This window comes from Leuresthes tenuis, unplaced genomic scaffold (genome assembly GCF_036924035.1).
Source record: "Leuresthes tenuis unplaced genomic scaffold, fLeuTen1.0.hap1 SCAF_38, whole genome shotgun sequence".
Taxonomy (NCBI): Eukaryota; Metazoa; Chordata; class Actinopteri; order Atheriniformes; family Atherinopsidae; genus Leuresthes; species Leuresthes tenuis.
In genome coordinates this window covers 153,278-225,366 of record NW_027325392.1, presented here as the reverse complement: position 1 = coordinate 225,366, position 72,089 = coordinate 153,278, and the positions used below count along the sequence as shown (strand labels likewise).

Below are 72,089 nucleotides of genomic sequence, written 5' to 3'. Positions count from 1 at the left end.
GCTGTTTACCACAGATGAGCAGCTTTGCGACCAAGCACATTGTAGATCGCTTTACTGCCAAAATGATCTAATTTAATGGATTGGTTTAGACATGCATAACAGCATTTTAAGAACAAAGAGAGAAACAAAAAGGGACAACGCTTCATGGTGGAAGGTGATGTATAAATAACTGTGTATATGATGAAGGAGAGACCATTTGAGCAGCACAGCCATTTCGCAGTACAGGGACAGCAGTCCAAGTTAAAGGATCTCCCACGTGGTATCACCTGTCACACTGTCTCAAGGCATCAAAAGAAGAAAAAAATCACCAAACTCAAGGACAAAGAGACGAAGACTCCGGTGAACGAAGAGAGAGGACTGACAAACCAGAAATACAAAAGGATGCTCGATATCAAGATCCAGAAGAAGAGGCTAACAATGCCACGAACACTTACGATGCTGGGAATGATGCCAGCAATGAACAGAGAAGAAGATTCAATGTCATCAATCTGCAACACGTGCCTCTAATGAGGGGGTGAATATAGAATCCTCAACAATTACAACGTCTCTGGGAACTGTGACAACAACAAGGTTTAAACCATTTTGATATATATTGTAACCTATTGGCTAACGAATAGTGCTGAAAATGAGGTAAATCTAATCCACCACTGTCCTTGGTCTTCTATAGAGTTTTTAAACTAATACGTGGTGGTTTGTTTTTCCACAGAAATTTGGAGATGCATGAATCTAGTGACTTAAACCAAGTAGCAGATGGTTTTATGGGGATCATTGAGAACAAATAGTTAACTTTTGGTAGTATCATCATTTTAATGGTTGTAACTCTCCCCATAAGTGATATAGGTGAGGACTTCCAACGAGAGAGATCGTCCTCTACTCTCTTTAATAATTGCACATAATTTAGCTTTGTTAGCTCTGAGAGCCTGGAGGAAATGTTTATGCCTAAATATCTAATATTTCCTGACTGTAAAGTGATCACAGGTATATTCTGGACCCTGCAGTTAATGGGCAGAACTTTGGTCTTAGACCAGTTGATAGAGTAGTCAGAAAGTGCTGAGAATTTATTTATGAGTGTGATCGTGTGAGTGAGAGACGTCTGTGAGTTCTGAAGGAAAAGGCTCCCGGAGGGCCTCTGCCCTATGCTTATGGGGGCTCTTTCCGGGGGATTCCTCTGCAGTCTTCTGGGTGAATGCATGGTTGCCCCTGCGGTGGGCTGCCTGGGTTCTGTGCTCTGTGGGGGCTGCTGGTGGCCTGGGTCTTGTGGCCCTCTCTGCCTGCTTCTGATTGCTTGGGGGGGCAGTGGATTGTGGCCCTGTACGCTTATACACTCATAACTAAGCACGGTTATCATGTAGGTCCTGTGCCATGGGTGTTGCATGTTCTCGCACACACACACACACATTCATTAGTCCAGTAGCATGGTCGCTAAGCAGTTGATGTATTATCATGTCGTCTCAGGTCATCTATATCCACAGCTGTGTTGTATGCGATTGCCGCTTCTTGTGCTTGTTTTTGTTTGTTTGTGTGTTTGTTTTTTCTCTGCTTGTCTGCTTTCAGGTGCTCCTGGTGGCGCTAAGCCTGGAATCCCCTCAGAGGCCATGGATTGTTGTCTGTTTTGTTTTTTACAGGTGTAGCAGCTGGTTGTCTGGTTTTTGTTTCTATTTTTGTTCTCTTTCCTCTTCTTTCCTCTTCTTCTTTCCTTGTCCCCCGGTCCGGTTCAGTTCTATTACATGTCATATATTGTAAACAGAAATAAATAAATGGGCATCAAGGGGAGCTTTACATTTATAAAACTTCCCTTGGCAAAGCAAATCTGTTTGGCATCAAAGGTATTCAGACTACAATTCTGCTGCCATAATGCTGAACAGGACAAGGGGAAAAAAAAAAAAAAGTAAAGAAGACAGTTCTGCCGAAAGCCAGGGACTAGACCTGTTCTAAGTTCTATACTTTTTAAAAGGGGCGTGTTTATCAACTATAGAATTAGAAGATTTACAAAAATGGTCAAGTGCTAGATCTTCATCTGGGATTTTAACAGTGTCATGAACTATTCAACAGATCAGTTAAAAAAAAGCCTGCTCATGGAGATGTTTCAGGATCTGGATACCAACCGTGGACCTAATGTTTTCATTTTTGCAATTCTGATACAAGCTATTGAGCAGTGATAACTAACACCAAGTTCAGATACTGCGGATTTTCTACCTTTGATTTGTTAAGATTGAGCCAATCAGGGACAACCTTGAAGGATCTCTTAAGTTTGGTTTAGTAGGATCAGTAATTACCTGAGAAAGGTTGATATTGGTACACACCTTTTTTAAATGATCAGAGGCAGAGTTCAACTTGTTTAAATTAAAATTGCCACACAGAGATTGGGTTTAGGCCACATGCACACAGAATGACCTCAACAAATATAAGAAATATTAAACATTTACACATGGATTTTTGAATACATGTAGAGGAATGATACTTTGAAATGTGCTCATTGCGGAGTTATGCTCAGTTGAGTAATGAAGGTTGAACTATTCTGGGAAAGAGGTTCTATTCCCAGCATCATGATGGACACTCCTGATATAGAAGGTTTCGCTAACGCATTGGAATTGTTTTACTATTTTCATATGCATGTGCAATGAAGAATTGCTTGTTGCTGATAAATGCAAAGAAGAACAGCTTACACATAGATGCTCACATATAGGCTGCTGAATGCAATGAAGACCTGCTTATCCAGTAAAGTTCAATGTCAATGTGTAATATTCAATTAGGATTTGCAAAACAGTGAAGTTAAACAATGAATGGGTCCATAGTCGGTATGAGAAGACTACAGGAATATTTACCTGGGTGTACGTTCAAACAGAGATGAAAAAATTGCTATAAATAATTGTTTGTTTGTTAGTATGTATATGAATGTTATGTGTATAAACTGTGTTGGGTTATAGTTACTCAGTGGTGTCTCAGTGAAACAACCGACGGGGGAAGCCTTGCGGTGACAACAAAAGCAGTGTTTTACTGATCAGTCAAGTTTTCCAGTGTACTCCATACAAACTGGTTGGCTACTGAAGGGATAGAAAATGGGGAATACTTGTTTTAAAGCAAACAAGGAATTAGATGGGAAAAATACATGTTTTAACGGGACCCAGACAATATTAAATACTCAGACAGATGGGAGAAGAAGTGTAGTTTTGTAGGAAATCACAAAATTATTACATAAAATTAGTGAAATCAATTGAAGAATGCCTTTCTGAAGAGCTGTTTACCACAGATGAGCAGCTTTGCGACCAAGCACATTGTAGATCGCTTTACTGCCAAAATGATCTAATTTAATGGATTGGTTTAGACATGCATAACAGCATTTTAAGAACAAAGAGAGAAACAAAAAGGGACAACGCTTCATGGTGGAAGGTGATGTATAAATAACTGTGTATATGATGAAGGAGAGACCATTTGAGCAGCACAGCCATTTCGCAGCACAGGGACAGCAGTCCAAGTTAAAGGATCTCCCACGTGGTATCACCTGTCACACTGTCTCAAGGCATCAAAAGAAGAAAAAAATCACCAAACTCAAGGACAAAGAGACGAAGACTCCGGTGAATGAAGAGAGAGGACTGACAAACCAGAAATACAAAAGGATGCTCGATATCAAGATCCAGAAGAAGAGGCTAACAATGCCACGAACACTTACGATGCTGGGAATGATGCCAGCAATGAACAGAGAAGAAGATTCAATGTCATCAATCTGCAACACGTGCCTCTAATGAGGGGGTGAATATAGAATCCTCAACAATTACAACGTCTCTGGGAACTGTGACAACAACAAGGTTTAAACCATTTTGATATATATTGTAACCTATTGGCTAACGAATAGTGCTGAAAATGAGGTAAATCTAATCCACCACTGTCCTTGGTCTTCTATAGAGTTTTTAAACTAATACGTGGTGGTTTGTTTTTCCACAGAAATTTGGAGATGCATGAATCTAGTGACTTAAACCAAGTAGCAGATGGTTTTATGGGGATCATTGAGAACAAATAGTTAACTTTTGGTAGTATCATCATTTTAATGGTTGTAACTCTCCCCATAAGTGATATAGGTGAGGACTTCCAACGAGAGAGATCGTCCTCTACTCTCTTTAATAATTGCACATAATTTAGCTTTGTTAGCTCTGAGAGCCTGGAGGAAATGTTTATGCCTAAATATCTAATATTTCCTGACTGTAAAGTGATCACAGGTATATTCTGGACCCTGCAGTTAATGGGCAGAACTTTGGTCTTAGACCAGTTGATAGAGTAGTCAGAAAGTGCTGAGAATTTATTTATGAGTGTGATCGTGTGAGTGAGAGACGTCTGTGAGTTCTGAAGGAAAAGGCTCCCGGAGGGCCTCTGCCCTATGCTTATGGGGGCTCTTTCCGGGGGATTCCTCTGCAGTCTTCTGGGTGAATGCATGGTTGCCCCTGCGGTGGGCTGCCTGGGTTCTGTGCTCTGTGGGGGCTGCTGGTGGCCTGGGTCTTGTGGCCCTCTCTGCCTGCTTCTGATTGCTTGGGGGGGCAGTGGATTGTGGCCCTGTACGCTTATACACTCATAACTAAGCACGGTTATCATGTAGGTCCTGTGCCATGGGTGTTGCATGTTCTCGCACACACACACACACATTCATTAGTCCAGTAGCATGGTCGCTAAGCAGTTGATGTATTATCATGTCGTCTCAGGTCATCTATATCCACAGCTGTGTTGTATGCGATTGCCGCTTCTTGTGCTTGTTTTTGTTTGTTTGTGTGTTTGTTTTTTCTCTGCTTGTCTGCTTTCAGGTGCTCCTGGTGGCGCTAAGCCTGGAATCCCCTCAGAGGCCATGGATTGTTGTCTGTTTTGTTTTTTACAGGTGTAGCAGCTGGTTGTCTGGTTTTTGTTTCTATTTTTGTTCTCTTTCCTCTTCTTTCCTCTTCTTCTTTCCTTGTCCCCCGGTCCGGTTCAGTTCTATTACATGTCATATATTGTAAACAGAAATAAATAAATGGGCATCAAGGGGAGCTTTACATTTATAAAACTTCCCTTGGCAAAGCAAATCTGTTTGGCATCAAAGGTATTCAGACTACAATTCTGCTGCCATAATGCTGAACAGGACAAGGGGAAAAAAAAAAAAAAGTAAAGAAGACAGTTCTGCCGAAAGCCAGGGACTAGACCTGTTCTAAGTTCTATACTTTTTAAAAGGGGCGTGTTTATCAACTATAGAATTAGAAGATTTACAAAAATGGTCAAGTGCTAGATCTTCATCTGGGATTTTAACAGTGTCATGAACTATTCAACAGATCAGTTAAAAAAAAGCCTGCTCATGGAGATGTTTCAGGATCTGGATACCAACCGTGGACCTAATGTTTTCATTTTTGCAATTCTGATACAAGCTATTGAGCAGTGATAACTAACACCAAGTTCAGATACTGCGGATTTTCTACCTTTGATTTGTTAAGATTGAGCCAATCAGGGACAACCTTGAAGGATCTCTTAAGTTTGGTTTAGTAGGATCAGTAATTACCTGAGAAAGGTTGATATTGGTACACACCTTTTTTAAATGATCAGAGGCAGAGTTCAACTTGTTTAAATTAAAATTGCCACACAGAGATTGGGTTTAGGCCACATGCACACAGAATGACCTCAACAAATATAAGAAATATTAAACATTTACACATGGATTTTTGAATACATGTAGAGGAATGATACTTTGAAATGTGCTCATTGCGGAGTTATGCTCAGTTGAGTAATGAAGGTTGAACTATTCTGGGAAAGAGGTTCTATTCCCAGCATCATGATGGACACTCCTGATATAGAAGGTTTCGCTAACGCATTGGAATTGTTTTACTATTTTCATATGCATGTGCAATGAAGAATTGCTTGTTGCTGATAAATGCAAAGAAGAACAGCTTACACATAGATGCTCACATATAGGCTGCTGAATGCAATGAAGACCTGCTTATCCAGTAAAGTTCAATGTCAATGTGTAATATTCAATTAGGATTTGCAAAACAGTGAAGTTAAACAATGAATGGGTCCATAGTCGGTATGAGAAGACTACAGGAATATTTACCTGGGTGTACGTTCAAACAGAGATGAAAAAATTGCTATAAATAATTGTTTGTTTGTTAGTATGTATATGAATGTTATGTGTATAAACTGTGTTGGGTTATAGTTACTCAGTGGTGTCTCAGTGAAACAACCGACGGGGGAAGCCTTGCGGTGACAACAAAAGCAGTGTTTTACTGATCAGTCAAGTTTTCCAGTGTACTCCATACAAACTGGTTGGCTACTGAAGGGATAGAAAATGGGGAATACTTGTTTTAAAGCAAACAAGGAATTAGATGGGAAAAATACATGTTTTAACGGGACCCAGACAATATTAAATACTCAGACAGATAGGAGAAGAAGTGTAGTTTTGTAGGAAATCACAAAATTATTACATAAAATTAGTGAAATCAATTGAAGAATGCCTTTCTGAAGAGCTGTTTACCACAGATGAGCAGCTTTGCGACCAAGCACATTGTAGATCGCTTTACTGCCAAAATGATCTAATTTAATGGATTGGTTTAGACATGCATAACAGCATTTTAAGAACAAAGAGAGAAACAAAAAGGGACAACGCTTCATGGTGGAAGGTGATGTATAAATAACTGTGTATATGATGAAGGAGAGACCATTTGAGCAGCACAGCCATTTCGCAGCACAGGGACAGCAGTCCAAGTTAAAGGATCTCCCACGTGGTATCACCTGTCACACTGTCTCAAGGCATCAAAAGAAGAAAAAAATCACCAAACTCAAGGACAAAGAGACGAAGACTCCGGTGAATGAAGAGAGAGGACTGACAAACCAGAAATACAAAAGGATGCTCGATATCAAGATCCAGAAGAAGAGGCTAACAATGCCACGAACACTTACGATGCTGGGAATGATGCCAGCAATGAACAGAGAAGAAGATTCAGTGTCATCAATCTGCAACACGTGCCTCTAATGAGGGGGTGAATATAGAATCCTCAACAATTACAACGTCTCTGGGAACTGTGACAACAACAAGGTTTAAACCATTTTGATATATATTGTAACCTATTGGCTAACGAATAGTGCTGAAAATGAGGTAAATCTAATCCACCACTGTCCTTGGTCTTCTATAGAGTTTTTAAACTAATACGTGGTGGTTTGTTTTTCCACAGAAATTTGGAGATGCATGAATCTAGTGACTTAAACCAAGTAGCAGATGGTTTTATGGGGATCATTGAGAACAAATAGTTAACTTTTGGTAGTATCATCATTTTAATGGTTGTAACTCTCCCCATAAGTGATATAGGTGAGGACTTCCAACGAGAGAGATCGTCCTCTACTCTCTTTAATAATTGCACATAATTTAGCTTTGTTAGCTCTGAGAGCCTGGAGGAAATGTTTATGCCTAAATATCTAATATTTCCTGACTGTAAAGTGATCACAGGTATATTCTGGACCCTGCAGTTAATGGGCAGAACTTTGGTCTTAGACCAGTTGATAGAGTAGTCAGAAAGTGCTGAGAATTTATTTATGAGTGTGATCGTGTGAGTGAGAGACGTCTGTGAGTTCTGAAGGAAAAGGCTCCCGGAGGGCCTCTGCCCTATGCTTATGGGGGCTCTTTCCGGGGGATTCCTCTGCAGTCTTCTGGGTGAATGCATGGTTGCCCCTGCGGTGGGCTTCCTGGGTTCTGTGCTCTGTGGGGGCTGCTGGTGGCCTGGGTCTTGTGGCCCTCTCTGCCTGCTTCTGATTGCTTGGGGGGGCAGTGGATTGTGGCCCTGTACGCTTATACACTCATAACTAAGCACGGTTATCATGTAGGTCCTGTGCCATGGGTGTTGCATGTTCTCGCACACACACACACACACATTCATTAGTCCAGTAGCATGGTCGCTAAGCAGTTGATGTATTATCATGTCGTCTCAGGTCATCTATATCCACAGCTGTGTTGTATGCGATTGCCGCTTCTTGTGCTTGTTTTTGTTTGTTTGTGTGTTTGTTTTTTCTCTGCTTGTCTGCTTTCAGGTGCTCCTGGTGGCGCTAAGCCTGGAATCCCCTCAGAGGCCATGGATTGTTGTCTGTTTTGTTTTTTACAGGTGTAGCAGCTGGTTGTCTGGTTTTTGTTTCTATTTTTGTTCTCTTTCCTCTTCTTTCCTCTTCTTCTTTCCTTGTCCCCCGGTCCGGTTCAGTTCTATTACATGTCATATATTGTAAACAGAAATAAATAAATGGGCATCAAGGGGAGCTTTACATTTATAAAACATCCCTTGGCAAAGCAAATCTGTTTGGCATCAAAGGTATTCAGACTACAATTCTGCTGCCATAATGCTGAACAGGACAAGGGGAAAAAAAAAAAAAAGTAAAGAAGACAGTTCTGCCGAAAGCCAGGGACTAGACCTGTTCTAAGTTCTATACTTTTTAAAAGGGGCGTGTTTATCAACTATAGAATTAGAAGATTTACAAAAATGGTCAAGTGCTAGATCTTCATCTGGGATTTTAACAGTGTCATGAACTATTCAACAGATCAGTTAAAAAAAAACCTACTCATGGAGATGTTTCAGGATCTGGATACCAACCGTGGACCTAATGTTTTCATTTTTGCAATTCTGATACAAGCTATTGAGCAGTGATAACTAACACCAAGTTCAGATACTGCGGATTTTCTACCTTTGATTTGTTAAGATTGAGCCAATCAGGGACAACCTTGAAGGATCTCTTAAGTTTGGTTTAGTAGGATCAGTAATTACCTGAGAAAGGTTGATATTGGTACACACCTTTTTTAAATGATCAGAGGCAGAGTTCAACTTGTTTAAATTAAAATTGCCACACAGAGATTGGGTTTAGGCCACATGCACACAGAATGACCTCAACAAATATAAGAAATATTAAACATTTACACATGGATTTTTGAATACATGTAGAGGAATGATACTTTGAAATGTGCTCATTGCGGAGTTATGCTCAGTTGAGTAATGAAGGTTGAACTATTCTGGGAAAGAGGTTCTATTCCCAGCGTCATAATGGACACTCCTGATATAGAAGGTTTCGCTAACGCATTGGAATTGTTTTACTATTTTCATATGCATGTGCAATGAAGAATTGCTTGTTGCTGATAAATGCAAAGAAGAACAGCTTACACATAGATGCTCACATATAGGCTGCTGAATGCAATGAAGACCTGCTTATCCAGTAAAGTTCAATGTCAATGTGTAATATTCAATTAGGATTTGCAAAACAGTGAAGTTAAACAATGAATGGGTCCATAGTCGGTATGAGAAGACTACAGGAATATTTACCTGGGTGTACGTTCAAACAGAGATGAAAAAATTGCGATAAATAATTGTTTGTTTGTTAGTATGTATATGAATGTTATGTGTATAAACTGTGTTGGGTTATAGTTACTCAGTAGTGTCTCAGTGAAACAACCGACGGGGGAAGCCTTGCGGTGACAACAAAAGCAGTGTTTTACTGATCAGTCAAGTTTTCCAGTGTACTCCATACAAACTGGTTGGCTACTGAAGGGATAGAAAATGGGGAATAGTTGTTTTAAAGCAAACAAGGAATTAGATGGGAAAAATACATGTTTTAACGGGACCCAGACAATATTAAATACTCAGACAGATGGGAGAAGAAGTGTAGTTTTGTAGGAAATCACAAAATTATTACATAAAATTAGTGAAATCAATTGAAGAATGCCTTTCTGAAGAGCTGTTTACCACAGATGAGCAGCTTTGCAACCAAGCACATTGTAGATCGCTTTACTGCCAAAATGATCTAATTTAATGGATTGGTTTAGACATGCATAACAGCATTTTAAGAACAAAGAGAGAAACAAAAAGGGACAACGCTTCATGGTGGAAGGTGATGTATAAATAACTGTGTATATGATGAAGGAGAGACCATTTGAGCAGCACAGCCATTTCGCAGCACAGGGACAGCAGTCCAAGTTAAAGGATCTCCCACGTGGTATCACCTGTCACACTGTCTCAAGGCATCAAAAGAAAAAAAAATCACCAAACTCAAGGACAAAGAGACGAAGACTCCGGTGAACGAAGAGAGAGGACTGACAAACCAGAAATACAAAAGGATGCTCGATATCAAGATCCAGAAGAAGAGGCTAACAATGCCACGAACACTTACGATGCTGGGAATGATGCCAGCAATGAACAGAGAAGAAGATTCAGTTTCATCAATCTGCAACAGGTGCCTCTAGTGACGGGGTGAATATAGAATCCTCAACAATTACAACGTCTCTGGGAACTGTGACAACAACAAGGTTTAAACCATTTTGATATATATTGTAACCTATTGGCTAAGGAATAGTGCTGAAAATGAGGTAAATCTAATCCACCACTGTCCTTGGTCTTCTATAGGGTTTTTAAACTAATACGTGGTGGTTTGTTTTTCCACAGAAATTTGGAGATGCATGAATCTAGTGACTTAAACCAAGTAGCAGATGGTTTTATGGGGATCATTGAGAACAAATAGTTAACTTTTGGTAGTATCATCATTTTAATGGTTGTAACTCTCCCCATAAGTGATATAGGTGAGGACTTCCAACGAGAGAGATCTCTATCTTTAATAATTGCACATAATTTAGCTTTGTTAGCTCTGAGAGCCTGGAGAAAATGTTTATGCCTAAATATCTAATATTTCCTGACTGTATAGTGATCACAGGTATATTCTGGACCCTGCAGTTAATGGGTAGAACTTTGGTCTTAGACCAGTTGATAGAGTAGTCAGAAAGTGCTGAGAATTTATTTATGAGTGTGATCGTGTGAGTGAGAGACGCCTGTGAGTTCTGAAGGAAAAGTAATACATCATCAGCATAAAGACTTATTTTATGCTCAATATTTTGGGATTGGATGCCTTTAATATTTCTATCTTGTCTGATAGAAGCTGCTAAAGGTTTGATGAAAATAGCAAAAAGTGAGGGAGAAAGTGGGCAACCTTGTCTTGTACCTCTCTGCAGACTGAAGCTTGGAGAAGTTCGATTATTTGTCCTGACACTTGCATTTGGGGAGCTATATAATATCCTTATCCAGTTGATGAAGTGTGACCCAAACCCGAATTTGTTTAATGCTGCGAATAAAAGTTTCCAGTTCACTCCATCAAATGCTTTTTCTGCATCTATAGAGTCGATTGTGGCTTCCAAGTTGTTGATGGTAGAATAGTCTTTGAGATTAATGATCCGGTTTGTGAATGAACCGTTGTGCCTACTGCTCTTCAGCCTGTCAAATGAAATCTATAATTTGAAACGTGACAAATGAACGAAGACCCAAGGAGTTGAGTCGTAAACAAATCAATACTGTTTCCTGTGCAAGGACCCGTCAGCCGAGGAGTTGAGTCATGAACGAATCAATACTGTTTCCTGTGCGAGGACCCGTCTCCCGAGGAGTTGAGTCGTGAACGAATCAATACTGTTTCCTGTCCTGCTGACTGAGCTTATGAAGCTGCCGCCTGCCATGTGGTGAGGAAGGGTACTGCATGAAAATGAACGAATCACTCACTGAGACAACTCGTTACTCCCGAGTCATATAAAAAATTAGTTTATATCGAACGAATCGCTCACGAACGACACATCACTATCTATTTGACGAGTTATGCATGAATTCGGATTTTGCAATAAAATTAATTCCTTCTCTCAAACCAAGTTCAAACTGCTTTGTCCTTCATATTTATCTACTTCTAATCTAGTTTCAACAATAAACAACACTGTATTTTGTAGTATGAAAAAGAACCAGACCTAATTTTCAGCAATTAGCTTCTCTCGAGGAGATATGAAGGAATACAGATTTTGCTATAAAATGAAATACTTCTATCAAACTGACTTAAAACGGTTTGTTCTTATTTCTTCATTTCTGATGAAGTTTCAACAATAAACAACAAACTTTGTATTATGAGAAAGAACCAGACTTATTCTTCAGGAATCCGAAAATAAGCTCTATTTCACGAGTTATGCACAAATTCGGATTCTCCTATAAAACAAATTCCTTAACTCAAACCAAGTTAAGACTGCTTTGTCCTTCATATTTATTCATGTCTAATCAAGTTTCAACAATAAACAACGTTGTACTTTGTAGAATGAGAAAGAACTTCTTCAGCAATAAGCATCTCTCGACATATGACGAAATACAGATTTTGCTATAAAATTAATTCCTTCTATCAGCCTGACTTAAAACTGTTTGTCCTCCTTATTTATCCACTTCAAATCAAATTTCAAAAATTAAAAAAATTTTGTAGTTTGAGAAAGAACAACTTAATCTTCAGCTATCAGTATAAAAAGAGGGTAAGAAAAGGTGCAAATGCCAACCATACATCACTAAAAGGTGGAGCGGAAGTATTCGGCTGCAAGTAGGTGTGACTGTTCGACCATAATTTGTAAAAAGCGGGTAAGAAAAGGTTCGAATGCCCGACTATATATTAACAAAAGCGGAAGGAGAGATCTTCGGATGAGAGTGGGTGAGAATTTCCAACCATAATCTATAAAATGCGGTGAAAAAAAAGGTGTGAATACCCCATAGAACACTAAAAGGTGGAGCGGAAGTGTTCGGCTGCAAGAAGGTGTGAATGTCCGACTATATTTGGTGAAAAGCAGGTGAAGCAACGTCTGAATGCCCAACCTTACATCATCAAAAGCGAGATCAGAGGTGTTTGGCTGCAAGAAGGCCATAGTTTGCCAAAAGCGGGTAAGGTGCGAATGACCGACTAAATATCAACAAAAGTGGGGGCGGAGGTCTTCGGATGCAAGTGGGTGTGAATATCCCACCATACAAGTATGGTGTAGAGGAAGCTGTGAATGGCCGACCATAGTAGAAAGCGGGTGAGAGAAGGTGCGAATGTCAAACCATACATGATCAAAACAGTGAGCGGAGGTGTTTGGCTGCGACAAGGTGTGAATGTCCACCCATAATTAATGAAAAGCGGGCAACAAGTAGGTTCGAATGCCCAACCATACATCATCAAAAGCAGGAGTGGATGTGTTCGGCTACAAGAAGGTTTGAATATCCGACCATAGTTTGTAAAAAGCGGGTAAGAAAAGGTTTGAATGCCCGAACATACACCATCAAAAGAGGGAGCGGAGGGGTTCCGCTGTAAGAAGGTGTGAATGTCCGACCATAGTTGGTAAAAAGCGGGTAAGAAAAGGTTAAAATACCCGACTGTACACAATCAATAGCGGGAGCGGAGTTGTTCGGCTACTAAAAGGTGTGAAAGTCCGACCAGGGTTTGTAAAAAGCGGGTAAGAAAAGGTGCGAATGCCCGACAATGTATGATCAAAAGAGGGAGCGGAGGTGTTCAGCTGCAAGAAGGTCTGAATGTCCATCAATAATTGCTAGAAAACATGAAAGAAAATTTTCTAATATCAAACCGCACATGATCATAAGCGGGAGAGGAGGTGTTCAGCTGCAAGAAGGTGTGAATGTCCACCCATAATTACTGAAAAATGGTTTGTAAAAAGCGGGTAAGAAAAGGTATGAATGCCTGACTATACACCATCAAATGCGGGAACGGTTTTTCGGCTGTGAGTAGGTGTGAATCTCCGACCATAATTGCTGAAAAATGTGTTAGAAAAGGTAAGAATGCCGGTCCATACATCATCAAAAGCGAGAAAGGTGGTGTTCGGCTGCAAGTAGGTGTGAATGTCCAGCCATAATTACTCACAAACGGGTAAGAAAAGGTAGTATTGCCAGACCATACATGATCAAAACAGGGAGCGGAGGTGGTTCAGCTGCAAGAAGGTGTGAATGTCCGACTAAAGTTTGTAAAAAGCGGATAAGACAAGGTGCGAATGCCTGACAATGTATGATCAAAAGAGTGAGCGGAGGGTTTTCGGCTGCAAGAAGTTCTGAATGTCTACCCATAATTCCTGAAAAATGGGTAAAAAAAGGGTCCGAATGCCCAACCATACATCATCAAAAGCAGGAGTGGATGTTTTCGGCTACAAGAAGGTTTGAATGTCCATCAATAATTGCTTTAAAACAGGAATGAAAATTTTCGAATATCAAACCGCACATGATCATAAGCGGGAGAGGAGGTGTTCAGCTGCAAGAAGGTGTGAATGTCCACCCATAATTCCTGAAAAATGGGTAAAAAAAGGTGCGAATGCCCAACCATACATTATCAAAAGCAGGTGTGAATGTCAGATCATAATTTGCAAAAAGCTGATGAGAAAAGGTGAGAATGCCTGACTATACACCATCAAATGCGGGAGCAGAGGTGTTCGGCTCTGAGTAGGCGTGAATGTCCGACCATAATTGCTGAAAAATGTGTTAGAAAAGGTAAGAATGCCGGAACATACATCATCAAAAGCGGGAGAGGTGGTGTTCAGCTGCAAAAAGGTGTGAATGTTCGACTAAAGTTTGTAAAAAGCGGGTAAGACAAGGTCCGAATGCCCGAACATACACCATCAAAAGAGGGAGCGGAGGTGTTCCGCTGTAAGAAGGTGTGAATGTCCAAACCATAGTTGGTAAAAACCGGGTAAGAAAAGGTTGAAATACCCGACTGTACACAATCAAAAGAGGGAGCGGAGTTGTTCAGCTAAGAGATGGTGTGAAAGTCCGACCATGGTTTGTAAAAAGCGGGTAAGAAAAGGTTCGTATGCCCTATTATACACTATCAAAAGCAGAAGCGGAGGTGTTCGGCTGCAAGAAGGTGTGAACGTCCAACCAAAGTTTGTAAAAAGCAGTTAAGAAAAGTTTCGAATATCTAACCAAACATAATCAAAAGCGGGAGCAGAGCTGTTCGACTGCAAGTAGGTGTGAATGTCAGATCATAATTTGCAAAAAGCTGATGAGAAAGGGTGAGAATGCCCGACTATACACCATCAAATGCGGTAGCGGAGTTGTTCGGCTGTGAGTAGGTGTGAATGTCCGACCATAATTGCTGGAAAATGTGTTAGAAAAGATAAGAATGCCGGTCCATATATCATCAAAAGCGGGAGAGGTGGTGTTCGGCTGCAAGTAGGTGTGAATGTCCAGCCATAATTACTCACAAACGGGTAAGAAAAGATAGTATTGCCAGACCATACATGATCAAAACAGGGAGCGGAGGTGGTTCAGCTTCAAGGTCTGAATGTCCACCAATAATTACTGAAAAATGGTTAAGAAAAGGTGCGAATGCCCAACCATATATCATCAAAAGCAGGAGTGGATGTGTTCGGCTACAAGAAGGTTTGAATGTCCGACCATAGTTTGTAAAAGGCGGGTAAGAAAAGGTTCCAATGTCCAAACATACACCATCAAAAGAGGGAGAGGAGGTGTTCCGCTGTAAGGTGTGAATGTCCGACCATAGTTTGTAAAAAGCGGATAAGAAAAGGTTAAAATACCCGACTGTACACAATCAAAAGAGAGAGCGGAGTTGTTCAGCTAAGAGATGGTGTGAAAGCCCGACCATGGTTTGTAAAAAGTGGGTAAGAAAAGGTTTGTATGCCCAAATATACACTATCAAAAGCAGAAGCGGAGGTGCTCGGCTGCAAGAAGGTCTGAATGTCCATCAATAATTGCTAGAAAACATGAAAGAAAATTTTAGGCCACATGCACACAGAATGACCTCAACAAATATAAGAAATATTAAACATTTACACATGGATTTTTGAATACATGTAGAGGAATGATACTTTGAAATGTGCTTATTGCGGAGTTATGCTCAGTTGAGTAATGAAGGTTGAACTATTCTGGGAAAGAGGTTCTATTCCCAGCGTCATAATGGACACTCCTGATATAGAAGGTTTCGCTAACGCATTGGAATTGTTTTACTATTTTCATATGCATGTGCAATGAAGAATTGCTTGTTGCTGATAAATGCAAAGAAGAACAGCTTACACATAGATGCTCACATATAGGCTGCTGAATGCAATGAAGACCTGCTTATCCAGTAAAGTTCAATGTCAATGTGTAATATTCAATTAGGATTTGCAAAACAGTGAAGTTAAACAATGAATGGGTCCATAGTCGGTATGAGAAGACTACAGGAATATTTACCTGGGTGTACGTTCAAACAGAGATGAAAAAATTGCGATAAATAATTGTTTGTTTGTTAGTATGTATATGAATGTTATGTGTATAAACTGTGTTGGGTTATAGTTACTCAGTGGTGTCTCAGTGAAACAACCGACGGGGGAAGCCTTGCGGTGACAACAAAAGCAGTGTTTTACTGATCAGTCAAGTTTTCCAGTGTACTCCATACAAACTGGTTGGCTACTGAAGGGATAGAAAATGGGGAATACTTGTTTTAAAGCAAACAAGGAATTAGATGGGGAAAATACATGTTTTAACGGGACCCAGACAATATTAAATACTCAGACAGATGGGAGAAGAAGTGTAGTTTAGTAGCAAATCACAAAATTATTACATAAAATTAGTGAAATCAATTGAAGAATGCCTTTCTGAAGAGCTGTTTACCACAGATGAGCAGCTTTGCGACCAAGCACATTGTAGATCGCTTTACTGCCAAAATGATCTAATTTAATGGATTGGTTTAGACATGCATAACAGCATTTTAAGAACAAAGAGAGAAACAAAAAGGGACAACGCTTCATGGTGGAAGGTGATGTATAAATAACTGTGTATATGATGAAGGAGAGACCATTTGAGCAGCACAGCCATTTCGCAGCACAGGGACAGCAGTCCAAGTTAAAGGATCTCCCACGTGGTATCACCTGTCACACTGTCTCAAGGCATCAAAAGAAGAAAAAATCACCAAACTCAAGGACAAAGAGACGAAGACTCCGGTGAACGAAGAGAGAGGACTGACAAACCAGAAATACAAAAGGATGCTCGATATCAAGATCCAGAAGAAGAGGCTAACAATGCCACGAACACTTACGATGCTGGGAATGATGCCAGCAATGAACAGAGAAGAAGATTCAGTGTCATCAATCTGCAACACGTGCCTCTAATGAGGGGGTGAATATAGAATCCTCAACAATTACAACGTCTCTGGGAACTGTGACAACAACAAGGTTTAAACCATTTTGATATATATTGTAACCTATTGGCTAAGGAATAGTGCTGAAAATGAGGTAAATCTAATCCACCACTGTCCTTGGTCTTCTATAGGGTTTTTAAACTAATACGTGGTGGTTTGTTTTTCCACAGAAATTTGGAGATGCATGAATCTAGTGACTTAAACCAAGTAGCAGATGGTTTTATGGGGATCATTGAGAACAAATAGTTAACTTTTGGTAGTATCATCATTTTAATGGTTGTAACTCTCCCCATAAGTGATATAGGTGAGGACTTCCAACGAGAGAGATCGTCCTCTACTCTCTTTAATAATTGCACATAATTTAGCTTTGTTAGCTCTGAGAGCCTGGAGGAAATGTTTATGCCTAAATATCTAATATTTCCTGACTGTAAAGTGATCACAGGTATATTCTGGACCCTGCAGTTAATGGGCAGAACTTTGGTCTTAGACCAGTTGATAGAGTAGTCAGAAAGTGCTGAGAATTTATTTATGAGTGTGATCGTGTGAGTGAGAGACGTCTGTGAGTTCTGAAGGAAAAGGCTCCCGGAGGGCCTCTGCCCTATGCTTATGGGGGCTCTTTCCGGGGGATTCCTCTGCAGTCTTCTGGGTGAATGCATGGTTGCCCCTGCGGTGGGCTTCCTGGGTTCTGTGCTCTGTGGGGGCTGCTGGTGGCCTGGGTCTTGTGGCCCTCTCTGCCTGCTTCTGATTGCTTGGGGGGGCTGTGGATTGTGGCCCTGTACGCTTATACACTCATAACTAAGCACGGTTATCATGTAGGTCCTGTGCCATGGGTGTTGCATGTTCTCGCACACACACACACACATTCATTAGTCCAGTAGCATGGTCGCTAAGCAGTTGATGTATTATCATGTCGTCTCAGGTCATCTATATCCACAGCTGTGTTGTATGCGATTGCCGCTTCTTGTGCTTGTTTTTGTTTGTTTGTGTGTTTGTTTTTTCTCTGCTTGTCTGCTTTCAGGTGCTCCTGGTGGCGCTAAGGCTGGAATCCCCTCAGAGGCCATGGATTGTTGTCTGTTTTGTTTTTTACAGGTGTAGCAGCTGGTTGTCTGGTTTTTGTTTCTATTTTTGTTCTCTTTCCTCTTCTTTCCTCTTCTTCTTTCCTTGTCCCCCGGTCAGGTTCAGTTCTATTACATGTCATATATTGTAAACAGAAATAAATAAATGGGCATCAAGGGGAGCTTTACATTTATAAAACTTCCCTTGGCAAAGCAAATCTGTTTGGCATCAAAGGTATTCAGACTACAATTCTGCTGCCATAATGCTGAACAGGACAAGGGAAAAAAAAAAAAAAGTAAAGAAGACAGTTCTGCCGAAAGCCAGGGACTAGACCTGTTCTAAGTTCTATACTTTTTAAAAGGGGCGTGTTTATCAACTATAGAATTAGAAGATTTACAAAAATGGTCAAGTGCTAGATCTTCATCTGGGATTTTAACAGTGTCATGAACTATTCAACAGATCAGTTAAAAAAAAGCCTGCTCATGGAGATGTTTCAGGATCTGGATACCAACCGTGGACCTAATGTTTTCATTTTTGCAATTCTGATACAAGCTATTGAGCAGTGATAACTAACACCAAGTTCAGATAATGCGGATTTTCTACCTTTGATTTGTTAAGATTGAGCCAATCAGGGACAACCTTGAAGGATCTCTTAAGTTTGGTTTAGTAGGATCAGTAATTACCTGAGAAAGGTTGATATTGGTACACACCTTTTTTAAATGATCAGAGGCAGAGTTCAACTTGTTTAAATTAAAATTGCCACACAGAGATTGGGTTTAGGCCACATGCACACAGAATGACCTCAACAAATATAAGAAATATTAAACATTTACACATAGATTTTTGAATACATGTAGAGGAATGATACTTTGAAATGTGCTTATTGCGGAGTTATGCTCAGTTGAGTAATGAAGGTTGAACTATTCTGGGTAAGAGGTTCTATTCCCAGCGTCATAATGGACACTCCTGATATAGAAGGTTTCGCTAACGCATTGGAATTGTTTTACTATTTTCATATGCATGTGCAATGAAGAATTGCTTGTTGCTGATAAATGCAAAGAAGAACAGCTTACACATAGATGCTCACATATAGGCTGCTGAATGCAATGAAGACCTGCTTATCCAGTAAAGTTCAATGTCAATGTGTAATATTCAATTAGGATTTGCAAAACAGTGAAGTTAAACAATGAATGGGTCCATAGTCGGTATGAGAAGACTACAGGAATATTTACCTGGGTGTACGTTCAAACAGAGATGAAAAAATTGCGATAAATAATTGTTTGTTTGTTAGTATGTATATGAATGTTATGTGTATAAACTGTGTTGGGTTATAGTTACTCAGTGGTGTCTCAGTGAAACAACCGACGGGGGAAGCCTTGCGGTGACAACAAAAGCAGTGTTTTACTGATCAGTCAAGTTTTCCAGTGTACTCCATACAAACTGGTTGGCTACTGAAGGGATAGAAAATGGGGAATACTTGTTTTAAAGCAAACAAGGAATTAGATGGGAAAAATACATGTTTTAACGGGACCCAGACAATATTAAATACTCAGACAGATGGGAGAAGAAGTGTAGTTTTGTAGGAAATCACAAAATTATTACATAAAATTAGTGAAATCAATTGAAGAATGCCTTTCTGAAGAGTTGTTTACCACAGATGAGCAGCTTTGCGACCAAGCACATTGTAGATCGCTTTACTGCCAAAATGATCTAATTTAATGGATTGGTTTAGACATGCATAACAGCATTTTAAGAACAAAGAGAGAAACAAAAAGGGACAACGCTTCATGGTGGAAGGTGATGTATAAATAACTGTGTATATGATGAAGGAGAGACCATTTGAGCAGCACAGCCATTTCGCAGCACAGGGACAGCAGTCCAAGTTAAAGGATCTCCCACGTGGTATCACCTGTCACACTGTCTCAAGGCATCAAAAGAAGAAAAAATCACCAAACTCAAGGACAAAGAGACGAAGACTCCGGTGAACGAAGAGAGAGGACTGACAAACCAGAAATACAAAAGGATGCTCGATATCAAGATCCAGAAGAAGAGGCTAACAATGCCACGAACACTTACGATGCTGGGAATGATGCCAGCAATGAACAGAGAAGAAGATTCAGTGTCATCAATCTGCAACACGTGCCTCTAATGAGGGGGTGAATATAGAATCCTCAACAATTACAACGTCTCTGGGAACTGTGACAACAACAAGGTTTAAACCATTTTTGATATATATTGTAACCTATTGGCTAAGGAATAGTGCTGAAAATGAGGTAAATCTAATCCACCACTGTCCTTGGTCTTCTATAGGGTTTTTAAACTAATACGTGGTGGTTTGTTTTTCCACAGAAATTTGGAGATGCATGAATCTAGTGACTTAAACCAAGTAGCAGATGGTTTTATGGGGATCATTGAGAACAAATAGTTAACTTTTGGTAGTATCATCATTTTAATGGTTGTAACTCTCCCCATAAGTGATATAGGTGAGGACTTCCAACGAGAGAGATCGTCCTCTACTCTCTTTAATAATTGCACATAATTTAGCTTTGTTAGCTCTGAGAGCCTGGAGGAAATGTTTATGCCTAAATATCTAATATTTCCTGACTGTAAAGTGATCACAGGTATATTCTGGACCCTGCAGTTAATGGGCAGAACTTTGGTCTTAGACCAGTTGATAGAGTAGTCAGAAAGTGCTGAGAATTTATTTATGAGTGTGATCGTGTGAGTGAGAGACGTCTGTGAGTTCTGAAGGAAAAGGCTCCCGGAGGGCCTCTGCCCTATGCTTATGGGGGCTCTTTCCGGGGGATTCCTCTGCAGTCTTCTGGGTGAATGCATGGTTGCCCCTGCGGTGGGCTTCCTGGGTTCTGTGCTCTGTGGGGGCTGCTGGTGGCCTGGGTCTTGTGGCCCTCTCTGCCTGCTTCTGATTGTTTGGGGGGGCTGTGGATTGTGGCCCTGTACGCTTATACACTCATAACTAAGCACGGTTATCATGTAGGTCCTGTGCCATGGGTGTTGCATGTTCTCGCACACACACACACACATTCATTAGTCCAGTAGCATGGTCGCTAAGTAGTTGATGTATTATCATGTCGTCTCAGGTCATCTATATCCACAGCTGTGTTGTATGCGATTGCCGCTTCTTGTGCTTGTTTTTGTTTGTTTGTGTGTTTGTTTTTTCTCTGCTTGTCTGCTTTCAGGTGCTCCTGGTGGCGCTAAGGCTGGAATCCCCTCAGAGGCCATGGATTGTTGTCTGTTTTGTTTTTTACAGGTGTAGCAGCTGGTTGTCTGGTTTTTGTTTCTATTTTTGTTCTCTTTCCTCTTCTTTCCTCTTCTTCTTTCCTTGTCCCCCGGTCCGGTTCAGTTCTATTACATGTCATATATTGTAAACAGAAATAAATAAATGGGCATCAAGGGGAGCTTTACATTTATAAAACTTCCCTTGGCAAAGCTAATCTGTTTGGCATCAAAGGTATTCAGACTACAATTCTGCTGTCATAATGCTGAACAGGACAAGGGGAAAAAAAAAAAAAGTAAAGAAGACAGTTCTGCCGAAAGCCAGGGACTAGACCTGTTCTAAGTTCTATACTTTTTAAAAGGGGCGTGTTTATCAACTATAGAATTAGAAGATTTACAAAAATGGTCAAGTGCTAGATCTTCATCTGGGATTTTAACAGTGTCATGAACTATTCAACAGATCAGTTAAAAAAAAGCCTGCTCATGGAGATGTTTCAGGATCTGGATACCAACCGTGGACCTAATGTTTTCATTTTTGCAATTCTGATACAAGCTATTGAGCAGTGATAACTAACACCAAGTTCAGATACTGCGGATTTTCTACCTTTGATTTGTTAAGATTGAGCCAATCAGGGACAACCTTGAAGGATCTCTTAAGTTTGGTTTAGTAGGATCAGTAATTACCTGAGAAAGGTTGATATTGGTACACACCTTTTTTAAATGATCAGAGGCAGAGTTCAACTTGTTTAAATTAAAATTGCCACACAGAGATTGGGTTTAGGCCACATGCACACAGAATGACCTCAACAAATATAAGAAATATTAAACATTTACACATGGATTTTTGAATACATGTAGAGGAATGATACTTTGAAATGTGCTCATTGCGGAGTTATGCTCAGTTGAGTAATGAAGGTTGAACTATTCTGGGAAAGAGGTTCTATTCCCAGCATCATGATGGACACTCCTGATATAGAAGGTTTCGCTAACGCATTGGAATTGTTTTACTATTTTCATATGCATGTGCAATGAAGAATGGCTTGTTGCTGATAAATGCAAAGAAGAACAGCTTACACATAGATGCTCACATATAGGCTGCTGAATGCAATGAAGACCTGCTTATCCAGTAAAGTTCAATGTCAATGTGTAATATTCAATTAGGATTTGCAAAACAGTGAAGTTAAACAATGAATGGGTCCATAGTCGGTATGAGAAGACTACAGGAATATTTACCTGGGTGTACGTTCAAACAGAGATGAAAAAATTGCGATAAATAATTGTTTGTTTTTTAGTATGTATATGAATGTTATGTGTATAAACTGTGTTGGGTTATAGTTACTCAGTAGTGTCTCAGTGAAACAACCGACGGGGGAAGCCTTGCGGTGACAACAAAAGCAGTGTTTTACTGATCAGTCAAGTTTTCCAGTGTACTCCATACAAACTGGTTGGCTACTGAAGGGATAGAAAATGGGGAATAGTTGTTTTAAAGCAAACAAGGAATTAGATGGGAAAAATACATGTTTTAACGGGACCCAGACAATATTAAATACTCAGACAGATGGGAGAAGAAGTGTAGTTTTGTAGGAAATCACAAAATTATTACATAAAATTAGTGAAATCAATTGAAGAATGCCTTTCTGAAGAGCTGTTTACCACAGATGAGCAGCTTTGCGACCAAGCACATTGTAGATCGCTTTACTGCCAAAATGATCTAATTTAATGGATTGGTTTAGACATGCATAACAGCATTTTAAGAACAAAGAGAGAAACAAAAAGGGACAACGCTTCATGGTGGAAGGTGATGTATAAATAACTGTGTATATGATGAAGGAGAGACCATTTGAGCAGCACAGCCATTTCGCAGCACAGGGACAGCAGTCCAAGTTAAAGGATCTCCCACGTGGTATCACCTGTCACACTGTCTCAAGGCATCAAAAGAAAAAAAAATCACCAAACTCAAGGACAAAGAGACGAAGACTCCGGTGAACGAAGAGAGAGGACTGACAAACCAGAAATACAAAAGGATGCTCGATATCAAGATCCAGAAGAAGAGGCTAACAATGCCACGAACACTTACGATGCTGGGAATGATGCCAGCAATGAACAGAGAAGAAGATTCAGTTTCATCAATCTGCAACAGGTGCCTCTAGTGACGGGGTGAATATAGAATCCTCAACAATTACAACGTCTCTGGGAACTGTGACAACAACAAGGTTTAAACCATTTTGATATATATTGTAACCTATTGGCTAAGGAATAGTGCTGAAAATGAGGTAAATCTAATCCACCACTGTCCTTGGTCTTCTATAGGGTTTTTAAACTAATACGTGGTGGTTTGTTTTTCCACAGAAATTTGGAGATGCATGAATCTAGTGACTTAAACCAAGTAGCAGATGGTTTTATGGGGATCATTGAGAACAAATAGTTAACTTTTGGTAGTATCATCATTTTAATGGTTGTAACTCTCCCCATAAGTGATATAGGTGAGGACTTCCAACGAGAGAGATCTCTATCTTTAATAATTGCACATAATTTAGCTTTGTTAGCTCTGAGAGCCTGGAGGAAATGTTTATGCCTAAATATCTAATATTTCCTGACTGTATAGTGATCACAGGTATATTCTGGACCCTGCAGTTAATGGGTAGAACTTTGGTCTTAGACCAGTTGATAGAGTAGTCAGAAAGTGCTGAGAATTTATTTATGAGTGTGATCGTGTGAGTGAGAGACGTCTGTGAGTTCTGAAGGAAAAGTAATACATCATCAGCATAAAGACTTATTTTATGCTCAATATTTTGGGATTGGATGCCTTTAATATTTCTATCTTGTCTGATAGAAGCTGCTAAAGGTTTGATGAAAATAGCAAAAAGTGAGGGAGAAAGTGGGCAACCTTGTCTTGTACCTCTCTGCAGACTGAAGCTTGGAGAAGTTTGATCATTTGTCCTGACACCTGCATTTGGGGAGCTATATAATATCCTTATCCAGTTGATGAAGTGTGACCCAAACCCGAATTTGTTTAATGCTGCGAATAAAAGTTTCCAGTTCACTCCATCAAATGCTTTTTCTGCATCTATAGAGTCGATTGTGGCTTCCAAGTTGTTGATGGTAGAATAGTCTTTGAGATTAATGATCCGGTTTGTGAATGAACCGTTGTGCCTACTGCTCTTCAGCCTGTCAAATGAAATGTATAATTTGAAACGTGACAAATGAACGAAGACCCAAGGAGTTGAGTCGTAAACAAATCAATACTGTTTCCTATGCAAGGACCCGTCAGCCGAGGAGTTGAGTCATGAACGAATCAATACTGTTTCCTGTGCGAGGACCCGTCTCCCGAGGAGTTGAGTCGTGAACGAATCAATACTGTTTCCTGTCCTGCTGACTGAGCTTATGAAGCTGCCGCCTGCCATGTGGTGAGGAAGGGTACTGCATGAAAATGAACGAATCACTCACTGAGACAACTCGTTACTCCCGAGTCATATAAAAAATTAGTTTATATCGAACGAATCGCTCACGAACGACACATCACTATCTATTTGACGAGTTATGCATGAATTCGGATTTTGCAATAAAATTAATTCCTTCTCTCAAACCAAGTTCAAACTGCTTTGTCCTTCATATTTATCTACTTCTAATCTAGTTTCAACAATAAACAACACTGTATTTTGTAGTATGAAAAAGAACCAGACCTAATTTTCAGCAATTAGCTTCTCTCGAGGAGATATGAAGGAATACAGATTTTGCTATAAAATGAAATACTTCTATCAAACTGACTTAAAACGGTTTGTTCTTATTTCTTCATTTCTGATGAAGTTTCAACAATAAACAACAAACTTTGTATTATGAGAAAGAACCAGACTTATTCTTCAGGAATCCGAAAATAAGCTCTATTTCACGAGTTATGCACAAATTCGGATTCTCCTATAAAACAAATTCCTTAACTCAAACCAAGTTAAGACTGCTTTGTCCTTCATATTTATTCATGTCTAATCAAGTTTCAACAATAAACAACGTTGTACTTTGTAGAATGAGAAAGAACTTCTTCAGCAATAAGCATCTCTCGACATATGACGAAATACAGATTTTGCTATAAAATTAATTCCTTCTATCAGCCTGACTTAAAACTGTTTGTCCTCCTTATTTATCCACTTCAAATCAAATTTCAAAAATTAAAAAAATTTTGTAGTTTGAGAAAGAACAACTTAATCTTCAGCTATCAGTATAAAAAGAGGGTAAGAAAAGGTGCAAATGCCAACCATACATCACTAAAAGGTGGAGCGGAAGTATTCGGCTGCAAGTAGGTGTGACTGTTCGACCATAATTTGTAAAAAGCGGGTAAGAAAAGGTTCAAATGCCCGACTATATATTAACAAAAGCGGAAGGAGAGATCTTCGGATGAGAGTGGGTGAGAATTTCCAACCATAATCTATAAAATGCGGTGAAAAAAAAGGTGTGAATACCCCATAGAACACTAAAAGGTGGAGCGGAAGTGTTCGGCTGCAAGAAGGTGTGAATGTCCGACTATATTTGGTGAAAAGCAGGTGAAGCAACGTCTGAATGCCCAACCTTACATCATCAAAAGCGAGATCAGAGGTGTTTGGCTGCAAGAAGGCCATAGTTTGCCAAAAGCGGGTAAGGTGCGAATGACCGACTAAATATCAACAAAAGTGGGGGCGGAGGTCTTCGGATGCAAGTGGGTGTGAATATCCCACCATACAAGTATGGTGTAGAGGAAGCTGTGAATGGCCGACCATAGTAGAAAGCGGGTGAGAGAAGGTGCGAATGTCAAACCATACATGATCAAAACAGTGAGCGGAGGTGTTTGGCTGCGACAAGGTGTGAATGTCCACCCAAAATTAATGAAAAGCGGGCAACAAGTAGGTTCGAATGCCCAACCATACATCATCAAAAGCAGGAGTGGATGTGTTCGGCTACAAGAAGGTTTGAATATCCGACCATAGTTTGTAAAAAGCGGGTAAGAAAAGATTTGAATGCCCGAACATACACCATCAAAAGAGGGAGCGGAGGGGTTCCGCTGTAAGAAGGTGTGAATGTCCGACCATAGTTGGTAAAAAGCGGGTAAGAAAAGGTTAAAATACCCGACTGTACACAATCAATAGCGGGAGCGGAGTTGTTCGGCTACTAAAAGGTGTGAAAGTCCGACCAGGGTTTGTAAAAAGCGGGTAAGAAAAGGTGTGAATGCCCGACAATGTATGATCAAAAGAGGGAGCGGAGGTGTTCAGCTGCAAGAAGGTCTGAATGTCCATCAATAATTGCTAGAAAACATGAAAGAAAATTTTCTAATATCAAACCGCACATGATCATAAGCGGGAGAGGAGGTGTTCAGCTGCAAGAAGGTGTGAATGTCCACCCATAATTACTGAAAAATGGTTTGTAAAAAGCGGGTAAGAAAAGGTATGAATGCCTGACTATACACCATCAAATGCGGGAACGGTTTTTCGGCTGTGAGTAGGTGTGAATCTCCGACCATAATTGCTGAAAAATGTGTTAGAAAAGGTAAGAATGCCGGTCCATACATCATCAAAAGCGAGAAAGGTGGTGTTCGGCTGCAAGTAGGTGTGAATGTCCAGCCATAATTACTCACAAACGGGTAAGAAAAGGTAGTATTGCCAGACCATACATGATCAAAACAGGGAGCGGAGGTGGTTCAGCTGCAAGAAGGTGTGAATGTCCGACTAAAGTTTGTAAAAAGCGGATAAGACAAGGTGCGAATGCCTGACAATGTATGATCAAAAGAGTGAGCGGAGGTTTTCGGCTGCAAGAAGTTCTGAATGTCTACCCATAATTCCTGAAAAATGGGTAAAAAAAGGGTCCGAATGCCCAACCATACATCATCAAAAGCAGGAGTGGATGTTTTCGGCTACAAGAAGGTTTGAATGTCCATCAATAATTGCTTTAAAACAGGAATGAAAATTTTCGAATATCAAACCGCACATGATCATAAGCGGGAGAGGAGGTGTTCAGCTGCAAGAAGGTGTGAATGTCCACCCATAATTCCTGAAAAATGGGTAAAAAAAGGTGCGAATGCCCAACCATACATTATCAAAAGCAGGTGTGAATGTCAGATCATAATTTGCAAAAAGCTGATGAGAAAAGGTGAGAATGCCTGACTATACACCATCAAATGCGGGAGCAGAGGTGTTCGGCTCTGAGTAGGCGTGAATGTCCGACCATAATTGCTGAAAAATGTGTTAGAAAAGGTAAGAATGCCGGAACATACATCATCAAAAGCGGGAGAGGTGGTGTTCAGCTGCAAAAAGGTGTGAATGTTCGACTAAAGTTTGTAAAAAGCGGGTAAGACAAGGTCCGAATGCCCGAACATACACCATCAAAAGAGGGAGCGGAGGTGTTCCGCTGTAAGAAGGTGTGAATGTCCAAACCATAGTTGGTAAAAACCGGGTAAGAAAAGGTTGAAATACCCGACTGTACACAATCAAAAGAGGGAGCGGAGTTGTTCAGCTAAGAGATGGTGTGAAAGTCCGACCATGGTTTGTAAAAAGCGGGTAAGAAAAGGTTCGTATGCCCTAATATACACTATCAAAAGCAGAAGCGGAGGTGTTCGGCTGCAAGAAGGTGTGAACGTCCAACCAAGGTTTGTAAAAAGCAGTTAAGAAAAGTTTCGAATATCTAACCAAACATAATCAAAAGCGGGAGCAGAGCTGTTCGACTGCAAGTAGGTGTGAATGTCAGATCATAATTTGCAAAAAGCTGATGAGAAAGGGTGAGAATGCCTGACTATACACCATCAAATGCGGTAGCGGAGTTGTTCGGCTGTGAATAGGTGTGAATGTCCGACCATAATTGCTGGAAAATGTGTTAGAAAAGGTAAGAATGCCGGTCCATACATCATCAAAAGCGGGAGAGGTGGTGTTCGGCTGCAAGTAGGTGTGAATGTCCAGCCATAATTACTCCCAAACGGGTAACACCGAGAGTCCGAAAAGGAAATATAGATCACCCTACTCACTTTTCACCTAAAGAAATGAAGGAAGAGCTAGTTTCCCAAGAAATAACCTGAGTGTGTAATTTGTTTTGATAACTTAGAAAAACGAAAATGACATACCTACTTTCCTTTATCCTTTTAATGGTTCTCACCTTCTCAACACTAAATGTGAGAAGTGTGAAATCAAAGACAAGAGCCCAGAGTATTTTATCCTTCTTAGACTCCATAAAATCAGATGTGTTTTTAATACAAGAATGTGGACTACCTTTTTTAAAAAACCATAGACAATGGGAGGAAATGTGGCCCCATTTATCGATATGGAGTGGTTCAAATCAAAATAAAAATGATGGTGTGGCCATTCTAATTAAAAATCCGCATGTTCTGGTGAAAGGTAGCACAGTGGTGAGAGACGGACGGGCACTTTTAGCACACTTGAATTTTATGGGGCAAGACTTTAACCTCTTAAATATTTATGGTTTCAATGGAAAAATGACAGGTATGACCTTTTAGAAGATATACAGCTTTACATGCTAGGGCAAGTACCTTTAGTTGTAGCAGGATTTTAACTGTATCTTGAGCAGGAAAGATAGAAAAAGAGCAGGGGGAGATTTTAAAGTGGATAAGACTTCGATTTTACTTCAGGGCATATGCAGGGATTTTAAGCTTACTGACTGTTTTAAAACCATGCATCCCAGAGAGGAGGGCTTCACCTGGTTTAGTCATGATGGCACCAGAGCCTCTCGCATCGATTATTTCTTTACTAGAGATTGCCCACCCACTGATGTTAGATTAACCCCTGTTTTCTTTTCAAACCACCTTATGCTCTCCTGCACCCTTTCACCCCCTTCTGGTGTGACGGTAGGACGTGGTCTGTGGAAACTCAACTGTTCCCTGTTGGAGGATGAAATCATAGTCAGTCAGTACAGGGAATGTTATAAAGAGTGGCAGACCCTTCAAGACCTCTACGAAACACATGCACAATGGTGGGAAATGGTGAAGGAAACGACCCAGACTTTTTTTAAACAGCAAGGTAAACGTAAAAAAAGGAAAGAGAATAGATGTATGATGGGACAACAGAAACGCTTACAGCGCTACTTTAAACTAAATCAGTGTGGCATAAACTTTAATGAAGAAATCAAAGATGTCAAAAAGGAAATGTCAGTTTTAGCAGAAATAAAGAGTAAAGGAATTTTTGTAAGAAGCAGGGAGCAGGAAATTGAGGAAGGTGAAAAATGCACACGGTACTTTTTTAAGAAAGTTATAAATAAAAAGGAGTGTATTCAAAATCTAAAAAGAGAAGATGGGTTTTGAACAAAATCCACACAAGAGATGATTGAAACTGTACATACCTTTTATAGTAACATGTACAAAGAGAAACCAGTGCACTTGGAAACATCGGCAGAAATTTTAAAATTAGTTGACAAAACCGTAAAAGAGAATGCACACTTGACACAGGATTTTACTGCTTTAGAGTTAAAAAAAATGCCTAACAGGTTTTAAGAGAAGTCGAGCTCCGGGTTTAGACGGGCTTCCTGCAGAATTCTATCTGACCTTTTGGGACCTTTTATCATCAGACATTTTAGATGTTTTTAAAGATTTTGAAAAACTCGACCGACTGCCTGACAGTTTTAGAGTGGGAATAGTGACTCTACTTTATAAAAAAAATGATAAGACTGACCTAAAGAATTGGAGGCCCATCACACTTTTAAACTTTGACTGTAAACTTTTTAGCAAGGTTTTAGCGACACGGATGTCCTCTGTTTTAGAGGAGGTAATTCACCCAGACCAGGCTTGTGCAATCTCAGGGAGACAACTCACTGACAGCCTCGTACTGATTCGAGACATCATTGATTACGATAGAGAAAGAAACACCCGGCTTGTCATCTTAAATTTAGACTTTGAAAAAGCTTTTCATCAGGTCTCGCATCAATATCTCTTTCAGGTGTTGCAGCCATCGAATAGGACCCTGAAACTTCCATCCTGCACCGCTGTTTGCTTTTTCACAAGAGCAGAGAAGATCGCACCGTTCCCAGCGGCACTGCAGTACCGGGTCGATGCTTGGAGTGAACGGAGCCAGCTCCTTTTTCAACTCCTATTGCTAAAAATCCATTTAATATGTAGTCCTCGTATAGAGGACATATCAAATATTAAACTGATAAGAACAGATACCACACTTGATCTTAGCCAAAAGGCTGAGAAGCGATAACTGTCCACTGGTTCACGTCCGAGGGCCCTTCCTGGCACAATGCGCACTTGTAGCGGTGTTCTTTTTAGTGTCACTTTGCACCTCCGCACTGAGCACTCTTCAGCCCTTTTAAATGGTATAACTTTGCACTCCTGCACGCTCCAGCAAGCACCATTCAAGCAACAACGTCAGCACAGTCGCAACAAGTAAGGCGACTCTACTCAGAGAAGTCACTCTGCACAGTAACAAGATTTCTTTTGCACAGACAGAAAGGGCTTCACCCGCAAAGGTAAAGCCTGCCAAAAATAGAAACAACTCACTAGTGCTGCTCTCCACGGAAGTCTTTAGTAAAAGGCGAAAGACTTGTACGTTATGAAGAGAAACCAGAGTACGATTATCCGTCACTGCAGGAGCAGGGCATCAGGCTAGTTGGCATAGCCACCTTCCCCATGGTGAGCTTTGCTTGGTAGAGACGTTTGCTCCCCCCCCTTGCTCCTCGGCTGACCAAGTAGGGACAATCGGGCCCTATTCGATGGCTGCCTTGTCTTTTACTCTGTGCAAAAGACAAGGCAGCAACAAAAACACCATGGGAACACCGTATTGAGGCTTTTTTCTGACCGCTCATTCGGTGTCGCGTTTCTTTCAAGCAATTCTCCCGGTTAGCCCGCACTCGGCTTGCTCCCAGAGCCGTGTTAAAGTCTACTTCGCATTCACACTCTCTTCTCAGCAGACTAAAAGAAACTTCCATCCTGCACCGCTGTTTGCTTTTTCACTAGAGCAGAGAAGAGAGCACCGTTCCCAGCGGCACTGCAGTACTGGGTTGATGTTTGGAGTGAACGGAGCAAGCTCCTTTTTCAACTCCTATTGCTAAAAATCCATTTAATATGTAGTCCTCGTATAGAGGACATATCAGAAATTAAACTGATAAGAACAGATATTACACTTGATCTGAGCTAAAAGACCGAGAAGCGATAACTGTCCACTGGTTCACGTCCGAGGGCCCTTCCTGGCACAATGCGCACTTGTAGCGGTGTTCTTTTTATGGCCATAGGTGGCCAGAGTGTCACTTTGCACCTCCGCCCACCCGCTGCACTGAGCACTCTTCAGCCCTTTCAAATGGTATAAATTTGCACTCCCGCACGCTCCAGCAAGCACCATTCAAGCAACAACTTTGCACTCCAGCTTCGAACATCGGCACAGTCGCAACAAGTAAGGCGACTCTACTCAGAGAAGTCACTCTGCACAGTAACAAGATTTCTTTTGCACAGACAAAAAGGGCTTCACCCGCAAAGGTAAAGCCTGCCAAAAATAGAAACAACTCATTAGTGCTGCTCTCCACGGAAGTCTTTAGTAAAAGGCGAAAGACTTGTACGTTATGAAGAGAAACCAGAGTACGATTATCCGTCACTGCAGGAGCAGGGCATCAGGCTAGTTGGCATAGCCACCTTCCCCATGGTGAGCTTTGCTTGGTGGAGACGCTTGCTCCCCCCCCTTGCTCCTCGGCTGACCAAGTAGGAACAATCGGGCCCTATTCGATGGCTGCCTTGTCTTTTACTATGTGCAAAAGACAAGGCAGCAACAAAAACACCATGGGAACACCGTATTGAGGCTTTTTTCTGACCGCTCATTCGGTGTCGCGTTTCTTTCAAGCAATTCTCCCGGTTAGCCCGCACTCGGATTGCTCCCAGAGCCGTGTTAAAGTCTACTTCGTATTCACTCTCTTTTCTCAGCAGACTCTTGGGATTTTATCTATAAAATGAATTCCTTCACTCAAACTATGTTAAAACTGCTTTGCGAGACCTGATGAAAAGCTTTTTCAAAGTCTAAATTTAAGATGACAAGCCGGGTGTTTCTTTCTCTATCGTAATCAATGATGTCTCGAATCAGTACGAGGCTGTCAGTGAGTTGTCTCCCTGAGATTGCACAAGCCTGGTCTGGGTGAATTACCTCCTCTAAAACAGAGGACATCCGTGTCGCTAAAACCTTGCTAAAAAGTTTACAGTCAAAGTTTAAAAGTGTGATGGGCCTCCAATTCTTTAGGTCAGTCTTATCATTTTTTTTATAAAGTAGAGTCACTATTCCCACTCTAAAACTGTCAGGCAGTCGGTCGAGTTTTTCAAAATCTTTAAAAACATCTAAAATGTCTGATGATAAAAGGTCCCAAAAGGTCAGATAGAATTCTGCAGGAAGCCCGTCTAAACCCGGAGCTCGACTTCTCTTAAAACCTGTTAGGCATTTTTTTTAACTCTAAAGCAGTAAAATCCTGTGTCAAGTGTGCATTCTCTTTTACGGTTTTGTCAACGAATTTTAAAGTATCATTCCTCTACATATATTTAAAAATCTATGTGTAAATGTTTAATATTTCTTATATTTGTTGATGTCATTCTGTGTGCATGTGGCCTAAACCCAATCTCTGTGTGGCAATTTTAATTTAAACAAGTTGAACTCTGCCTCTGATCATTTAAAAAAGGTGTGTACCAATATCAACCTTTCTCAGGTAATTACTGATCCTACAAAACCAAAGAGATCCTTCAAGGTTGTCCCTGATTGGCTCAATCTTAACAAATCAAAGGTAGAAAATCCGCAGTATCTGAACTTGGTGTTAGTTATCACTGCTCAATAGCCTGTATCAGAATTGCAAAAATGAAAACATTAGGTCCACGCTTGGTATCCAGATCCTGAAACATCTCCATGAGCAGGCTTTTTTTTAACTGATCTGTTGAATAGTTATATGACACTGTTAAAATCCCAGATGAAGATCTAGCACTTGACCATTTTTGTAAATCTTCTAATTCCATAGTTGCTAAACACGCCCCTTTTAAAAAGTATAGAACTTAGAACAGGTCTAGTCCCTGGCTTTCGGCAGAACTGTCTTCTTTACTTTTTTTCCCCTTGTCCTGTTCAGCATTATGTCAGAAGAATTGTAGTCTGAATACCTTTGATGCCAAACAGATTTGTTTTGCCAAGGGAAGTTTTATAAATGTAAAGCTCCCCTTGATGCCCATTTATTTATTTCTGTTTACAATATATGACATGAACTGAACTGAACCGGACCGGGGGACAAGGAAAGAAGAAGAGGAAAGAAGAGGAAACAGAACAAAAATAGAAACAAAAACCAGACAACCAGCTGCTACACCTGTAAAAAACAAAACAGACAACAATCCATGGCCTATGAGGGGAATCCAGCCTTAGCGCCACCAGGAGCACCTGAAAGCAGACAAGCAGAGAAAAAAACAAACACACAAACAAACAAAAACAAGCACAAGAAGCGGCAATCGCATACAACACAGCTGTGGATATAGATGACCTGAGACGACATGATAATACATCAACTGCTTAGTGACCATGCTACTGGACTAATGAATGTGTGTGTGTGTGTGTGAGAACATGCAACACCCATGGCACAGGACCTACATGATAACCGTGCTTAGTTATGAGTGTATAAGCGTACAGGGCCACAATCCACAGCCCCCCCCCCAAGCAATCAGAAGCAGGCAGAGAGGGCCACAAGACCCAGGCCACCAGCAGCCCCCACAGAGCACAGAACCCAGGCAGCCAGGCAGCCCACCGCAGGGGCAACCACGCATCCACCCAGAAGACTGCAGAGGAAGCCCCCGGAAAGAGCCCCCATAAGCATAGGGCAGAGGCACTCCGGGAACCAGGGGCAACAGCCCACCGACCCCGCCAGGCCCCAGCCGCCCAGACATGGGCCGTGCACTGGACCTGGGCCCCAGGAGCCCGAGCGCCCCCAAACCCCCCGGCAGAGGCCCCACCCAATACCCAGGAGGGCCAAGCGCCCCAGACAGCCACAAAGTGGGTCAGCGCCTGCCCCAGCGCCCCTGGCCAAGTGCCCTGGGAGTCAAGACGTGCCCACAGGTGGGTGAAGTCGCGAGCAGTGGGGAGAGGCAACGCTGATGCCCCATCGGGAGAAACACAGGCAGGCCAGGCGACAGCAAGTCCCAGATCCAGGCCCAATCATTACCACACACACTTTCACGTCCCATACATCCACACATCCACACATCCTACCTCCCTCGAATCTGCTGGGGTGTAGTGCAGCGGGCACACCAGGAGGCCAGCAACCCCCCAGCCACCACAGACCCCGAACCAGCAGAACAATTAATTAATCCTCCTGGCCCCTCCTGCCCCGAGCAGACACCAGGAAGCAGGGGTGTGCGAAGAAGACCCCTCCCCTCACCCTTCTGGCTCTTCAATATTTTCTAATAGTGAGCAATTAAAATTGAGGGGCAGCCAAACTTGTAGAACTGGGAGCGCGGCACTCTGGGCAGCCTACATACCCAAAGAGCCCCGCCCACCAGATGCCACTCAGTGTAACCACCCCCCAAGACCTAATGTGTGTGTGTTAGTGTGTTTGATAAGTAGTAATGTCTAAGGTGAAATTAAAACAGGGGCAGGGAACTGCAGAGTGCAACCAAAGGGGACCACCTACGTGGCCCCATCCACTACACCCCACCGAACACACACGCCCCCAAAACCCTTCATGTGTGAGTGTGTGCTGTGTACAGGAGCCAGAAGGGAGGGGGGTATGGGGATATATACCGGGGGAGCTACTCTCCCCCAGAGAGGGCAGCCAGGGACTGGCTGCAATAGGCATCCCCGCTACCTGGGAGCCAACAATGGGCAGGAGGGCCTGATGTCCACCAGGCTCGGGGCCTGCAGCGACCATATTCCGGGAGCTACTGTACCCCCAGAAGGTACGCATCCCTCCCCACCCCACTCAACCCAACCCCACCCAGGAGGACCTCTACAAAAAACAAACAAACAAACCACCCGGTCACACCAGTCGCAGCAGCCCGGGCCTGAGACCCAACATCACCCAGCAACCCACCACCACCACTATGTGATAAAACTAATCAGAGGGGACCAGAGAGAATGAAATTCAGCCAATTGATGTTTTGAGGAGGCAGACATTGTTTCCATGCTAATATAATCTAAAAGAAAATTTCTAAACTGGTTAATACACAGATTGTTCTTCGCTTTCCAGTTCATGAGAATAGTTTTCTTTGCGATACATAACACTGTGACAACCATGTGTGCTGAGTTAATTTCCATGTTGATGTTGTCTAAGTCACCCAGTATGCACAGTGTGGGGCATGCAGGGATGCTACACTTTAGCCATGTTGATAGGTCCTCACAGACTTCAAGCCAGAACTTCTGGACAGGCGCAGAAAACCACAAAGCGTGTGGATAATCATCAGGTGTGTTATCTGTGCAATGTGAGCAGATGTTTGAGTGTGTTAGACCCATCCTGAACATCCTTTGTCCTGTATAGTGTGTTCTATGAAGGATTTTGTATTGTATGAGCTGTAAATTAGGATTTCGAGTCTTTATGAAGGTGTTCAAACATATTTGTGGTTAGAAGCTATGACCAGAACTGATGGATAAATCTGCCTCCCATTTTGAGGATGGAAGAGACATTGTGTCATCTATCTTAGACAATAATTTATATATTTTTGATAGTAGTTTTGGGGTACAGATGCTTAGAAATTCTGCTACCCTAGTCGGGGGTTGTAAGTCTGGTTGGTGGAGGATATATCCATCCATCCATCCATCATCTGCCGCTTATCCGGGGGTCGGGTCGCGGGGGCAGCAGCTTGAGCAGAGAAACCCAGACGTCTCTGTCCCCGGCCACTTCCTCCAGCTCTTCCGGGGGGACCCCGAGGCGTTCCCAGGCCAGCCGAGAGACATAGTCTCTCCAACGTGTCCTGGGTCTCCCCCGGGATCTCCTCCCAGTGGGACGTGCCCGGAACACCTCCCCAGGGAGGCGCCCAGGGGGCATCCTAACCAGATGCCCGAGCCACCTCATCTGACTCCTCTCAATGCGGAGGAGCAGCGGTTCTACTCCGAGCCCCTCCCGGATGACTGAGCTTCTCACCCTATCTCTAAGGGAGAGCCCAGACACCCTGCGGAGGAAACCCATTTCGGCCGCTTGTATTCGCGATCTTGTTCTTTCGGTCACTACCCACAACTCGTGACCATAGGTGAGGATGGGAACGTAGATTGACCAGTAAGTAGAGAGCTTCGCCTTCTGGCTCAGCTCCCTCTTCACAACGATGGGTCGGTGCAGAGCCTGCAACACTGCAGGCGCCGCACCGATCCGCCCGTCAATCTCCCGCTCCATTCGTCCGTCACTCGTGAACAAGACCCCGAGATACTTGAACTCCTCCTCTTGGGGAAGGATCTCATTCCCGACCCGGAGAGAGCATTCCACCCTTTTCCGGCTGAGAACCATAGTCTCGGATTTGGAGGTGCTGATTCTCATCCCAGCCGCTTCACACTCGGCTGCGAATCACTCCAGTGAGAGCTGAAGGTCACGGCCTGACGACGCTAACAGAACCACATCATCAGCAAAAAGCAGAGACCCGATTCTGAGGTCGCCAAATGGGACACCCTCAACGCCCTGGCTCCGCCTAGAAATTCTGTCCATAAAAGTTAGGAACAGAATCGGTGACAAAGGGCAGCCCTGACGGAGTCCAACTCTCACCGGAAACGTATCCGACTTACTGCCGGCAATGCGGACCAAAGTCTGGCACCGGTCATACAGAGACCGAACGGCCCCTATCAAGGGGTCCGGCACTCCATATTCCCGGAGCACCCCCCACAGGACTCCACGAGGGACACGGTCGAACGCTTTCTCCAAGTCCACAAAACACATGTAGACTGGTTGGGCGAACTCCCATGCACCCTCCAGGATCCTGCTGAGGGTATAGAGCTGGTCCACTGTTCCACGGCCAGGACGAAAGCCACACTGCATCTCCTGAATCCGAGGCCCGATTATCCGACGGATCCTCCTCTCCAATACCCCCGAATAGACCTTACCAGGGAGGCTGAGGAGTGTGATACCCCTATAGTTGGAACACACCCTCCGGTCCCCCTTTTTAAAGAGGGGGACCACCACCCCAATCTGCCAGTCCAGAGGCACTGTCCCCGATGTCCACGCGATACTGCAGAGGCGTGTCAGCCAAGACAGCCCTACAACATCCAGAGCCTTGAGAAACTCAGGACGGACCTCATCCCCCCCCGGGGCCTTGCCACCGAGGAGCTTTTTAACCACCTCGGCAACCTCAGCCCCAGAAATGGGAGGCCCCGTCTCCGAGCTCTCCGACTCTGCCTCTTCCGAGCATGTGTTGGTAGGATTGAGGAGTTCCTCGAAGTACTCCCCCCACCGACTCACAACATCCCTAGTTGAGGTCAGCAAAGCCCCGTCCCCACTGTAAACAGTGTTGACTGTGAGCCGCTCCCCCCCCCCGAGACGCCGGATGGTGGACCAGAATCTTTTCGAGGCCGTCCGGAAATCGTTCTCCATGGTCTCACCGAACTCCTCCCAGGCCCGAGTTTTTGCCTCAGCAACCGCCGAAGCCGTGGCCCGTCTGGCCCGTCGGTACCTATCAGCTTCTTCCAGGGTCCCACTGGCCAAAAAGGCCCGATAGGACTCCTTCTTCAGCTGTCCACCAGCAGGTTCGAGGGTTGCCGCCACGACAGGCACCGACCACCTTACGGCCACAACTCCGACCAGCTGCCTCGGCAATGGAGTCACGGAACATGGCCCATTCAGACTCAATGTCCCCCACCTCAAATATGGTTGAAGCTCTGCCGGAGGTGGGAGTTAAAGCTCCTTCTGACGGGGGATTCTGACAAACGCTCCCAGCAGACCCTCACAATACGTTTGGGCCTGCCAGGTCTGATCGGCATCCTCCCCCACCAGCGGAGCCAACTCACCACCAGGTGGTGATCAGTTGACAGCTCCGCCCCTCTCTTCACCCGAGTGTCCAGGACATACGGCCGCAAGTCCGATGATACAACCACAAAGTTGATCATCGAACTGCGGCCAAGGGTGTCCTGGTGCCAAGTGCACATATGGACACCCTTATGCCTGAACATGGTGTTCGTTATGGACAGTCTATGACTGGCACAGAAGTCCAACAACATAACACCACTCTGATTGAGATCGGGGGGGCCGTTCCTCCCAATCACACCCCTCCAGGTCTCACTGTCATTGCCCACGTGAGCATTGAAGTCCCCCAGCAGAATGAGGGAGTTTCCGGTAGGAGCATTCTCCAGTGCCTCCCCCAGAGACTCCAAAAAGGGTATGTACTCTGAACTGCTGTTTGGCGCATAGGCACAAACAACAGTCAGGACTCGTCCCCCCACCCAAAGGCGGAGGGAGGCTACCCTCTCGTTCACAGGGGTAAACCCCAATGTACTGGCACACAGCCGGGGGGCAATAAGTATGCCCACACCTGCTCTGCGCCTCTCACCACGGGCAACTCCAGAGTGGAAGAGAGTCCAACCCCTCTCAAGAGTACTGGTTCCAGATCCCAAGCCGTGCGTCGAGGTGAGTCCGACTATATCTAACGGTCTGATGAAGTTTCAACAATAAACAACAAACTTTGTATTATGAGAAAGAACCAGACTCATTCTTCAGGAATCCGAAAATAAGCTCTATTTTACGAGTTATGCACGAATTCGGATTCTCCTATAAAACGAATTCCTTAACTCAAACCAAGTTAAGACTGCTTTGTCCTTCATATTTATTCATGTCTAATCAAGTTTCAATGATAAACAACGTTGTACTTTGTAGAATGAGAAAGAACTTCTTCAGCAATAAGCATCTCTCGACAAATGACGAAATACAGATTTTGCTATAAAATTAATTGCTATCAGCCTGACTTAAAACTGTTTGTCTTCCTTATTTATCCACTTCAAATCAAGTTTCAACAATTAAAAAAATTTTGTAGTTTGAGAAAGAACAACTTAATCTTGAGCAATCAGTATAAAAAGAGGGTGGGCAAAGGTGCGAATGTCAAACCATACATGATCAAAACAGGGAGCGGAGGTGTTTGGCTGAGACAAGGTGTGAATGTCCACCCATAATTAATGAAAAGCGGGCAACAAGTAGGTTCGAATGCCCAACCATACATCATCAAAAGCAGGAGTGGATATGTTCGGCTACAAGAAGGTTTGAACGTCTGACCATAGTTTGTAAAAAGCGGGTAAGAAAAGGTTCGAATGCCCAAACATACACCATCAAAGGAGGGAGCGGAGGTGTTCCGCTGTAAGAAGGTGTGAATGTCCGACCATAGTTGGTAAAAAACGGGTAAGAAAAGGTTAAAATACCCGACTGTACACAATCAGTAGCGGGTGCGGAGTTGTTTGGCTACTAAAAGGTGTGAAAGTCCGACCATGGTTTGTAAAAAGCGGGTAAGAAAAGGTGCGAATGCCCGAAAATGTATGATCAAAAGAGGGAGCGGAGGTGTTCGGCTGCAAGAAGGTGTGAATGTACACCCATAATTACTGAAAAATGGGTAAGAAAAGGTGCGAATGCCCAACTATACATAATCAAAAGCAGGAGTGGATGTGTTCGGCTCCAAGAAGGGTTGAATGTCTGACCATAGTTTGTAAAAAGCAGGTAAGAAAAGGTTTGACTGCCCGAACATACACCATCAAAAGAGGGAGCGGAGGTGTTCCGCTGTAAGAAGGTGTGAATGTCCGACCATAGTTGGTAAAAAGCGGGTAAGAAAAGGTTAAAATACCCGACTGTACACAATCAATAGCGGGAGCGGAATTGTTCGGCTACTAAAAGATGTGAAAGTCCGACTATGGTTTGTAAAAAGCGGGTAAGAAAAGGTGCTAATGCCCGACAATGTATGATCAAAAGAGGGAGCGGAGGTGTTCGGCTGCAAGAAGGTCTGAATGTCCAACCATAATTTGTAAAAACCGGGAAGGAAAGGCTCGAAAGCCCGACTATACACCATCAAAAGCGGGAGCAGAGTGGTTCAGCTGCAAGAAGGTCTGAATGTCCATCAATAATTGCTTTAAAACATGAAAGAAATTTTTCGAATATCATCCGCACATGATCATAAGAAGGAGAGGAGGTGTTCAGCTGCAAGAAGGTGTGAATGTCCACCCATAATTCCTGAAAAATGGGTAAAAAAAGGTGCGAATGCCCAACCATACATTATCAAAAGCAGGTGTGAATGTCAGATCATAATTTGCAAAAAGCTGATGAGAAAGGGTGAGAATGCCCGACTATACACCATCAAATGCGGGAGCGGAGGTGTTCGGCTCTGAGTAGGTGTGAATGTCCGACCATAATTGCTGAAAAATGTGTTAGAAAAGGAAAGAATGCCGGACCATACATCATCAAAAGCGAGAGAGGTGGTGTTCGGCTGCAAAAAGGTGTAAATGTTCGACTAAAGTTTGTAAAAAGCGGGTAAGACATGGTGCGAATGCCTGACAAGGTATGATCAAAAGCAGGAGCGGAGGTGTTCAGCTGCAAGAAGGTCTAAATGTCCATCAATAATTGCTAGAAAACATGAAAGAAAATTTTCGAAAATCAAACCGCACATGATCATAAGTGGGAGAGGAGGTGTTCAGCTGCAAGAAGGTGTGAATGTCCACCCATTATTCCGGACAAATGGGTAAAAAAAAGGTGCGAATAACCAACCATACATCATCAAAAGCAGGAGTGGATGTGTTCGGCTACAAGAAGGTGTGAACGTCCAACCAAAGTTTGTAAAAAGCAGTTAAGAAAAGGTTTGAATATCCAACCAAACATAATCAAAAGCGGGAGCATAGCTTTTCGACTGCAAGTAGGTGTGAATGTCAGATCATAATTTGCAAAAAGCTGATGAGAAAGGGTGAGAATGTCCGACTGCACACCATCAAATGCGGGAGCGGAGTTGTTCGGCTGTGAGTAGGTGTGAATCTCCGACCGTAATTTCTGAAAAATGTGTTAGAAAAGGTAAGAATGCCGGTCCATACATCATCAAAAGCGAGAGAGGTGGTGTTCGGCTGCAAGTAGGTGTGAATGTCCAGCCATAATTACTCACAAACGGGTAAGAAAAGGTAGTATTGCCAGACCATACATGATCAAAACAGGGAGCGGAGGTGGTTCAGCTGCAAGAAGGTGTGAATGTCCGACTAAAGTTCAAATATATTAACAAAAGCGGGAGGAGAGGTCTTCGGATGAGAGTGGTTGAGAATTTCCAACCATAATCTATAAAATTCGGTGAAAAAAAGGTGTGATAGAACACTAAAAGGTGGAGCGGAAGTGTTCGGCTGCAAGAAGGTGTGAATGTCCGACTATATTTGGTGAAAAGCAGGTGAAGCAAGGTCTGAATGCCCAACCTTACATTATCAAAAGCGAGATCAGAGGTGTTTGGCTGCAAGAAGGCCATAGTTTGCCAAAAGCGGGTAAGCTGCGAATGACCAACTAAATATCAACAAAAGTGGGGGCGGAGGTCTTCGGATGCAACTGGGTGTGAACATCCCACCATACAAGTATGGTGGAGAGGAAGCTGTGAACAGCCGACCATAGTTTGCAAAAAGCGGGTGAGACAAGGTGCGAATGTCCAACCATACATGATCAAAACAGGGAGCGGAGGTGTTTGGCTGTGACAAGGTGTGAATGTCCACCCAAAATTAATGAAAAGCGGGCAAAAAGTAGGTTTGAATGCCCAAGCATACATCATCAAAAGCAGGAGTGGATGTGTTCGGCTACAAGAAGGTTTGAATGTCCGAGCATAGTTTGTAAAAAGCGGGTAAGAAAAGGTTCGAATGCCCAAACATACACCATCAAAAGAGGGAGCGGAGGTGTTCCGCTGTAAGAAGGTGTGAATGTCCGACCATAGTTGGTAAAAAGTGGGTAAGAAAAAGTTAAAATAACCGACTGTACACAATCAATAGGGGGAGCGGAGTTGTTCGGCTACAAGAAGGTGTGAAAGTCCAACCATGGTTTGTAAAAAGCTGGTAAGAAAAGGTTCGAATGCCCGAATATATACCATCAAAAGCGGAAGCGGAGGTGTTCGGCTGCAAGAAGGTGTGAACATCCAACCAAAGTTTGTAAAAAGCAGTTAAGAAAAGGTTCGAATATCCAACCAAACATAATCAAAAGCGGGAGCAGAGCTGTTCGACTGCAAGTAGGTGTGAATGTCCAGCCATAATTACTCACAAACGGGTAAGAAAAGGTAGTATTGCCAGACCATACATGATCAAAACAGGGAGCTGAGGTGGTTCAGCACCAAGGTGTGAATGTCTGACTATAGTTTGTAAAAAGCGGGTAAGATAAGGTGCGAATGCCCGGCAATGTATAATCAAAAGAGGGAGCAGAGGTTTTCGGCTACAAGAAGGTTTGAATGTCCGACCATAGTTTGTAAAAAGCGAGTAAGAAAAGGTTCAAATGCTTGACTATACACCATCAAAAGCGGGAGCGGAGATGTTCCGCTGTAAGACGGTGTGAATGTCCGACCATAGTTGGTAAAAAGCGGGTAAGAAAAGGTTAAAATACCCGACTGTACACAATCAATAGCGGGAGCGGAGTTGTTCGGCTACAAGAAGGTGTGAAAGTCCAACCATCGTTTGTAAAAAGCTGGTAAGAAAAGGTTCGAATGCCAGAATATATACCATCAAAAGCGGATGCGGAGGTGTTCGGCTGCAAGAAGGTGTGAACGTCCGACCAAAGTTGGCAAAAAGCAGTAAAGAAAAGGTTCGAATATCCAAACATAATTAAAAGCGAGAGAGATTGTGTTCAGCTGCAAGTAGGTGTGAATATCCAGCCATAATTACTCACAAACGGGTAAGAAAATGTAGTATTGCCAGACCATATATGATCAAAACAGGGAGCTGAGGTGGTTTAGCTGCAAAAAGGGGTGAATGTCCAACTAAAGTTCAAATATATTAACAAAAGCGGGAGGAGAGGTCTTCGGATTAGAGTGGTTGAAATTTCCAACCATAATCTATAAAATGCGGTGAAAAAAAAAGGTGTGAAGGAATGAATTTTATAGCAAAATCCGAAATCATGCATAACTCCGCAAAAGGAACGTATTGCTCAACCAAAGGGATGCTTCTTTCTCATTCAGGGTAATATGAGGAACTTTATGCTTGATACATTTTAGACATGGATAACTATGAAGGACAAAGCAATTTTAACTTGGTTTGAGCAAAGCAATTCATTTTATAGGAAAATCCGAAATCGTGCAGGACTCATGAAAGTAAGCTTATTCTCGGATTCCTGATCCTCCAGTGTTGCTCTTTCCTATACTGCAAAATACAGCCTTGTTCTTTGTTGAAATCGATATAGACATTGATAAATATGAAGGACAAAGCAGTTTCCACTTTGTTTGAGTGAAGGAATTAATTTTATAGCAAAATCCCAAATCAAGCAGAACGTATGAAAATAAGCTTGTTTTCGGATTCCTGATCCTTCAGTGTTGCTATTTCTTCTACTGCAAAATACAATGTTGTTCTTTGTTGAAGTCAATCTAGACATTGATAAATATGAAGGACAAAGCAGTTTTAACATAGTTTGAGTAAAGGAATTCATTTTATACATAAAATCCCAAATCATGCAGAACGTATGAAAATAAGCTTATTCTCGGATTCCTGTTCCTTCAAGTGTTGCTCTTTCTACTACTGCAAAATACAATGTTGTTCTTTGTTGAAGTAAATCTAGACATTGATAAATATGAAGGACAAAGCAGTTTTCACTTGGTTTGAGTGAAGGATTTGCAGCTGAAAACCTCACGCTCCCGCTTTTGATTGTGTATAGTCGGGCTTTCGAGCCTTTTCTTACCCGGTTTTTAGAAATTATGGTTGGACATTCAGACCTTGCAGCCGAAGACCTCCACTCCCTCTTTTGATCATACATTGTCGGGCATTCGCACCTTGTCTTACCCGCTTTTTACAAACTATAGTCAGACATTCACACCTTGCAGCTGAACCACCTCAGCTCCCTGTTTTGATCATGTATGGTCTGGCAATACTACCTTTTCTTACCCGTTTGTGAGTAATTATGGCTGGACATTCACACCTACTTGCAGTCGAACAGCTCTGCTCCCGCTTTTGATGGTATATATTCGGGCATTCCAACCATTTCTTAACTGCTTTTTGCAAACTTTGTTCGGACGTTCACACCTTCTTGCAGCCGAACACCTCCGCTTCAGCTTTTGATGGTATATATTCGGGCATTCGAACCTTTTCTTAGCAGCTTTTTACAAACCATGGTTGAACTTTCACACCTTCTTGTAGCCGAACACCTCCGCTTCCGCTTTTGATGGTATATATTCAGGCATTCGAACCTTTTCTTAGCAGCTTTTTACAAACTATGGTCGGACATTCAAACCTTCTTGTAGCCGAAAACCTCCGCTCCCTCTTTTGATCATACATTGTCGGGCATTCGCACCTTTTCTTACCCGTTTTTTACAAACCATGGTCGGACTGTCACACATTCTTGTAGCCAAACACATCCGCTCCCGCTATTGATTGTGTACAGTCGGGTATTTTAAGCTTTTCTTACCCACTTTTTACCAACTATGGTCGGACATTCACACCTTGTCACAGCCAAACACCTCCGCTCCCTGTTTTGATCATGTATGGTTGGACATTCGCACCTTTTCTCACCCGCTTTTTGCCAACTATGGTCGGCTGTTCACAGCTTCCTCTCCACCATACTTGTATGGTGGGATATTCACACCCACTTGCATCCGAAGACCTTTTGTTGATATTTAGTCGGTCATTCGCAGCTTACCCGCTTTTGGCAAACTATGGCCTTCATGCAGCCAAACACCTCTGATCTCGCTTTTGATGATGTAAGGTTGGGCATTCAGACCTTGCTTCACCTGCTTTTCACCAAATATAGTCGGACATTCACACCTTCTTGCAGCCGAACACTTCCGCTCCACCTTTTAGTGTTCTATAACACCTTTTTTTTCACCGCATTTTATAGATTATGGTTGGAAATTCTCAACCACTCTCATCCGAAGACCTCTCCTCCCGCTTTTGTTAATATATTTGAACTTTAGTCGGACATTCACACCTTCTTGCAGCTGAACCACCTCCGCTCCCTGTTTTGATCATGTATGGTCTGGCAATACTACCTTTTCTTACCCGTTTGTTAGTAATTCTGGCTGGACATTCACACCTACTTGCAGCCGAACACCACCTCTCCCGCTTTTGATGATGTATGGACCGGCATTCTTACCTTTTCTAACACATTTTTCAGCAATTATGGTCGGAGATTCACACTTACTCACAGCCGAACAACTCCGCTCCCGCATTTGATGGTGTATAGTCGGGCATTCTCACCCTTTCTCATCAGCTTTTTGCAAATTATGATCTGACATTCACACCTGCTTTTGATAATGTATGGTTGGGCATTCGCACCTTTTCTTACCCATTTTTCAGTAATTATGGGTGGACATTCACACCTTCTTGCAGCTGAACACCTCCTCTCCCGCTATTGATTGTGTACAGTCGGGTATTTTAACCTTTTCTTACCCGCTTTTTACCAAATATGGTCGGACATTCACACCGTCTTACAGCGGAACACCTCTGCTCCCGCTTTTGATGGTGTATAGTCAGGCATTTGAACCTTTTCTTACCCGCTTTTTACAATCTATGGTCGGACATTCAAACCTTGTTGTAGCCGAAAACCTCCGCTCCCTCTTTTGATTATACATTGTTGGGCATTCGCACCTTATTTACAAACTATAGTCACACATTCACACCTTGCAGCTGAGCCACCTCAGCTCCCTGTTTTGATAGTGTATGTTCGGGCATTCGAACCTATTCTTACCCCCTTTTTACAAACTATGCTCGGAGATTCACACCTACTCACAGCTGAACAACTCCGCTCCCGCATTTGATGATGTCTTGTCCGGCATTCTAGTCTCTTCTAACACATTTTTCAGCAATTATGGTCGGACATTCACACCTACTCACAGCCGAACACTTCCGCTCCCGCATTTGATGGTGTATAGCCGGGCATTCTCACCCTTTCTCATCAGCTTTTTGCAAATTATGATCTGACATTCACACCTACTTGCAGTTGAACAGCTCTGCTCCCGCTTTTGATTATGTTTGGTTGGATATTCGAACCTTTTCTTAACTGCTTTTTACAAACTTTGGTCGGACGTTCACACCTTCTTGCAGCCGAACACATCCACTTCCACTTTTGATGGTATATATTCGGGCATTCGAACCTTTTCTTACCCGCTTTTTACAAACCGTGGTCGGACTTTCACACATTCTTGTAGCCAAACAACTCCGCTCCCGCTATTGATTGTGTACAGTCGGGTATTTTAACCTTTTCTTACCCGCTTTTTACCCACTATGGTCGGACATTCACACCTTCTTACAGCGGAACACCTCCGCCCCCTGCCTTTGATGGTGTATGTTCGGGCATTCGAACCTTTTCTTACCTGCTTTTTACAAACTATGGTCAGACGTTCAAACCTTCTTGTAGCCGAACATATCCACTCCTGCTTTTGATGATGTATGGTTGGGCATTCGAACCTACTTGTTGCCCGCTTTTCATTAATTATGGGTGGACATTCACACCTTGTCTCAGCCAAACACCTCCGCTCCCTGTTTTGATCATGTATGGTTTGACATTCGCACCTTTGCCCACCCTCTTTTTATACTGATTGCTCAAGTTTAAGTTGTTCTTTCTCAAACTACAAAATTTTTTTAATTGTTGAAACTTGATTTGAAGTGGATAAATAAGGAAGACAAACAGTTTTAAGTCAGGCTGATAGCAATTAATTTTATAGCAAAATCTGTATTTCGTCATTTGTCGAGAGATGCTTATTGCTGAAGAAGTTCTTTCTCATTCTACAAAGTACAACGTTGTTTATCATTGAAACTTGATTAGACATGAATAAATATGAAGGACAAAGCAGTCTTAACTTGGTTTGAGTTAAGGAATTCGTTTTATAGGAGAATCCGAATTCGTGCATAACTCGTAAAATAGAGCTTATTTTCGGATTCCTGAAGAATGAGTCTGGTTCTTTCTCATAATACAAAGTTTGTTGTTTATTGTTGAAACTTCATCAGACCGTTAGATATAGTCGGACTCACCTCGACGCACGGCTTGGGATCTGGAACCAGTACTCTTGAGAGGGGTTGGACTCTCTTCCACTCTGGAGTTGCCCGTGGTGAGAGGCGCAGAGCAGGTGTGGGCATACTTATTGCCCCCCGGCTGTGTGCCAGTACATTGGGGTTTACCCCAGTGAACGAGAGGGTAGCCTCCCTCCGCCTTGGGTGGGGGGACGAGTCCTGACTGTTGTTTGTGCCTATGCGCCAAACAGCAGTTCAGAGTACCTACCCTTTTTGGAGTCTCTGGGGGAGGCACTGGAGAATGCTCCTACCGGAGACTCCCTCATTCTGCTGGGGGACTTCAATGCTCACGTGGGCAATGACAGTGAGACCTGGAGGGGTGTGATTGGGAGGAACGGCCCCCACGATCTGAATCAGAGTGGTGTTATGTTGTTGGACTTCTGTGCCAGTCATAGACTGTCCATAACGAACACCATGTTCAGGCATAAGGGTGTCCATATGTGCACTTGGCACCAGGACACCCTTGGCCGCAGTTCGATGATCGACTTTGTGGTTGTATCATCGGACTTGCGGCCGTATGTCCTGGACACTCGGGTGAAGAGAGGGGCGGAGCTGTCAACTGATCACCACCTGGTGGTGAGTTGGCTCCGCTGGTGGGGGAGGATGCCAATCAGACCTGGCAGGCCCAAACGTATTGTGAGGGTCTGCTGGGAGCGTTTGTCAGAATCCCCCGTCAGAAGGAGCTTTAACTCCCACCTCCGGCAGAGCTTCAACCATATTTGAGGTGGGGGATATTGAGTCCGAATGGGCCATGTTCCGTGACTCCATTGCCGAGGCAGCTGGTCGGAGTTGTGGCCGTAAGGTGGTCGGTGCCTGTCGTGGCGGCAACCCTCGAACCTGCTGGTGGACACCAGTGGTGAGGGAAGCCGTCAAGCTGAAGAAGGAGTCCTATCGGGCCTTTTTGGACAGTGGGACCCTGGAAGAAGCTGATAGGTACCGACGGGCCACGGCTTCGGCGGTTGCTGAGGCAAAAACTCGGGCCTGGGAGGAGTTCGGTGAGACCATGGAGAACGATTTCCGGACGGCCTCGAAAAGATTCTGGTCCACCATCCGGCGTCTCGGGGGGGGGAAGCGGCTCACAGTCAACACTGTTTACAGTGGGGACGGGGCTTTGCTGACCTCAACTAGGGATGTTGTGAGTCGGTGGGGGGAGTACTTCGAGGAACTCCTCAATCCTACCAACACATGCTCGGAAGAGGCAGAGTCGGAGAGCTCGGAGACGGGGCCTCCCATTTCTGGGGCTGAGGTTGCCGAGGTGGTTAAAAAGCTCCTCGGTGGCAAGGCCCCGGGGGTGGAAGAGGTCCGTCCTGAGTTTCTCAAGGCTCTGGATGTTGTAGGGCTGTCTTGGCTGACACGCCTCTGCAGTATCGCGTGGACATCGGGGACAGTGCCTCTGGACTGGCAGATTGGGGTGGTGGTCCCCCTCTTATAAAAGGGGGACCGGAGGGTGTGTTCCAACTATAGGGGTATCACACTCCTCAGCCTCCCTGGTAAGGTCTATTCGGGGATATTGGAGAGGAGGATCCGTCGGATAATCGAGCCTCGGATTCAGGAGATGCAGTGTGGCTTTCGTCCTGGCCGTGGAACAGTGGACCAGCTCTATACCCTCAGCAGGATCCTGGAGGGTGCATGGGAGTTCGCCCAACCAGTCTACATGTGTTTTGTGGACTTGGAGAAAGCGTTCGACCGTGTCCCTCGTGGAGTCCTGTGGGGGGTGCTCCGGGAATATGGAGTGCCGGACCCCTTGATAGGGGCCGTTCGGTCTCTGTATGACCGGTGCCAGAGTTTGGTCCGCATTGCCGGCAGTAAGTCGGATACGTTTCCGGTGAGAGTTGGACTCCGTCAGGGCTGCCCTTTGTCACCGATTCTGTTCCTAACTTTTATGGACAGAATTTCTAGGCGGAGCCAGGGCGTTGAGGGTGTCCCATTTGGCGACCTCAGAATCGGGTCTCTGCTTTTTTGCAGATGATGTGGTTCTGTTAGCGTCGTCAGGCCGTGACCTTCAGCTCTCACTGGAGTGATTCGCAGCCGAGTGTGAAGCGGCTGGGATGAGAATCAGCACCTCCAAATCCGAGACTATGGTTCTCAGCCGGAAAAGGGTGGAATGCTCTCTCCGGGTCGGGAATGAGATCCTTCCCCAAGAGGAGGAGTTCAAGTATCTCGGGGTCTTGTTCACGAGTGACGGACGAATGGAGCGGGAGATTGACGGGCGGATCGGTGCGGCGCCTGCAGTATTGCAGGCTCTGCACCGACCCGTCGTTGTGAAGAGGGAGCTGAGCCAGAAGGCGAAGCTCTCTACTTACTGGTCAATCTACGTTCCCATCCTCACCTATGGTCACGAGTTGTGGGTAGTGACCGAAAGAACAAGATCGCGAATACAAGCGGCCAAAATGGGTTTCCTCCGCAGGGTGTCTGGGCTCTCCCTTAGAGATAGGGTGAGAAGCTCAGTCATCCGGGAGGGGCTCGGAGTAGAACCGCTGCTCCTCCGCATTGAGAGGAGTCAGATGAGGTGGCTCGGGCATCTGGTTAGGATGCCCCCTGGGCGCCTCCCTGGGGAGGTGTTCCGGGCACGTCCCACTGGGAGGAGACCCCGGGGGAGACCCAGGACACGTTGGAGAGACTATGTCTCTCGGCTGGCCTGGGAACGCCTCGGGGTCCCCCCGGAAGAGCTGGAGGAAGTGGCCGGGGACAGAGACGTCTGGGTTTCTCGGCTCAAGCTCCTGCCCCCGCGACCCGACCCCCGGATAAGCGGCAGATGATGGATGGATGGATGGATATATCCTCCACCAACCAGACTTACAACCCCCGACTAGGGTAGCAGAATTTCTAAGCATCTGTACCCCAAAACTACTATCAAAAATATATAAATTATTGTCTAAGATAGATGACACAATGTCTCTTCCATCCTCAAAATGGGAGGCAGATTTATCCATCAGTTCTGGTCATAGCTTCTAACCACAAATATGTTTGAACACCTTCATAAAGACTCGAAATCCTAATTTACAGCTCATACAATACAAAATCCTTCATAGAACACACTATACAGGACAAAGGATGTTCAGGATGGGTCTAACACACTCAAACATCTGCTCACATTGCACAGATAACACACCTGATGATTATCCACACGCTTTGTGGTTTTCTGCGCCTGTCCAGAAGTTCTGGCTTGAAGTCTGTGAGGACCTATCAACATGGCTAAAGTGTAGCATCCCTGCATGCCCCACACTGTGCATACTGGGTGACTTAGACAACATCAACATGGAAATTAACTCAGCACACATGGTTGTCACAGTGTTATGTATCGCAAAGAAAACTATTCTCATGAACTGGAAAGCGAAGAACAATTGTGTATTAACCAGTTTAGAAATTTTCTTTTAGATTATATAAGCATGGAAACAATGTCTGCCTCCTCAAAACATCAATTGGCTGGATTTCATTCTCTCTGGTCCCCTCTGATTAGTTTTATCACATAGTGGTGATGGTGGGTTGCTGGGTGATGATGGGTCTCAGGCCCGGGCTGCTGCGACTGGTGTGACCGGGTGGTTTGTTTGTTTGTTTTTTGATGTTGTTTGTTTGTTTTTTGTTGAGGTCCTCCTGGGTGGGGTTGGGTTGAGTGGGGTGGGGCGGGATGGGTACCTTCTGGGGGTACAGTAGCTCCCGGAATATGGTCGCTGCAGGCCCCGAGCCTGGTGGACATCAGGCCCTCCTGCCCATTGTTGGCTCCCAGGTAGCGGGGATGCCTATTGCAGCCAGTCCCTGGCTGCCCTCTCTGGGGGAGAGTAGCTCCCCCGGTATATATCCCCATACCCCTCTCCCTTCTGGCTCCTGTACACAGCACACACTCACACATGAAGGGTTTTGGGGGCGTGTGTGTTCGGTGGGGTGTAGTGGATGGGGCCACGTAGGTGGTCCCCTTTGGTTGCACTCTGCAGTTCCCTGCCCCTGTTTTAATTTCACCTTAGACATTACTACTTATCAAACACACTCACACACACACATTAGGTCTTGGGGGGTGGTTACACTGAGTGGCATCTGGTGGGCGGGGCTCTTTGGGTATGTAGGCTGCCCAGAGGGCCGCGCTCCCAGTTCTACAAGTTTGGCTGCCCCTCAATTTTAATTGCTCACTATTAGAAAATATTGAAGAGCCAGAAGGGTGAGGGGAGGGGTCTTCTTCGCACACCCCTGCTTCCTGGTGTCTGCTCGGGGCAGGAGGGGCCAGGAGGATTAATTAATTGTTCTGCTGGTTCGGGGTCTGTGGTGGCTGGGGGGTTGCTGGCCTCCTGGTGTGCCCGCTGCACTACACCCCAGCAGAGTCGAGGGAGGTAGGATGTGTGGATGTGTGGATGTATGGGACGTGAAAGTGTGTGTGGTAATGATTGGGCCTGGATCTGGGACTTGCTGTCGCCTGGCCTGCCTGTGTTTCTCCCGATGGGGCATCAGCGTTGCCTCTCCCCACTGCTCGCGACTTCACCCACCTGTGGGCACGTCTTGACTCCCAGGGCACTTGGCCAGGGGCGCTGGGGCAGGCGCTGACCCACTTTGTGGCTGTCTGGGGCGCTTGGCCCTCCTGGGTATTGGGTGGGGCCTCTGCCGGGGGGTTTGGGGGCGCTCGGGCTCCTGGGGCCCAGGTCCAGTGCACGGCCCATGTCTGGGCGGCTGGGGCCTGGCGGGGTCGGTGGGCTGTTACCCCTGGTTTCCGGAGTGCCTCTGCCCTATGCTTATGGGGGCTCTTTCCGGGGGCTTCCTCTGCAGTCTTCTGGGTGGATGCGTGGTTGCCCCTGCGGTGGGCTGCCTGGGTTCTGTGCTCTGTGGGGGCTGCTGGTGGCCTGGGTCTTGTGGCCCTCTCTGCCTGCTTCTGATTGCTTGGGGGGGGGGCTGTGGATTGTGGCCCTGTACGCTTATACACTCATAACTAAGCACGGTTATCATGTAGGTCCTGTGCCATGGGTGTTGCATGTTCTCACACACACACACACACATTAATTAGTCCAGTAGCATGGTCACTAAGCAGTTGATGTATTATCATGTCGTCTCAGGTCATCTATATCCACAGCTGTGTTGTATGCGATTGCCGCTTCTTGTGCTTGTTTTTGTTTGTTTGTGTGTTTGTTTTTTCTCTGCTTGTCTGCTTTCAGGTGCTCCTGGTGGCGCTAAGGCTGGATTCCCCTCATAGGCCATGGATTGTTGTCTGTTTTGTTTTTTACAGGTGTAGCAGCTGGTTGTCTGGTTTTTGTTTCTATTTTTGTTCTGTTTCCTCTTCTTTCCTCTTCTTCTTTCCTTGTCCCCCGGTCCGGTTCAGTTCAGTTCATGTCATATATTGTAAACAGAAATAAATAAATGGGCATCAAGGGGAGCTTTAAATTTATAAAACTTCCCTTGGCAAAACAAATCTGTTTGGCATCAAAGGTATTCAGACTACAATTCTTCTGACATAATGCTGAACAGGACAAGGGGAAAAAAAAGTAAAGAAGACAGTTCTGCCGAAAGCCAGGGATAGACCTGTTCTAAGTTCTATACTTTTTAAAAGGGGCGTGTTTATCAACTTTATCAGGGACAACCTTGAAGGATCTCTTTGGTTTTGTAGGATCAGTAATTACCTGAGAAAGGTTGATATTGGTACACACCTTTTTTAAATGATCAGAGGCAGAGTTCAACTTGTTTAAATTAAAATTGCCACACAGAGATTGGGTTCAGGCCACATGCACACAGAATGACATCAACAAATATAAGAAATATTAAACATTTACACATAGATTTTTGAATATATGTAGAGGAATGATACTTTGAAATGTGCTCATTGCGGAGTTATGATCAGTTGAGTAATGAAGGTTGAACTATTCTGGGAAAGAGGTTCTATTCCCAGCATCATGATGGACACTCCTGATATAGAAGGTTTCGCTAACGCATTGGAATTGTTTTACTATTTTCATATGCATGTGCAATGAAGAATTGCTTGCTGCTGATAAATGCAAAGAAGAACAGCTTACACATAGATGCTCACATATAGGCTGCTGAATGCAATGAAGACCTGCTTATCAAGTAAAGTTCAATGTCAATGTGTAATATTCAATTAGGATTTGCAAAACAGTGAAGTTAAACAATGAATGGGTCCATAGTCGGTATGAGAAGACTACAGGAATATTTACCTGGGTGTACGTTCAAACAGAGATGAGAAAATTGCGATAAATAATTGTTTGTTTGTTTGTTAGTATGTATAGGAATGTTATGTGTATAAACTGTGTTGAGTTATAGTTACTCAGTAGTGTCTCAGTGAAACAACCGACGGGGGAAGCCTTGCGGTGACAACAAAAGCAGTGTTTTACTGATCAGTCAAGTTGCTCCAGTGTACTCCATACAAACTGGTTGGCTACTGAAGGGATAGAAAATGGGGAATACTTGTTTTAAAGCAAACAAGGAATTAGATGGGAAAAATACATGTTTTAACGGGACCCAGACAATATTAAATACTCAGACAGATGGGAGAAGAAGTGTAGTTTTGTAGGAAATCACAAAATTATTACATAGAATTAGTGAAATCAATTGAAGAATGCCTTTCTGAAGAGCTGTTTACCACAGATGAGCAGCTTTGCGACCAAGCACATTGTAGATCGCTTTACTGCCAAAATGATCTAATTTAATGGATTGGTTTAGACATGCATAACAGCATTTTAAGAACAAAGAGAGAAACAAAAAGGGACAACGCTTCATGGTGGAAGGTGATGTATAAATAACTGTGTATATGATGAAGGGGGTGGCAACACCCATTCCGAAATCCCGCCATTCCGACATCCCGCTATTCCGACATCCCACCATTCCGACATACCACCATTCCGACATGCAAACGTCCCACCATTCCGACATCCCACCATTGCGACATCCCGCTATTCTGACGTTCAAATGTCCCACCATTCCGACAAGGCTTTCCGTATAAGGAAATGTGTGTTACTCAACAGGTGAGTCCCTTCTTTCTGTTCATGCAATTTATATGTTTAACACATGTTTATAGACAAGCGTTATTAAAAACACAAAGTCTCGGCAACTGGAGGAGGAGAAGCAGTCCGCGGTGGTTTTCAATCACACACTCCAATGCCACTTGTTTCAACTTCCGAAAATTTAATCCAGGAAAAAAAGGCTTACAAACATGGACCAAAACGGCTCCATAACACGCACAAGAATCCAAAAGAAACGAAAGTTAACTAAAAGAAAGCAAATAAACAGTATGAAGTGGTCAAAATTGGTTTTACGCATGCCTATGTGCGTCTGGCACATGCGTCTTCGGGCTCTCCCACGTTGGTTTGTGGATGAAAGCTATATGTTCAGCTGTAATGTCATGTAAAAACAATCTCTACATGACATTGTGTGACCAGTTAGGTCCTTAAGATATCAACAGGCTGTATAAAGCTACAACCGTTGCGGCTGTGTGTTTGTGCCAAATGCGCAAAGCCCATCCACGCTTCCAAAAATTGGAGTGAGTACTCATAAATCACGTGAATAACATGAATAAACGTTTTTACTGAATTTTGTTGTGTTTTATACGTTCTATGCTGTCATTTCTCTCTTCTCCTATTGGCAAGGCAAGGCAGAGTGCTCGCAACTGTGTCCTGTGCAGTAGCCGTGATATCTGTAATTGCAATTATTACTTTTTCATATGATGACAGCGTGCAAAAGACGCATGGGCTCTGTGGAGAGCTCCGCTCCAGCTGGCTGCTGTGACAGCTCACTGACACTGTATTTCTGCTTAATCAGTTTCAGTCTCGCCAGAGTTACATTAATATCTGTATTTTTATATTTGAAATTCAGGGGATTTTGATAATAGATTATTAAAGTTTGTTTGCGAGGCTGTGGCCTCTGCATGTGCAAAGCTTGTGCGCCAAACTTTAGGGCGTATTTGCTCCGGCATATCATTAGTGCAAAATGTTTTGGGTAAAAAATAGGCTATTAAAAGGAACTGTCGGAATGGCGGTATGTTAAAAAAAACAAAAAACATACCGCCATTCCGACCATAGGAGGAAAAAAGTGTCGGAATGGTGGGACGTTTGATAAAAAATTAAGTGTCGCCATTCCGACAATTGGAGAACCATGTCGGAATGGCGAGATGTCGGAATGGCAGCATGTAACCATGATGAAGGAGAGACCATTTGAGCAGCACAGCCATTTCGCAGCACAGGGACAGCAGTCCAAGTTACAGGATCTCCCACGTGGTATCACCTGTCACATTGTGTCAAGGCATCAAAAGAAGAAAAAATCACCAAACTCAAGGACAAAAAGACAAAGACTCCGGTGAACGAAGACAGAGGACTGACAAACCAGAAATACAAAAGGATTCTCGATATCAAGATCCAGAAGAAGAGGCTAACAATGCCACGAACACTTACGATGCTGGGAATGATGCCAGCAATGAACAGAGAAGAAGATTCAGTGTCATCAATCTGCATTACGTGCCTCTAATGAGGGGGTGAATATAGAATCCTCAACGATTACAACGTCTCTGGGAACTGTGGAATTTATTTATGAGTGTGATCGTGTGACTGAGAGACGTCTGTGAGTTCTGAAGGAAAAGTAATACATCATCAGCATAAAGACTTATTTTATGCTCAATATTTTGGGATTAATTACTCACAAACGGGTAAGAAAAGGCAGTATTGCCAGACCATACATGATCAAAACAGGGAGCGGAGGTGGTTCAGCTGCAAGGTGTGAATGTCTGACTATAGTTTGTAAAAAGCGGGTAAGATAAGGTGCGAATGCCCGACAATGTATGATCAAAAGAGGGAGCGGAGGTTTTCGGCTGCAAGAAGGTCTGAATGTCCACCCAAAATTCCTGAAAAATGGGTAAAAAAAGGGTGCGAATGCCAAACCATACATCATCAAAAGCAGGAGTGGATGTGTTCGGCTACAAGAAGATTTGAATGTCCATCAATAATTGCTTTAAAACATGAAAGAAAATTTTCGAATATCAAACCGCACATGATCATAAGCGGGAGAGGAGTTGTTCAGCTGCAAGAAGGTGTGAATGTCCACCCATAATTACTGAAAAATGGGTAAGAAAAGGTGAAAATGCCAAACCATACATCATCAAAAGCAGGATTGGATGTGTTCGGCTACAAGAAGGTTTGAATGTCCGACCATAGTTTGTAAAAAGCGGGTAAGAAAAGGTTCGAATGCCCGAACATAGACCATCAAAAGAGGGAGCGGAGGTGTTCCGCTGTAAGAATGTGTAAATGTCCGACCATAGTTGGTAAAAAGCGGGTAAGAAAAGGTTAAACTACCCGACTGTACACAATCAATAGCGGGAGCGGAGTTGTTTGGCTACAAGAAGGTGTGAAAGTCCGACCACGGTTTGTAAAAAGCGGGTAAGAAAAGGTTCGAATGCCCGAATATATACCATCAAAAGTGGAAGTGGATGTGTTCGGCTGCAAGAAGGTGTGAACGTCCGACCAAAGTTTGTAAAAAGCAGTTAAGAAAAGGTTCGAATATCCAACCAAACATAATCAAAAGCGGGAAAAGAGCTGTTCGACTGCAAGTAGGTGTGAATGTCAGATCATAATTTGCAAAAAGCTGATGAGAAAGGGTGAGAATGCCCGGCTATACACCATCAAATGCGGGAGCGGAAGTTTTTGGCTGTGAGTAGGTGTGAATGTCCGACCATAATTGCTGAAAAATGTGTTAGAAGAGACTAGAATGCCGGACAATACATCATCAAATGCGGGAGCGGAGTTGTTCGGCTGTGAGTAGGTGTGAATCTCCGAGCATAGTTTGTAAAAAGGGGGTAAGAATAGGTTCGAATGCCCGAACATACACTATCAAAACAGGGAGCTGAGGTGGCTCAGCTGCAAGGTGTGAATGTCTGACTATAGCTTGTAAATAAGGTGCGAATGCCCAACAATGTATAATCAAAAGAGGGAGCAGAGGTTTTCGGCTACAAGAAGGTTTGAATGTCCGACCATAGTTTGTAAAAAGCGGGTAAGAAAAGGTTAAAATACCCGACTGTACACAATCAATAGCGGGAGAGGAGGTGTTAAGCTGCAAGAAGGTGTGAATGTCCACCCATAATTACTGAAAAATGGGTAAGAAAAGGTGCGAATGCCCAACCATACATTATCAAAAGCAGGTGTGAATGTCAGATCATAATTTGAAAAAAGCTGATGAGAAAGGGTGAGAATGCCCGACTATACACCATCAAATGCGGGAGCGGAGTTGTTCGGCTGTGAGTAAGTGTGAATCTCCGACCATAATTGCTAAAAAATGTGTTAGAAAAGGTAAGAATGCCGGTCCATACATCATCAAAAGCGGGAGAGGTGGTGTTCGGCTGCAAGTAGATGTGAATGTCCAGCCATAATTACTCACAAACGGGTAAGAAAAGGTAGTATTGCCAGACCATACATGATCAAAACAGGGAGCGGAGGTGGTTCAGCTGCAAGAAGGTGTGAATGTCCGACTAAAGTTCAAATATATTAACAAAAGTGGGAGGAGATGTCTTCGGATGAGAGTGGTTGAGAATTTCCAACCATAATCTATAAAATGCGGTGAAAAAAAAGGTGTGATAGAACACTAAAAGGTGGAGCGGAAGTGTTCGGCTGCAAGAAGGTGTGAATGTCCGACTATATTTGGTGAAAAGCAGGTGAAGCAAGGTCTGAATGCCCAACCTTACATCATCAAAAGCGAGATCAGAGGTGTTTGGCTGCATGAAGGCCATAGTTTGCCAAAAGCGGGTAAGCTGCGAATGACCGACTAAATATCAACAAAAGGTCTTCGGATGCAACTGGGTGTGAATATCCCACCATACAGGTATGGTGGAGAGGAAGCTGTGAACAGCTGACCATAGTTGGCAAAAAGCGGGTGAGAAAAGGTGCGAATGTCCAACCATACATGATCAAAACAGGGAGCGGAGGTGTTTGGCTGTGACAAGGTGTGAATGTCAACCAAAAAATTAATGAAAAGCGGGCAACAAGTAGGTTTGAATGCCCAACCATACATCATCAAAAGCAGGAGTGGATGTGTTCGGCTACAAGGTTTGAATGTCCGAGCATAGTTTGTAAAAAGCGGGTAAGAAAAGGTTCGAATGCCCAAACATACACCATCAAAAGAGGGAGCGGAGGTGTTCCGCTGTAAGAAGGTGTGAATGTCCGACCATAGTTGGTAAAAAAACGGGTAAGAAAAGGTTAAAATACCCGACTGTACACAATCAATAGCGGGAGCGGATGTGTTTGGCTACAAGAATGTGTGACAGTCCGACCATGGTTTGTAAAAAACGGGTAAGAAAAGGTGCGAATGCCCGACAATGTATGATCAAAAGAGGGAGCGGAGGTTTTCGGCTACAAGAAGGTTTGAATGTCCGACCATAGTTTGTAAAAAGCGGGTAAGAAAAGGTTCAAATGCCTGACTATACACCATCAAAAGCGGGAGCGGAGGTGTTCCGCTGTAAGACGGTGTGAATGTCCGACCATAGTTGGTAAAAAGCGGGTAAGAAAAGGTTAAAATACCTGACTGTACACAATCAATAGCGGGAGCGGAGTTGTTCGGCTACAAGAAGGTGTGAAAGTTCAACCATGGTTTGTAAAAAGCTGCTAAGAAAAGGTTCGAATGCCCGAATATATACCATCAAAAGCTGAAGCGGTGTTCGGCTGCAAGAAGGTGTGAACGTCCGACCAAAGTTTGCAAAAAGCAGTTAAGAAAAGGTTCGAATGCCCGAATATATACCATCAAAAGCGGAAGCAGAGCTGTTCGACTGCAAGTAGGTGTGAATGTCCAGCCATAATTACTCACAAACGGGTAAGAAAATGTAGTATTGCCAGACCATACATGATCAAAACAGGGAGCTGAGGTGGTTCAGCTGCAAGGTGTGAATGTCTGACTATAGTTTGTAAAAAGCGGGTAAGACAAGGTGCGAATGCCCGACAATGTATGATCAAAATAGGGAGTGGAGGTCTTCGGCTGCAAGGTCTGAATGTCCAACCATAATTTCTAAAAACCGGGTAAGAAAAGGCTCGAAAGCCCAACTATACACAATCAAAAGCGGGAGCGGGAGGTTTTCAGCTGCAAATCCTTCACTCAAACCAAGTGAAAACTGCTTTGTCCTTCATATTTATCAATGTCTAGATCGACTTCAACAAAGAACAACATTGTACTTTGCAGTAAAGAAAGAGCAAATCAAAAGTTTTAGGAATCCGAGAATAAGCTTATTTTCATGAGTTCTGCACGATTATTGATTTTACTATAAATGAATGCCTTCACTCAAACTATGTTAAAACTGCTTTGTCCTTCATATTTATCAATGTCTAGATTGACTTCAACAAAGAACAACACTGGATTTTGCAGTAGAAGAAAGAGCAACACTGAAGGATCAGTAATCCGAGAATAAGCTTATTTTCATACGTTCTGCATGATTTGGGATTTTATGTATAAAATGAATTCCTTCACTCAAACCAAGTTAAAACTGCTTTGTCCTTCATATTTATCAATGTCTAGATCGACTTCAACAAAGAACAACATTGTATTTTGCAGTAGAAGAAAAAGCAACACTGAAGGATCAGGAATGCGAGAATAAGCTTCTTTTCATACGTTTTGAATGATTTGGGATTTTATGTATAAAATGAATTCCTTCACTCAAACCAAGTGAAAACTGCTTTGTCCTTCATATTTATCAATGTCTAGATTTACTTCAACAAAGAACAACATTGTATTTTGCAGTAGAAGAAATAGCAACACTGAAGGATCAGGAATCCGAAAACAAGCTTATTTTCATACGTTCTGCTTGATTTGGGATTTTGCTATAAAATTAATTCCTTCACTCAAACAAAGTGGAAACTGCTTTGTCCTTCATATTTATCAATGTCTATATAAATTTCAACAAAGAACAAGGCTGTATTTTTCATTATAGGAAAGAGCAACACTGGAGGATCAGGAATCCGAGAAAAAGCTTACTTTCATGAGTCCTGCACGATTTCGGATTTTCCTATAAAATGAATTGCTTTGCTCAAACCAAGTTAAAATTGCTTTGTCCTTCATAGTTATCCATGTCTAAAATGTATCAAGCATAAAGTTCCTCATATTACCCTGAATGAGAAAGAAGCATCCCTTTGGTTGAGCAATACGTTCCTTTTGCGGAGTTATGCATGATTTCGGACTTTGCTATAAAATTCATTCCTTCACACCTTTTTATTTCACCACATTTTATAGATTATGGTTGGAAATTCTCAACCACTCTAATCCGAAGACCTCTCCTCCCGCTTTTGTTAATATATTTGAACTTTAGTTGGACATTCACCCCTTTTTGCAGCTAAACCACCTCCGCTCCCTGTTTTGATCATGTATGGTCAAGCAATACTACATTTTCTTACCCGTTTGTGAGTAATTATGGCTGGATATTAACACCTACTTGCAGCTGAACACAATCTCTCTCGCTTTTAATTATGTTTGGATATTCGAACCTTTTCTTTACTGCTTTTTGCCAACTTTGGTTGGACGTTCACACCTTCTTGCAGCCGAACACCTCCGCTTCTGCTTTTGATGGTATATATTCGGGCATTCGAACCTTTTCTTACCAGCTTTTTACAAACGATGGTTGGACTTTCACACCTTCTTGTAGCCGAACAACTCCGCTCCCGCTATTGATTGTGTACAGTCGGGTATTTTAACCTTTTCTTACCCGCTTTTTACCAACTATGGTCGGACATTCACACCGTCTTACAGCGGAACATCTCCGCTCCCGCTTTTGATGGTGTATAGTCAGGCATTTGAACCTTTTCTTACCCGCTTTTTACAAACTATGGTCGGACATTCAAACCTTCTTGTAGCCGAAAACCTCTGCTCCCTCTTTTGATTATACATTGTCGGGCATTCGCACCTTATCTTACCCGCTTTGTACAAACTATAGTCAGACATTCACACCTTGGTGCTGAACCACCTCAGCTCCCTGTTTTGATCATGTATGGTCTGGCAATACTACCTTTTCTTACCCGTTTGTGAGTAATTATGGCTGGACATTCACACCTACTTGCAGTCGAACAGCTCTGCTCCCGCTTTTGATTATGTTTGGTAGGATATTCGAACCTTTTCTTAACTGCTTTTTACAAACTTTGGTCGGACGTTCACACCTTCTTGCAGCCGAACACTTCCGCTTCCGCTTTTGATGGTATATATTCGGGCATTCGAACCTTTTCTTACCAGCTTTTTACAAACCATGGTTGGACTTTCACACCTTCTTGTAGCCGAACAACTCCGCTCCCCCTATTGATTGTGTACAGTCGGGTATTTTAACCTTTTCTTACCCACTTTTTACCAACTATGGTCGGACATTCACACCGTCTTACAGCGGAACACCTCCGCTCCGCGCTTTTGATGGTGTATAGTCAGGCATTTGAACCTTTTCTTACCCGCTTTTTACAAACTATGGTCGGACATTCAAACCTTCTTGTAGCCGAAAACCTCTGCTCTCTTTTTTGATTATACAATGTTGGGCATTCGCACCTTATCTTACCCGGTTTTTACAAACTATAGTCAGACATTCACACCTTGCAGCTGAACAACCTCAGCTCCCTGTTTTGATCATGTATGGTCTGGCAATACTACCTTTTCTTACCCATTTGTGAGTAATTATGGCTGGACATTCACACCTACTTGCAGTCGAAACGCTCTGCTCCCGCTTTTGATTATGTTTGGTTGGATATTCGAAACTTTTCTTAACTGCTTTTTACAAACTTTGGTCGGACGTTCACACCTTCTTGCAGCCGAACACCTCCGCTTCCGCTTTTGATGGTATATATTCGGGCATTCGAACCTTTTCTTAGCAGCTTTTTACAAACCATGGTTGAACTTTCACACCTTCTTGTAGCCGAACAACTCCGCTCCCGCTATTGATTGTGTACAGTCAGGTATTTTAACCTTTTCTTACCCGCTTTTTACCAACTATGGTCGGACATTCACACCGTCTTACAGCGGAACAACTCCGCTCCCGCTTTTGATGGTGTATAGTCAGGCATTTGAACCTTTTCTTACCCGCTTTTTACAAACTATGGTCGGACATTTAAACCTTCTTGTAGCCGAAAACCTCCGCTCCCTCTTTTGATCATACATTGTCGGGCATTCGCAACTTTTCTTACCCGTTTTTTACAAACCATGGTCGGACTGTCACACATTCTTGTAGCCAAACACATCCGCTCCCACTATTGATTGTGTACAGTCGGGTATTTTAACCTTTTCTTACCCGTTTTTTTACCAACTATGGTCTTACATTCACACCTTCTTACAGCGGAACACCTCCGCTCCCTCTTTTGATAGTGTATGTTCGGGCATTCGAATCTATTCTTACCCCCTTTTTACAAAATATGCTCGGAGATTCACACCTACTCACAGCCGAACAACTCAGCTCCCGCATTTGATGGTGTATAGTCGGGCATTCTCACCCTTTCTCATCAGCTTTTTGCAAATTATTATCTGACATTCACACCTACTTGCAGTCGAAATGCTCTGCTCCCGCTTTTGATTATGTTTGGTTGGATATTCGAAACTTTTCTTAACTGCTTTTTACAAACTTTGGTTGGACGTTCAAACTTTCAAGCAGCCGAACACCTCCGCTTCCGCTTTTGATGTTGTATATTCGGGCATACAAACCTTTTCTTACCCACTTTTTACAAACCATGGTCAGACTTTCACTCTTTGTTGCTGAACAACTCCGCTCCCTCTTTTGATTGTGTGCAGTCGGGTATTTTCACCTTTTCTTACCTGCTTTTTACAAACTTTGGTCGGACATTCAAACCTTCTTGTAGCCGAACACATCCACTCCTGCTTTTGATGATGTATTGTTGGGCATTCGCACCTTTTCTTACCCATTTTTCAGTAATTATTGGTGGACATTCAGACCTTCTTGCAGCTGAACACCTCTGCTCCCTCTTTTGATCATGTATGGTCTGGCAATACTACCTTTTCTTACCCATTTGTGAGTAATTATGGCTGGACATTCACACCTACTTGCAGCCGAACACCACCTCTCCCGCTTTTGATGATGTATTGTCCGGCATTCTAGTCTCTTCTAACACATTTTTCAGCAATTATGGTCGGACATTCACACCTACTCACAGCCGAACACTTCCGCTCCCGCATTTGATGGTGTATAACCGGGCATTCTCACCCCTTCTCATCAGCTTTTTGCAAATTATGATCTGACATTCACACCTACTTGCAGTCGAACAGCTCTGCTCCCGCTTTTGATTATGTTTGGTTGGATATTCGAACCTTTTCTTAACTGCTTTTTACAAATTTTGGTCGGACGTTCACACCTTCTTGCAGCCGAACACCTCCACTTCCACTTTTGATGGTATTTATTCGGGCATTCGAACCTTTTCTTACCCGCTTTTTACAAACCATGGTCGGACTTTCACACCTACTTGTAGCCGAACAACTCCGCTCCCGCTATTGATTGTGTACAGTCGGGTAGTTTAACCTTTTCTTACCCGCTTTTTACCAACTATGGTCGGACATTTACACCTTCTTACAGCGGAACACCTCCGCTCCCTCTTTTGATGGTCTATGTTTGGGCTTCGAACCTTTTCTTACCCGCTTTTTACAAACTATGGTCGGACATTCAAACCTTCTTCTAGCCGAACACATCCACTCCTGCTTTTGATGATGTATGGTTTGGCATTCGCACCCTTTTTTTACCCATTTTTCAGGAATTATGGGTGGACATTCAGACCTTCTTGCAGCCGAAAACCTCCGCTCCCTCTTTTGATCATGCATTGTCGGGCATTCGCACCTTGTCTTACCCGCTTTTTATAAACTTTAGTTGGACATTCACACCTTCTTGCAGCTGAACGACCTCCGCTCCCTGTTTTGATCATGTATGGTCTGGCAATACTACCTTTTCTTACCCGTTTGTGAGTAATTAATCCCAAAATATTGAGCATAAAATAAGTCTTTATGCTGATGATGTATTACTTTTCCTTCAGAACTCACAGACGTCTCTCACTCACACGATCACACTCATAAATAAATTCTCAACACTTTCTGACTACTCTATCAACTGGTCTAAGACCACAGTTCTGCCCATTAACTATAGGGTCCATAATATACCTGCGATCACTTTACAGTCAGGAAATATTAGATATTTAGGCATAAACATTTCCTCCAGGCTCTCAGAGCTAACAAAGCTAAATTATGTGCAATTATTAAAGACAGTAGAGGACGATCTCTCGTTGGAAGTCCTTACCTATATCACTTATGGGGAGAGTTACATCCATTAAAATGATGATACTACCAAAAGTTAACTATTTGTTCTCAATGATCCCCATAAAACCATCTGCTACTTGGTTTAAGTCACTAGATTCATGCATCTCCAAATTTCTGTGGAAAAACAAACCACCACGTATTAGTTTAAAAACCCTACAGAAGACCAAGGACAATGGTGGATTAGATTTACCTAATTTTCAGCACTATTCCTTAGCCAATAGGTTACAATATATATCAAAATGGTTTAAACCTTGTTTTTGTCACAGTTCCCAGAGACGTTGTAATCGTTGAGGATTCTATATTCACCCCCTCATTAGAGGCACGTGTTGCAGATTGATGACGCTGAATCTTCTTCTCTGTTCATTGCTGGCATCATTCCCAGCATCGTAAGTGTTCGTGGCATTGTTAGCCTCTTCTTCTGGATCTTGATATCGAGAATCCTTTTGTATTTCTGGTTTGTCAGTGCTCTCTCTTCGTTCACCGGCGTCTTCGTCTTTTTGTCCTTGAGTTTGGTGATTTTTTCTTCTTTTGATGCCTTGACACAATGTGACAGGTGATACCACGTGGGAGATCCTGTAACTTGGACTGCTGTCCCTGTGCTGCGAAATGGCTGTGCTGCTCAAATGGTCTCTCCTTCATCATGGTTACATGCTGCCATTCTGACATCTCGCCATTCCGACATGGGTCTCCAATTGTCGGAATGGCGACACTTAATTTTTTATCAAACGTCCCACCATTCCGACACTTTTTTCCTCCTATGGTCGGAATGGCGGTATGTTTTTTTTTTTTTAACATACCGCCATTCCGACAGTTCCTTTTAATAGCCTATTTTTTACCCAAAACATTTTGCACTAATGATATGCCGGCGCAAATACGCCCTAAAGTTTGGCGCACAAGCTCTGCACATGCAGAGGCCACAGCCTCGCAAACAAACTTTAATAATCTATTATCAAAATCCCCTGAATTTCAAATATAAAAATACAGATATTAATGTAACTCTGGCGAGACTGAAACTGATTAAGCAGAAATACATTGTCAGTGAGCTGTCACAGCAGCCAGCTGGAGCGGAGCTCTCCACAGAGCCCATGCGTCTTTTGCACGCTGTCATCATATGCAAAAGTAATAATTGCACAGATATCACGGCTACGGCACAGGACACTGTTGCGAGCACTCTGCCTTGCCTTGCCAATAGGAGAAGAGAGAAATGACAGCATAGAACGTATAAAACACAACAAAATGCAGTAAAAACGTTTATTCATGTTATTCACGTGATTTATGAGTACTCGCTCCAATTTTGGGAAGCGCGGATGGGCTTTGCGCATTTGGCACAAACACACAGCCGTTGCGCAAGGCTTTATACAGCCTGTTGATATCTTAAGGACGTAACTGGTCACACCTGGTAGTAAATGTCATGTAGAGATTGTTTTTACATGACATTACAGCTGAACATATAGCTTTCATCCACAAACCAATGTGGGAGAGCCCGAAGACGCATGTGCCAGACGCACATAGGCATGCGTAAAACCAATTTTGACCACTTCATACTGTTTATTTGCTTTCTTTTAGTTAATTTTCGTTTCTTTTGGATTCTTGTGCGTGTTATGGAGCCGTTTTGGTCCATGTTTGTAAGCCTTTTTTTCCTGGATTAAATTTTCGGAAGTTGAAACAAGTGGCATTGGAGTGTGTGATTGAAAACCACCGCGGACTGCTTCTCCTCCTCCAGTTGCCGAGACTTTGTGTTTTTAATAACGCTTGTCTATAAACATGTGTTAAACATATAAATTGCATGAACAGAAAGAAGGGACTCACCTGTTGAGTAACACACATTTCCTTATACAGAAAGCCTTGTCGGAATGGTGGGACATTTGAACGTCGGAATGGTGGGACGTTTGCATGTCGGAATGGTGGTATGTCGGAATGGTGGTATGTCGGAATGGTGGGATGTCGGAATAGCGGGATGTCGGAATGGCGGGATTTCGGAATGGGTGTTGCCACCCCCTTCATCATATAAACTTTTATTTATACATCACCTTCCACCATGAAGCGTTGTCCCTTTTTGTTTCTCTCTTTGTTCTTAAAATGCTGTTATGCATGTCTAAACCAATCCATTAAATTAGATAATTTTGTCAGTAAAGCGATCTACATTGTGTTTGGTCGCAAAGCTGCTCATCTGTGGTAAACAGCTCTTCAGAAAGGCATTCTTCAATTGATTTCACTAATTCTATGTAATAATTTTGTGATTTCCTACAAAACTACACTTCTTCTCCCATCTGTCTGAGTATTTAATATTGTCTAGGTCCCGTTAAAACATGTATTTTTCCCATCTAATTCCTTGTTTGCTTTAAAACATCCATCCATTTTCTATACCGACAGTCCGTTAATCGGGTAGCGGGTGGGCTGGAGCCTATCCCAGCAGTCATCGGGCGAAAGGCAGGGTACACCCTGGACAGGTCGCCAGTCCGTCACAGTGCTTTAAAACAAGAATTCCCCATTTTCTATCCCTTCAGTAGCCAACCAGTTTGTATGGAGTACACTGGAGCAACTTGACTGATCAGTAAAACACTGCTTTTGTTGTCACCGCAAGGCATCCCCCGTCGGTTGTTTCACTGAGACACTACTGAGTAACTATAACTCAACACATTTTATACACGTAACATTCATATACATACTAACAAACAAACAAACAATTATTTATCGCGATTTTCTCATCTCTGTTTGAACGTACACCCAGGTAAATATTCCTGTAGTCTTCTCATACCGACTATGGACCCATTCATTGTTTAACTTCACTGTTTTGCAAATCCTAATTGAATATTACACATTGACATTGAACTTTACTGGATAAGCAGGTCTTCATTGCATTCAGCAACCTATATGTGAGCATCTATGTGTAAGCTTTTCTTCTTTGCATTTATCAGCAGCAAGCAATTCTTCATTGCACATGCATATGAAAATAGTAAAACAATTCCAATGCGTTAGCGAAACCTTCTATATCAGGAGTGTCCATCATGATGGTGGGAATAGAACCTCTTTCCCAGAATAGTTCAACCTTCATTACTCAACTGATCATAACTCCGCAATGAGCACATTTCAAAGTATCATTCCTCTACATGTATTCAAAAATCTATGTGTAAATGTTTAATATTTCTTATATTTGTTGATGTCATTCTGTGTGCATGTGGCCTAAACCCAATCTCTGTGTGGCAATTTTAATTTAAACAAGTTGAACTCTGCCTCTGATCATTTAAAAAAGGTGTGTACCAATATCAACCTTTCTCAGGTAATTACTGATCCTACAAAACCAAAGAGATCCTTCAAGGTTGTCCCTGATTGGCTCAATCTTAACAAATCAAAGGTAGAATATCCGCAGTATCTGAACTTGGTGTTAGTTATCACTGCTCAATAGCCTGTATCAGAATTGCAAAAATGAAAACATTAGGTCCACGCTTGGTATCCAGATCCTGAAACATCTCCATGAGCAGGCTTTTTTTTAACTGATCTGTTGAATAGTTATATGACACTGTTAAAATCTCAGATGAAGATCTAGCACTTGACCATTTTTGTAAATCTTCTAATTCCATAGTTGATAAACATGCCCCTTTCAAAAAGTATAGAACTTAGAACAGGTCTAGTCCCTGACTTTCGGCAGAACTGTCTTCTTTACTTTTTTTTTTTTTCCCCTTGTCCTGTTCAGCATTATGTCAGAAGAATTGTAGTCTGAATACCTTTGATGCCAAACAGATTTGCTTTGCCAAGGGAAGTTTTATAAATGTAAAGCTCCCCTTGATGCCCATTTATTTATTTCTGTTTACAATATATGACATGAACTGAACTGAACCGGACCGGGGGACAAGGAAAGAAGAAGAGGAAAGAAGAGGAAACAGAAAAAAAAATAGAAACAAAAACCAGACAACCAGCTGCTACACCTGTAAAAAACAAAACAGACAACAATCCATGGCCTCTGAGGGGAATCCAGCCTTAGCGCCACCAGGAGCACCTGAAAGCAGACAAGCAGAGAAAAAACAAACACACAAACAAACAAAAACAAGCACAAGAAGCGGGCAATCGCATACAACACAGCTGTGGATATAGATGACCTGAGACGACATGATAATACATCAACTGCTTAGTGACCATGCTACTGGACTAATGAATGTGTGTGTGTGTGTGTGTGAGAACATGCAACACCCATGGCACAGGACCTACATGATAACCGTGCTTAGTTATGAGTGTATAAGCGTACAGGGCCACAATCCACAGCCCCCCCCCCCCCCCCCCCCCCCCCCCCCCCCCCCCCCAAGCAATCAGAAGCAGGCAGAGAGGGCCACAAGACCCAGGCCACCAGCAGCCCCCCACAGAGCACAGAACCCAGGCAGCCCACCGCAGGGGCAACCACGCATCCAACCCAGAAGACTGCAGAGGAAGCCCCCGGAAAGAGCCCCCATAAGCATAGGGCAGAGGCACTCCGGGAACCAGGGGTAACAGCCCACCGACCCCGCCAGGCCCCAGCCGCCCAGACATGGGCCGTGCACTGGACCTGGGCCCCAGGAGCCCGAGTGCCCCCAAACCCCCCGGCAGAGGCCCCACCCAATACCCAGGAGGGCCAAGCGCCCCAGACAGCCACAAAGTGGGTCAGCGCCTGCCCCAGCGCCCCTGGCCAAGTGCCCTGGGAGTCAAGACGTGCCCACAGGTGGGTGAAGTCGCGAGCAGTGGGGAGAGGCAACGCTGATGCCCCATCGGGAGAAACACAGGCGACAGCAAGTCCCAGATCCAGGCCCAATCATTACCACACACACTTTCACGTCCCATACATCCACACATCCACACATCCTACCTCCCTCGACTCTGCTGGGGTGTAGTGCAGCGGGCAAACCAGGAGGCCAGCAACCCCCCAGCCACCACAGACCCCGAACCAGCAGAACAATTAATTAATCCTCCTGGCCCCTCCTGCCCCGAGCAGACACCAGGAAGCAGGGGTGTGCGAAGAAGACCCCTCCCCTCACCCTTCTGGCTCTTCAATATTTTCTAATAGTGAGCAATTAAAATTGAGGGGCAGCCAAACTTGTAGAACTGGGAGCGCGGCACTCTGGGCAGCCTACATACCCAAAGAGCCCCGCCCACCAGATGCCACTCAGTGTAACCACCCCCCAAGACCTAATGTGTGTGTGTGTGAGTGTGTTTGATAAGTAGTAATGTCTAAGGTGTAATTAAAACAGGGGCAGGGAACTGCAGAGTGCAACCAAAGGGGACCACCTACGTGGCCCCATCCACTACACCCCACCGAACACACACGCCCCCAAAACCCTTCATGTGTGAGTGTGTGCTGTGTACAGGAGCCAGAAGGGAGAGGGGTATGGGGATATATACCGGGGGAGCTACTCTCCCCGAGAGAGGGCAGCCAGGGACTGGCTGCAATAGGCATCCCCGCTACCTGGGAGCCAACAATGGGCAGGAGGGCCTGATGTCCACCAGGCTCGAGGCTGCAGCGACCATATTCTGGGAGCTACTGTACCCCCAGAAGGTACCCATCCCGCCCCACCCCACTCAACCCAACCCCACCCAGGAGGACCTCTACAAAAAACAAACAAACAACATAAAAAAACAAACAAACAAACCACCCGGTCACACCAGTCGCAGCAGCCCGGGCCTGAGACCCACCATCACTCAGCAACCCACCACTATGTGATAAAACTAATCAGAGGGGACCAGAGAGAATGAAATTCAGCCAATTGATGTTTTGAGGAGGCAGACATTGTTTCCATGCTAATATAATCTAAAAGAAAATTTCTAAACTGGTTAATACACAGATTGTTCTTCGCTTTCCAGTTCATGAGAATAGTTTTCTTTGCGATACATAACACTGTGACAACCATGTGTGCTGAGTTAATTTCCATGTTGATGTTGTCTAAGTCACCCAGTATGCACAGTGTGGGGCATGCAGGGATGCTACACTTTAGCCATGTTGATAGGTCCTCACAGACTTCAAGCCAGAACTTCTGGACAGGCGCAGAAAAACCACAAAGCGTGTGCATAATCATCAGGTGTGTTATCTGTGCAATGTGAGCAGATGTTTGAGTGTGTTAGACCCATCCTGAACATCCTTTGTCCTGTATAGTGTGTTCTATGAAGGATTTTGTATTGTATGAGCTGTAAATTAGGATTTCGAGTCTTTATGAAGGTGTTCAAACATATTTGTGGTTAGAAGCTATGACCAGAACTGATGGATAAATCTGCCTCCCATTTTGAGGATGGAAGAGACATTGTGTCATCTATCTTAGACAATAATTTATATATTTTTGATAGTAGTTTTGGGGTACAGATGCTTAGAAATTCTGCTACCCTAGTCGGGGGTTGTAAGTCTGGTTGGTGGAGGATATATCCATCCATCCATCCATCATCTGCCGCTTATCCGGGGGTCGGGTCGCGGGGGCAGCAGCTTGAGCAGAGAAACCCAGACGTCTCTGTCCCCGGCCACTTCCTCCAGCTCTTCCGGGGGGACCCCGAGGCGTTCCCAGGCCAGCCGAGAGACATAGTCTCTCCAACGTGTCCTGGGTCTCCCCCGGGGTCTCCTCCCAGTGGGACGTGCCCGGAACACCTCCCCAGGGAGGCGCCCAGGGGGCATCCTAACCAGATGCCCGAGCCACCTCATCTGACTCCTCTCAATGCGGAGGAGCAGCGGTTCTACTCCGAGCCCCTCCCGGATGACTGAGCTTCTCACCCTATCTCTAAGGGAGAGCCCAGACACCCTGCGGAGGAAACCCATTTCGGCCGCTTGTATTCGCGATCTTGTTCTTTCGGTCACTACCCACAACTCGTGACCATAGGTGAGGATGGGAACGTAGATTGACCAGTAAGTAGAGAGCTTCGCCTTCTGGCTCAGCTCCCTCTTCACAACGACGGGTCGGTGCAGAGCCTGCAACACTGCAGGCGCCGCATCGATCCGCCCGTCAATCTCCCGCTCCATTCGTCCGTCACTCGTGAACAAGACCCCGAGATACTTGAACTCCTCCTCTTGGGGAAGGATCTCATTCCCGACCCGGAGAGAGCATTCCACCCTTTTCCGGCTGAGAACCATAGTCTCGGATTTGGAGGTGCTGATTCTCATCCCAGCCGCTTCACACTCGGCTGCGAATCACTCCAGTGAGAGCTGAAGGTCACGGCCTGACGACGCTAACAGAACCACATCATCTGCAAAAAGCAGAGACCCGATTCTGAGGTCGCCAAATGGGACACCCTCAACGCCCTGGCTCCGCCTAGAAATTCTGTCCATAAAAGTTAGGAACAGAATCGGTGACAAAGGGCAGCCCTGACGGAGTCCAACTCTCACCGGAAACGTATCCGACTTACTGCCGGCAATGCGGACCAAACTCTGGCACCGGTCATACAGAGACCGAACGGCCCCTATCAAGGGGTCCGGCACTCCATATTCCCGGAGCATCCCCCACAGGACTCCACAAGGGACACGGTCGAACGCTTTCTCCAAGTCCACAAAACACATGTAGACTGGTTGGGCGAACTCCCATGCACCCTCCAGGATCCTGCCGAGGGTATAGAGGGGGACCACCACCCCAATCTGCCAGTCCAGAG

The 72,089-nt window shown here is 43.7% G+C and overlaps 4 non-coding genes across 4 annotated transcripts; all 4 read right to left on the bottom strand.

The window, feature by feature from the left end:
• Positions 1-30,187: 30,187 nt before the first annotated feature.
• On the bottom strand, positions 30,188-30,378 carry LOC140285388 (U2 spliceosomal RNA). The gene has a single exon (XR_011910452.1). It is a non-coding gene; the product is annotated as a U2 spliceosomal RNA (small nuclear RNA).
• Positions 30,379-30,637: 259 nt separating this feature from the next.
• LOC140285380 (U5 spliceosomal RNA) lies at positions 30,638-30,751 on the bottom strand. The gene has a single exon (XR_011910445.1). It is a non-coding gene; the product is annotated as a U5 spliceosomal RNA (small nuclear RNA).
• A 390-nt stretch (positions 30,752-31,141) lies between these two features.
• Positions 31,142-31,332, bottom strand: LOC140285372 (U2 spliceosomal RNA). Its single transcript, XR_011910438.1, has one exon. It is a non-coding gene; the product is annotated as a U2 spliceosomal RNA (small nuclear RNA).
• A 308-nt stretch (positions 31,333-31,640) lies between these two features.
• LOC140285374 (U5 spliceosomal RNA) lies at positions 31,641-31,754 on the bottom strand. Its single transcript, XR_011910439.1, has one exon. It is a non-coding gene; the product is annotated as a U5 spliceosomal RNA (small nuclear RNA).
• Between the last annotated feature and the right edge of the window lie 40,335 nt (positions 31,755-72,089).